Source organism: Neofelis nebulosa, chromosome 14 (genome assembly GCF_028018385.1).
Source record: "Neofelis nebulosa isolate mNeoNeb1 chromosome 14, mNeoNeb1.pri, whole genome shotgun sequence".
NCBI classification, from domain to species: Eukaryota; Metazoa; Chordata; class Mammalia; order Carnivora; family Felidae; genus Neofelis; species Neofelis nebulosa.
The window spans coordinates 33,749,443-33,821,531 of record NC_080795.1 but is presented as its reverse complement, the minus strand read 5'-3'; positions in this window follow the sequence as shown (position 1 = coordinate 33,821,531).

The following is a 72,089-nucleotide window of genomic DNA, read 5'->3' as shown; positions in this document are numbered from 1 at the left end:
AAAAATGGGAAAGACCACCTCTAGTTGCAGAGAGGGGGGACAAATTTGTAGATGTTATAAAGATAACATCTACAAACTGAAAGTTTGTACCTTTTGACCACCTACATCCTTTTCACACATCCCCTACCCCCCTGCTTCTGGCAACTACCAATCTGTGCCCTGAAAGATACGCCAATTCTGAAATTTGTTTCAGCCAATGAACATTTCCACTGTAAACATACAAGAGGAACATGAGAAGCGAGATACAGCCTATAAAAGTTAATGGCCAGAAAATACACACTTTACTTAGAGGATTTATTGTCCTTTCTATGAGGAGCCAGTGAGGCAGACATATGACCTCATCTGCTGGGTGATGACAACCCAGCACCCCTGTCTATCAGCTCCCTTCTGTCTGGCCTATCCAGGGTCTGCACCTCAATGGGAGATGATGTGAGGCTCAAGGAAGAGCTGAAAATGTCTGCTTCACACATATATCACTTAACAGTAAAACAGCAGCAGCAGCAACAACAACAAAAGCTATAAATATAAATGTAACAAACTTTTTGTTTTGTCCAGGTCAAAATTTGCTTTTTTAATGAACATACCTATTTCCTATTTTCTAAAATTGTATTTTCAAAAGATCCAGTTTTAAGTTATCTATACTACTGCTCTTCTAACCTTGTGCTTAATGAAGAGGTAGCTGGACCACATGGTGTGTGTATATATATATATATATATATATAGTAACACATGTGTCTGTAACAAATATGGTAACTATCATACCATAATGTTACAAACTCCATGTCCTCTAAGGTGCAGAGGGGCTCTTTATTGCTGTAATAAACTAGAAGTGGAGTGGCACATTATCACTTGTTAAAGGAGAAACAGGCTAGGGGTCTGTAGAAAGCTGTCTATTCATATAGACAGTAATATAGACAGTCTTGAGCAAAACATCCATGGTTTGTACTGATGACACCATCACAGCCACCTTCTAAATGTCTCCTCAGTCACTTCCTCCTTCCATTTGATCACCAAGCCCTGGTCCCTCGACCACCACCATGCCTCTCTAACGGCTTTTGTACTGGTAGCTTTGCCTCTGGTTTCTTTGCTTTCAATTCATCTTCCATCTCTCTCTCTCTCTCTCTCTCTCTCACACACACACACACACACACACACACACACACTTCTAAAACACAGGTCTTAATTGGGACATCAGCGTGCTTAAGAGGCTAGGGAAAAAGTTCTGCCACTAACCTACTGAACATACCCAAACTCTAAAGTCCCTGCACAGCATCTTTCTAGTCTTCCAAGACATTCAACGACCTCTTTCCAGTCTCCTTCCCCTTCCCAGCTTGCACTTCCTCCCACGTGTCGTGGTCGTGCTGGAACTTCCTGGTTATGGAGACACCTGTATGTGCTGCCATCTTCTTCCAGCCACTCCAGTTGTGAAGTCTTGCCGCAAATGTGTGAGCCCCCTTATTGCCTCAGCGTATATCTTATACATGTGCAGAATAGAGTCCTGCTACAGGACCATACTAGTATAATTTATGAAAATAAAATCCGAGGTAGATTCATGTAATCTCATCACATCAATGATGAAAAGCAGTGACACTTGGCTGGCCCCTGTGATGACTGCTGAGTTGCAGTTACAGAGTCATGATTATTTTGGAGGAACAATGGCTATTTTTGTTTCCTCATTCAGGCTTGTGACTCTATCCAACACATGACTCTTCTTCTTTTGAATTTTTTGTATATAATGTATTGTTTATTTTTGAGGTTAGTGTAGGTAATCATGCTCATTGTGCAAATCTGTAAACCCCAAAGAGAAAAATCAAATTACCCATAACAACACCTAGAGATATCTATTTCTCACATTACCATAGTTTATAAATATGTACACACTGCTTGGTAGTAGGTTTTTTTTCCTTCCATTTTTATATTGTGAATTTTTCTCTCTTCAAATAATCTCCCATATACTTTTTAAATGATTACATGATGCTTAATCATGTGGAAATATCACAACTTAGTTAACCATTATCCTACTTTTGAGGATTCAGATTATTTACCAAGCTTTTCTCTTGTGAATAAATGGTATATTAAAAATTCTTGCAGTGTTCTTTCTACATTTGTGTTTGGGATAAACCCCATAATGGAATTTCTGAGTCAAAGGGCATGCACTTTTTACTCTCTAGAAAGTTTGTATAAATTTGTGCCTCCCACACCCTTGCCAAAATATTGGGTATTGGTAGTTTAAAAAGAATCCTACTCAAATAGATGAAAAATAATATCTTGATTTAATTTGGATTCCTTTGCTTTCCAGTTGCAAATGATATCAAAGATGAATTAGAAGGTAGAGAACAGAACTAAAACATGTATGCAAGGATAGTGTGTTATGTTATTTTGATAAGCTTTTTATCTTTATTTTTTAGAGAGAGAGAGTGCAAGTGGGAGAAAAGGACAGAGAGAGAGAGAGAAAATCTTAAACAGGCTCCATGCTCAGCACGGAGGACTCATGGAGGACTCATGGGACTCAATCCCATGATCCTGGGATCATGATCTGAGCCAAAATCAGAAGTTGGATGCTCAACCAACTGAGCCACCCAGGCTCCCTTTGACAAGCTTTTTAAATTCAACCCCCACCCCTTTTAACCTACTAGGAATAAGACAAATCCAGAGCTGAAACAACTTGTTCTATAATTTACTGACAAATAACATAACATAGTTTATTTTCATGAAGTATTCTTGGTGACCCCCCTGTCCTGCCCACATCAGAGCCTGGGGAGGGCCACAGGAGGCACTTTCTAGTCAAGGTTGAGGCCTGTCTAAAGTCAGGCCTGAAGGAACATTAGCAGTGATGGTTTATGACCTTCAGTTTGAGGTAAGGACAGGATTAGACTGTTCATTTCTGTGAGCTGAAAGGAACTTGCCCTTATTGTTACTCTAGAGTGTTTGCAACTCTTCTCACTAAATTTTGTGGCTCTGACGTTTTGTTTATGCTTTCGGGTAAGCTCCAGTCAAGGGGCTTTACCCAGTTTGGGGAAATTGTCCATCTCTAACAGGCACTTGCTTATCAAAGAAGTGGAAAATATAAAAACCCTTATTACCAGTAGCTGGCAAGAGGTGAAAATACCAATTTTTTACTCTATTTTGTTGAAATATCTGAGACAGTTCAATTTACAGTTAGGAAACCAGTTCCTACCCCTGAAAAACAAACCAGCAAAAACACAGGCAAACAAACAGAATGTGTTTATTCTTCACTGAAGCTGGGGGTGCCATCCCTAAGGATGAAGATCGAGAGAGAGCTGACCCCTGCATGTACTTCTGATTAGGCAAATGCTATCATGGACCTCAGTTCATCCCTTTAGAGTGCCACACAAATGGGAGGCATTTTCTGTGAGCCAGGACCCTTGACAACACAAGCAGGCCATTAAGCTCCAAATGCTGAGTCTCAAAGCAATTTACAGAAGAAATGGTTGTATATAGTTTTACTACAAGAGACTATTGCCATTTTTTTTTATGAAGATACACCTTTTTCTTATAAGGCAATCACTTTGGGCATCAAAATTTTTCCTTTTAAATGACAGTGTAGGGGCGCCTGGGTGGCTCAGTCGGTTAAGCGTCTGACTTCAGCTCAGGTCACGATCTCGCGGTCCGTGAGTTCGAGCCCTGCGTCGGGCTCTGGACTGATGGCTAAGAGCCTGGAGCCTGCTTCGGATTCTGTGTCTCCCTCTCTCTCTGCCCCTCCCCCGTTCATGCTCGGTCTCTCTCTGTCTCAAAAATAAATAAAGGTTAAAAAAATTGTTTTTTTAAAAATGACAGTGTAGTTCTACCAAATTGTTGTCATTTCTATTCTCATCCATCCAGATTTACTCAGCACCTCGCTTGTTCCAGGTCCTGTGTACAGCATGGCAGTCCCAGACACGAATGGGAATGGATTCCTACATGTCCAGACAGTGGAAATGGGCATGTGTGGAGCAAAAACACACGGACTCCACAAGTAATATGTACAGAACATTATTTTAACAGAGATAAAGAACTGCTAACCTAACACTGCAGGCATTCATGGCCCTTCAAAACAATGGTTCATGAAATCTTTAGATACCTATGATAGAGATGCTTATTCATAGTGAAGCAGTTTGGATATACAACACTTGGGCACTAGATGGCGCCATAAGATATTCATATGTTGGTATTTTGGCTTTCCGGAGTGAAACTAATTCCAACTCCAGCTTGAGGTTGCAAACATTTATTAAGGAAAAGTCACAGTTTATAAAGTCAACCTTTTTTTTTTTTACTTTCATAAAGACTTAATATATTCTTCAAAAACTAAATGGATTATAGACATACATGTTAGATAGGCATTTTAGATGTCCCACCAAGGCACTGGGCTGTGGAAAGTATCCTTATGGGATGGGTGCACATTTGCTGTGCAGGTCTGTGCTACCTCTGATCCCACACTCATGCAGGGTGGAGGCTGATTCCTTAGGAATGAGTCTCCTTCCACCCAAAGTCCTTTCACACATGTCTCTGAGCCCAAAAAAGGTGGGTGGGTCAGTTTCTAGTCTTAGCTCTTGGGACTGGGTGGCTTTGCGCGGCTCCTGGATTTACCCGGTCCAACACACCATCCCCTCCGTACTGAGGAGACCATCATCTCACAGAAACTCAAAGCTTCCATCCATCCTGGCGCTTTAGCTCAAAGACTCAATGGCCTCTCTGGCTTTGCTTCTGCTCACTGCTCTGGCACCCACTTCTGGCTTTGATTAAAATGTGCCTGAGGAGTGATGCACACGCTTTGCATTCAGGCATGTGTTCCAAACACTCCATTCTTATACGATATCCAGAATTTTCATATTTTCAGAAAAGCGATTTTTTTCCCCACTATCTTAGTCTACCATTGAGACTGGAAGTCCATTTTTACCATTTGAAAATGAAACTCTCCATTGAGAAAGATAAATGAGAAGGAGGTGGTGTGAACTTTGGTTTCCAGGGCCTCTGCAGCCTGGTCTATCACAATCGGAGTTGTCAGGTGTGAGGGTTGGCTCTGACAGCTACTTTGCAGTTTTTTCTTCTTCCACGTGAAGCAATTACCCTGAAATTACCACCCTATCTATGGATACACATTGGTGGAAAATGCAGGATTTGTCTCCCTCAAACATTCTCCTCCTATGATTCTGCCTCCCATCCTTAGTGATATGACCACTTAGTTTAGGCAAAGTCTTATTTGTGAGTCCCCAGAGTGTGTTCTTTGTGGCTGCCAAGCCTGCAAGAGGCTTACAAAGAATGCGTTTGTTTCAGACAATGTCAACATGGTCTCCATTATTGCCACTCACTCAGGGACCCATGGCAGAACGGGCCACCTACACCTTCTTTTCAACAGTCTTTCTGCTTCCCAACCCCAGTCTCCTCACAGTGCTCTGATTCCCTATAGCCTGACCTCCTGGTCTCCAAAAGTTATGAATCTAAGATAGAAATTGTCTTACAAAGAAAGAGGAAAGGAAACTTTTAGAGGTGATGGTTATGTTTATGGTATTGTTTATGGTGGTGATTTCACAGGTGTATACTTATGCTTCAACTCATCAAGATGTATACATTAAATGTGGACAGCTTCTTTCCCATGTCAATGATAACCTCAATAAAAAAGAGTATATTCTTTGGGAATTTACTAGTAGGAGAATCATTTTAATGAAGGTATCTTTAATTCAATGACATAAATTCGTATTTTAAAACTATCCCTCAGAAATATTCTTCCCCCTCCCAATTCATGTAGAAATTCCACAGGATGCTATAAGCAGTGTCAGATTAACCAAAACAAAGCTTTCATTAAAGCTGCTGAGAGAAGGTACTGGAGATAATTAGTTGTAGAACAATTCTGCTCATATATATGGCATCTGTTTTTGTATTGAACTTGCTTTTTTTTTAATTGAAGTATAATTGATGTACAATGTAGCAGTTTCAGGTGTACAACACAGTGATTGGATAACTCTTTACATTATGCTTTGTACTTCCTGCTTTGTTAATATCACTCTGTCCTCTAGTTTTCCAAGCTAGGAACCTCAGAGTCATCTGCAGTATTTTCCCTATTGTCCTGTACATTTTTAAGGGCTCACTAAGGCATGCCACCAACTCCAAAATGCCTCTCGAATGTATCTTCCTGTTGTATTGCTTTTCCTTTGGCTCAGGCTTTATCAGTCTCACTTGGGTTACTTAGTAACCCCTAACTAGTCTCCATGGTTTCAGCTTTGCCCCCTCAAATCCATTTTCCTTTCTTTCTTTTTTTAAGTTTATTTTTATTTATTTTGAAAGAGAGAGAGCAAGCAGGGGAAGGGCAGAGAGAGGAGACAGAATCCCAAGCAGGCTCTGTGCTGTTGGAGCAGAGCCCAAGCGGGGCTCGAACTCACAAACTGTGAGATCATGACATGAACTGAAACCAAGAGTCGGACGCTCAACCAACTGAGCCACCCAGGTGCCCCAAATCCATTTTTCACGCTTAGTTCCAGACAACTTTCTAAAACACAGATCTGATAGCAGTCTTCCTCTGAAGTGATGGTGGCACCAAACCTAAAGGCTCAAGGCTAACCTGCTTTGCATGTGAGAAGGCCCTTCTAGTCCCATAGCAGCCCATCTGTGCCCTTTCCTAATGGCCAGTTCTGTGGGTCTGACCAGGCATTGTTCCAGGGAGATGGACAGGGCTCAGGTTTCTCATCTCAGCTGCAAAGCATGCAGCTGAAGGGCAATTGTTAGAACATCCCCAACGGACTGGGTCAGAGCCACATGGACCAAAGTTGGGTCCTCAGTTTAAACAGACAAGGAGAACAGCCAACATGTAGAGCCAGAGGAAACAGAAAAGATGAGAACTGATAAGCAAGGAGTCTGGGGTGGTGGGGGATTGAGCCTGATGGTTCCTCAGGTGGGAAGCTAGGAGTTCTATTTTTATTTCTGTTTTGTGGGGGATTTTTAAAAAACCTCGGAGGAGCCACTTCCTTTCACATGCCTTCCGCTTTGGTGGCTGTTCTTCTCTGTGCATTGGCTCTTGCTGTTCTCTGCTGAGAGCTCCTGTCTCTCCTTCAACTTCTTGGTTCCCTCTCTCCTTGGCTTCACTAACCAGTCTTCTGTATATTTATTAGCCACTGGTATTCTGAGAAACTGAGATTCTGTTTGATTCTGCCAGATTTCATACAGCCAAGACCTGATTAGAATCACTAGTCTTAGTCTGTTGGGAAATGTTGATACAAAATGAATAAAGCTTTTAGAAATTTTCGAAGAAAATGAAAAAGAGTTTTATTTGAGTCCAAGTTAGGACAGCTGCCCAGGATACACAACCTTCACAAAGAAGAGACTGCTCCAGGGAAGGAAGATTTGGTGCAGGATTATATACTTTTTTTTTTTTTTTAATATGAAGCGTTACACATTGTCATAGCAAAGGACATTCCAGAAAGTTATAGACTTTATCTTATGTTTATTATAGTATGTGCAAGGCTGTATCATTTAAATCTTATGGGAGCCAGGGAGCTTTACTTCTTTTTCTTTTTTTATATTTGGAATTCTCCTATTTGGTTATTACTATTATTTTTTTAATGAAGCAAATGTACAGTGTAGGCTCAGGGCAGAAATAGAGCCCATGCTTTGAGGTTTTGGCAAGTCATTTTGACCTTGGTAAATGGTAAAGTATACCTTCCCTGAGAGCCCAGGAATAGGGCCCACATACATGAAAAGTTGAAAATTTCCTTTACTTTATCACCTCTGCAGTCACTTTTCCCACGTTTCTTTCTCACATTCCTTTTATGTGTAACTATTTTTTACCTTGAATAATAATCACCTAACCAAGGAGTAATTAAATGTAGCAAAAATTTTCTTTAAATAAAAATTTTTTAAAAATGAGTTATGTTCAGTATCTTTGAAATACCTCTTGGCATTTTAGTGGCCGTGTCTATACATAGAGCTAAATATATATGTGAGCCGTGTACAGTTAGCATCTTTGAGCTACTGCTGGCCCCTTATCCTGGGACATTCTTCCACCTTTTGACTGGTTAGCTGCTGCTCACTTTTCCTGTCTCAATTTAAATGTCCTTTTCTGAGAGACACTTGATGAGAATCTCTGCTGTTCTTTTTCAGAGAACCTATATTATTCATTATTGTGCTTCCACAATTGGAAATGTACACTTATTTGAGTGATTGTTTATTAAACATGTCTTTTACTCTAGACTGTAAACTATGAAGCTATTGTTTTCCAGGATCTCACACAGTGCTTGGCACATAGCAAGTACTCTAAACATTTATTATGTGAAGGCATTAATGAATCTTGCTCCTTTATTGTTTTTTTTTTAATTTTAAAATACTTTTTTTAAGTAATCTCTATACCAGCATGAAGCTTGAATTCACAACCCCAAGATCAAGAGTTTCGTGCTCTACCAACTGAGCCTGCCAGGTGCCCCAGAATCTTACTCCTTTAAAGAAATTGTTCTGCTAGCTAACAGCTGTGGTTATATTAAAAAAGAAATGGTTATTTGGCACCAGGGGAATATTTGAAAATATTTATTTGGCTCCACTGAAACCCACATAGCTCAGGGAAAATTTCCTTATTGGCCAAGAGAATGACTTTCTGAGTTTTTTTTTTTTCCATTGAAAAAATTTTTTTAATTTAATTTTTTATTTTTTAAAATTTACATCGAAATTAGTTAGCATATAGTGCAACAATGATTTCAGGAGTAGATTCCTTAATGCCCCTTACCCATTGAGCCCATCCCCCATCCCACAATCCCTCCAGCAACCTTCAGTTTGTTCTCCATATTTATGAGTCTTTTTTGTTTTGCCCCCTCCCTGTTTTTATATTATTTTTGTTTCCCTTCCCTTATGTTCATTTGTTTTCTCTCTTAAAGTCGTCATATGAGTGAAGTCATATGATTTTTGTCTTTCTCTGACTGACTAATTTCACTTAGCATAATACCCTTCAGTTCCATCCATGTAGTTTCAAATGGCAAGATTTCATTCTTTTTGATTGCCAAGTAATACTCCATTGTGTGTGTGTTTGTGTGTGTATGTGTATATATATATATATATATATATATATATATATATATATATACACACCACCTCTTATTTATCCATTCATCCATCAATGGACTCTTTCCATACTTTGGGCTCTTTCCATACTTTGGGATCTTTCCATACTTTGGCTATTATTGACAGTGCTGCTATAAACATGGGGGTGATGTATCCCTTTGAAACAGCACACCTGTATCCTGTGGATAAATGCCTAGTAGTGCACTGCTGGGTTGTAGGGTAGTTCTATTTTTAGTTTTTTGAGGAACCTCCATACTGTTTTCCAGAGTGGCTGCACCAGCTTGCATTGCCACCAACAATGCAAAAGAGATCCTCTTTCTTCACATCCTCGCCAACATCTGTTGTTGCCTGAGTTGTTAATGTTAGCCATTCTGACAGGTGTAAGGTGGTATCTCATTGTAGTTTTCATTTCTATTTCCCTGATGGTGAGTGATGTTGAGCATTTTTTCATGTGTCGGTTGGCCATCTGGATGTCTTCCTTGGAGAAGTGTCTATTCGCATCTTTTGCCCATTTCTTCACAGGATTATTTGTTTTTTGGGTGTTGAGTTTGATAAGTTCTTTATAGATTTTGGATACTAACCCTTTATCTGATATGTCATTTGCAAATAGCTTCTCCCATTCTGTCGGTTGCCTTTTAGTTTTGCTAATTGTTTCCTTCGCTGTGCAGAAGCTTTTTATTTTGATGAGGTCCCAGTAGTTCATTTTTGCTTTTGTTTCTCTTGCCTCCAGAGATGGGTTGAGTAAGAAATTGCTGTGGCCAAGATCAAAGAGGTTTTTGCCTGCTTTCTCCTCAAGGATTTTGATGGCTTCCTGTCTTACATTGAGGTCTTTCATCCATTTTGAGTTCATTTTTGTGTATGATGTAAGAAAGTGGTCCAGGTTCATTCTTCTGCATGTCACTGTCCAGTTTTCCCAGCACCACTTGCTGAAGAGACTGTCTTTATTCCATTGGATATTCTTTCCTGCTTTGTCAAAGATTAGTTGGCCATATGTTTGTGGGTCCATTTCTGGGTTCTCTATTCTGTTCCATTGATCTGAGTGTCTGTTCTTGTGCCAGTACCATACTGTCTTGATGATTACAGCTTTGTAGTATAGCTTGAAGTCTGGGATTGTGATGCCTCCTGCTTTGGTTTTCTTTTTCAAGATTGCTTTGGCTATTTGGGGTCTTTTCTTGTTCCATACAAATTTTAGGATTATTTTTTCTAGCTCTGTGAAGAATGTTGTGGTTATTTTGATAGGTATTGCATTGAATATGTAGATTGCTTTGGATAGGATCAACATTTTAACAATATTTGTTCTTCCTATCCAGGAGCATGGAATCTTTTTCCATTTTTTTGTGTCTTCTTCAATTTCTTTCATAAGCTTTCTATAGTTTTCAGCATATAGAATTTTCACCTCTTTGGTTAGATTTATTCCTAGGTATTTTACGGTTTTTGGTGCAACTGTAAATGGGATCGATTCCTTGATTTCTCTTTCTGTCGCTTCATTGTTGGTGTATAGGAATACAACCGATTTCTGTGCATTGATTTTATATCCTGCAACTTTGCTGAATTCACGAATCAATTCTAGCAGTTTTTTGGTGGAATCTTTTGGGTTTTCCATATAGAGTATCATGTCATCTGCGAAGAGTGAAAGTTTGACCTCTTCCTGGCTGATTTGGATTCCTTTTATTTCTTTGTGTTGTCTGATTGCAGAGGCTAAGACTTCCAATACTACGTTGAATAACAGTGGAGAGAATGGACATCCCTGTCTCATTCCTGACCTTAGGGGGAAAGCTCTCAGTGTTTCCCCATTGAAGATGATATTAGTGTTGGGTCGTTCATATATGGCTTTTATGATCTCGAGGTATGCTCCTTCTATCCCTACTTTCTTGAAGGTTTTTTATCACGAAAGGATGTCGTATTTTGTCAAATGCTTTCTCTGCATCTATTGAGAGGATCATATGGTTGTTGTCCTTTCTTTTATTGATGTGATGAATCACGTTAATTGTTTTGCAGATATTGAACCAGCCCTGCATCCCAGGTATAAATCCCGCTTGGTTGTGGTGAATAATTTTTTTAATGTATTGTTGGATCCGGTTGGCTAATATCTTGTTGAGGATTTTCGCATCCATGTGCATCAGGGAATTTGGTCTATAGTTCTCCTTTTTAGTGGGGTCTCTGTCTGGTTTTGGAATCAAGGTAATGCTGACCTCATAGAAAGAGTTTGGAAGTTTTCCTTCCGTTTCTCTTTTTTGGAACAGCTTCAAGAGAATAGGTGTTAACTCTTCCTTAAATGTTTGGTAGAATTCCTCTGGAAAGCCATCTGGCCCTGGACTCTTGTTTTTTGGGAGATTTTTGATTACTAATTTGATTTTCTTACTGGTTATGGGTCTATTCAAATTTTCTATTTCTTCCTGTTTCAGTTTGGTAGTGTGTATGTTTCTAGGAATTTGTCCATTTCTTCCAGAGTACCCATTTTATTGGCATATAATTGCTCATAATATTCTCTTATTATTGTTTTTATTTCTGTTGTGTTGGTTGTGATCTTTCCACTTTCATTCTTGATTTTATTTATTTGGGTCCTTTCCTTTTTCTTTTTGATCAAACTGGCTAGTGGTTTAGCAGTTTTTTTAATTCTTTCAAAGAACCAGCTTCTGGTTTCCTTGATCTGCTCTACTGTTTTTTCAGTTTCGATAGCACTAATTTCTGCTCTAATCTTTATTATTTCCTGTCTTTTGCTCGTTTTGGGGTTAATTTGCTGTTCTTTTTCCAGCTCTTTAAGGCGTAAGGTTAGGTTGTGTATCTGAGATCTTTCTTCCTTCTTTAGGAAGGCCTGGATTGCTACGTACTTTCCTCTTATGACCACCTTTGCTGTGTCCCAGAGGTTTTGGGTTGTGGTGTTATCATTTTCATTGACTTCCATATACTTTTTAATTTCCTCTTTAACTGCTTGGTTAGCCCATTCATTCTTTAGTAGGATATTCTTTAGTCTCCAAGTATTTGTTACCTTTCCAAATTTTTTCTTGTAGTTGATTTCGAGTTTCATAGTGTTGTGGTCTGAAGATATGCACGGCATGATCTTGATCTTTTTGTACGTACTTAAGGCTGATTTGTGTCCCAGTATATGGTCTATTCTGGAGAACGTTCCAGGTGCACTGGAGAAGAATGTATACTCTGCTGCTTTAGGATGAAATGTTCTGAATATATGTTAAGTCTATCTGGTCCAGTGTGTCAATCAAAGCCATTATTTCCTTGTTGATTTTTTGATTAGATGATCTGTTCATTGCTGTGAGTGGGGTGTTGAAGTCTCCTACTATTATGGTATTAGTATCGATGAGTTTCTTTATGTTTGTCATTAACTGATCTATATATTTGGGTGCTCTCACATTTGGCACATAAATGTTTACAGTTGTTAGGTGTTCTTGGTCTATAGACCCCTTGATCATGATATAATGCCCTTCTGCATCCCTTGATACAGTCTTTATTTTAAAGTGTAGATTATCTGATATAAGTATGGCTATTCTGCTTTCTTTTGTTGACCATTAGCATGACTAATGGTTCTCCATCCCATTATTTTCAATCTTTAAGTGTCTTTAAGTCTAAAGTGGGTCTCTTGTAAACAGCGTATAGATGGATCTTGTTTCCTTATCCATTCTGTTACCCTATGTCATTTGATTGGAGCATTAAGTCCATTGACATTTAGAGTGAGTAGTGAAAGGTATGAATTTATTGTCATTATGATGCTTGTAGAGTTGGAGTTTCTGGTGATGTTCTCTGGTCTTTTCTAATCTTTTGCTGCTTTTGGTATATATATATATATATATATATATTTTTTTTTTTTTTTTCATTTTTTCTCCCCTCAGAAAGTCCCCCTTAAATTTCTTGCAGGGCTGGTTTAGTGGTCACAAACTCCTTTAATTTTTGTTTGTCTGGGAAATTTTTTATCTCTGCTTCTATTTTGAATGACAGCCTTCCTGGATAAAGAATTTTTGGCTGCATATTTTTCTGATTCAGCACACTGAATATATCCCACCACTCTCTTCTGGCCTGCCAAGTTTCTGTGGATAGGTGTGCTGCAAACTTGGTCTGTCTTCCCTTGTATGTTAGGGACTTTTTTTTCCCTTGCTGCTTTCATGATTCTCTCCTTGCCTGAGTATTTTGTGAATTTGACTATGATATTCTGTGTTGATGGTCGTTTTTTGTTGAATCTAATGGGGGTCCTCTGTGTTTCCTGGATTTTGATGTGTGTGTCTTTCCCCAGGTTAGGAAAGTTTTCTGCTATGATTTGCTCACATAACACTTCTACCCTTATTTCTCTCTCTTCCTCTTCTGGGACCCCTATGATTCTGGTGCTGTTCCTTTTTAATGAGTCACTGATTTCTCTAATTCTTAAATTGTGCTCTTTTGCCTTAATCTCCCTCTTTTTTTCTGCTTCATTATTCTCTATAAGTTTGTCCTCTAAATGGCTGATTGTCTGTTCTGCCTTGTCCATCCTTGCCACTGCTGCATCCATCTGTGATTGCAGCTCAGTTATAGCATTTTTAATTTCATTCTGGCTATTTTTTACTTCTTTTATCTCTGCATAAATCTCTAACCTATCTCTAATCTATTTTGGACTCCAGCTAGTATTCTTATTATCATGATTCTAAATTCTGGTTCAGACATCTTGCTTGTATCTGTGTTGGTTAAATCCCTGGCTGTTGTTTCTTCGTGCTCTTTCTTTTGGGGTGAATTCCTTCATTTTGTCATTTTGAAGGGAGGAAAGGAGTTAATGAGCTAGAAAAATTGAAATTAAAAAAATTAAAATTAAACACACACACACACACACAAATCGAACAGATGATGCTAGATCCTAGGTGTGTTTTGGTCTGGGTGTTGAAAGTGGTTTGACAGATTAGAAAAAAAAGTGGGCGGAGAGAAAAAAAAAAAAAAGGAAATCGTTTGAGAATTTGAAAAAAATGAATACCCTGAAGTAGACTAAAATGAGATGATGGGGGTAAAACAGAATTTTAGAAAATATACACAAAAGTAAAGAATATAGTAGAGAAAAATTAAAGAAAAATATTTTTAATAGAAATTAAAAATAAGTATGAATTTTTTTATTTTCTGTATTTAAGAAAAAGGAAAAGAAACAAAAAAGAGAAAAAAGATGAAAAAAATAAAAAAGAAATCATTTGAAAATTTGAAAAAATGAATACACTGTAGTAGACTAAAATAAAATGATGGAAGTAAAATAGAATTTGAAAAAATTTACATAAAAGCCAAAAATATAGTAAAAAAATTAAAGAAAAATATTATTAATAGAAATTGAAAGTAAAAATGAATTTTTCTCTTTCTTCATTCAAGAAAAAGAAAAGAAATGAAAAAGAAAAAAGAAGAAAAAGAAAGAAAAGAAAAGGAAATTGTTTGAAAATTTGAAAAGGTGAATACACTGAAGTAGACTAAAATAAAATGATGGAAGCAAAGTAGAATTTGAAAAAACTTACACAAAAGTAAAAAATTTAGTAATAAAAATTAAAGAAAGATATTTTTATTTATTTATTTTTTTTTAATTTTTTTTCAACGTTTTTTATTTTATTTTTGGGACAGAGAGAGACAGAGCATGAACGGGGGAGGGGCAGAGAGAGAGGGAGACACAGAATCGGAAACAGGCTCCAGGCTCCGAGCCATCAGCCCAGAGCCTGACGCGGGGCTCGAACTCACGGACCGCGAGATCGTGACCTGGCTGAAGTCGGACGCTTAACCGACTGCGCCACCCAGGTGCCCCAAGAAAGATATTTTTAATGAATATTGAAAATAAAATGAATTTTTTTCTCTTTCTATATTCAAGAAAAAGAAAAGAATTGTAAAAGAGAAAAAGGAAAAAGAAAAAAAAGAAAGAAAATTGAATAGACGAACATGCTAACAGATTGACGGAAGACTGAAATTACTTCGTTTTCCCCTAAAAGTCAGTCTGTGTAGCTCTTTATAGTCCATAAATTAAGCGGACAGTGAGACTTGTGTTCTTGAAGAGCCAAGTTGGCCCAGTTGGGCAGGGCTCAGTGTAATAGCTCTGCTCTCCAGTAGATGGCGCTGCTAGCCTACTGGGGTGGATTGTTGTGGGGCTCATAGGTGCGTATGCACATGCGCGGGATTGGTGAAAATGGCGCCAGCCAAGTACTCAGTTTATTCTTCTGGATCAGCAATCGTATACCCATCCTCCGTCTTCAGCTCTCATCCGCTCCCTGCTTCTTCACTCTCCGTGACCAGACCCCAGGCAGTACCTCTCTCCCAAGTTTTGTCTCGGATGTGGCTGTTTTCCCCGGCCCCTTACTTCCGAAGGACTGCAGCTTTGACCGGTTCCGTGCCTCTGCAGGAGGGTCTAACCGAGGAATGGCCGAATATCGGCTGCACCCAGGTACACCCGCTTGACTCTGTTGTTGCCGGTGCCCCAAGACTGTGGCCTGGTGCCAGCCCACACCAGAAAAACTTCGCGAGAGAGTGTAGCAGCAGCATCTCAGGGATTATGGAAAATCACAACACACACCTGGCACCAGGCTTCACCCTTAACGACCTTGCCCCAGTATCAGCGAATGTGGCCGTTTTCTGGGGTCTGCTGGGACCAGGTGGCTTCAACAGTCTCTACCAAATATCCTTCCAGAAGTGGAACCGCTTTTCCCCGTGTGGCCCGAGAACCTCCTGGATCCCACTCTGTTCCTGGGGATTCACCCTTCCTACCAGAACACCACCAGGTATCGAGATGTGGAGTTGCAGACTGCGCTCCCCTTGTTTACAGTCTTAATGGAATTTAAACCCTCTCCTTTCTCCCTTTTTAGTTTAGTCCCTGCGGCTGTTTACAATTTTCCGCTTTCTCTCCCCCCTCTCCCCAGTCTCTGTCCTCTCTCCGCCCTCAAAAGCGGTTCTCTACCTTTCGCGGCTTCTTGCTCCCCACGTTCGGTTCTCTGTGCTGCATACATGCTGAATCCTGTGGTTCAGGTTGTTCAGATTGTTGTGTTAATCCTCCAATCAGTTTTCTAGGTGTGTAGGATGGTTTAGTGTTGGTCTGGCTGTATTTCATGGACGCGAGACACACAGAAAGCTTCCATGATGTTCTGCCATCTTGGCTCCTCCCTCAAGGTGTATTTAAAAATTTGACTTTCTGAGTTCTAATTATTAAGCTGTAAGTGAACGTGTCCAGACATAGGAGATTGGTGAGGAACTTGAATGTGAAAAATAAATTGATCTTATAAGGTAATAAACTGGTTGAAACTGGGATAGGAAAAAAAGGCATCTGTTATCTTGTGGATATAAGACTAATGTTTTACAAGCATAAAAAAACAGAAAGGCACATGTTGGCAAGAGGGAAATTGAAATGCAGCGCCTAATAATTGCAAACATGGTTTGCTGTTGTGGGGCTTACAGTACTCTCATTTTGGGACAATAGATAACTGAAATGATAGTTATAATAAAACAAAGAAGAGCAATGATTGTGATATTCATAGAAATGTATGATAGTAAAAAGAGTGATTAATTCTGCACTGGAGAGTCAAGGAAGGTTGTACAGAGGAGGTGATAAAATTTCAGGTCCTGAGGGGCGCCTGGGTGGCGCAGTCGGTTAAGCGTCCGACTTCAGCCAGGTCACGATCTCACGGTCCGTGAGTTCGAGCCCCGCGTCGGGCTCTGGGCTGATGGCTCGGAGCCTGGAGCCTGTTTCCGATTCTGCGTCTCCCTCTCTCTCTGCCCCTCCCCCGTTCATGCTCTGTCTCTCTCTGTCCCAAAAATAAAAAAAAAAAAAAATAAATAAAAAACGTTGGAAAAAAAAAAATTTAAAAAAAAAAAAAAAAAAAAAAAAAAAAAATTTCAGGTCCTGAATGATGAATAGGGCACTTGCACCCTTGCAAAAAAAGGAAGGGAATTCCAGGAAGGAGAAAGGTACACATAATGGCATGAAGGTGTTAGGGATCGCAACTTACCTGAACATTAAAGAGACAAGGCATGTGGATGGAGTAGAGGCAGCTGGTGGGTATGAGAGGTGAGTCGGGAGGTAACGCTATGGTTGAATTGTGAAGAATTCTGTATGCAATAGTAAGTAATGTGTGAGCTATCTTTAATGAATGGCAATGGGAAAAAAAAAGTTTACTTTGTACATTTAGCATGGCAAGGGGCACCTGGGTGGCTCAGTTGGTTAAGCATCTGACTTCAGTTCAGGTCACGATCTCATGGAGTGGGTGCGAGCCCCACGGGCTCTGTGCTAACACCTCAGAGCCTGGAGCCTGCTACAGAATCTGTGTGTCCCTCTCTCTCTGCCCTTTTCCCGCTGATGCTCTGTCTCTCTCTCTCCCTCAAAAACAAAACTAGCATGGCAATTAATGACTTCCTGGAAGATACATTTCTTGGTTGGCATATCTCTGGTGGAATTTTCCCTTCTGAGGTTCTCACACTAGAAAATACAGTAAAAAAAAACCATTCAGTGTAAATGTGAGTGCATTTGCTACTTTGGCAATTAAAAGTGTCTTAAAAGCAGGACCCTCAGTGGAGTTCTTCTAGGAAGAGGCAGGAAGCAGTAGAGGATAGTGGCTCAGAGCAAAAAGTTTGGCTTCAAATTGTCTGGGTTTGAGTCCTGGCTCCACCTTGAGTAAGCTGCTAACTCCTAAAAACCTCAGTTTTTTCATCTGTGAAATGGATATAAAAATAATATTACCTACCCTATGGAGCTGCATAAGGATTAAGATAATGCTTGTAAAGCAGGGAAATAATAAATATTTCCTAACAAAATATCCAGCTATTCAAAATATATTCAGTACACATCAGAATCCAGTCCCTTATCCATGGAGGCTGCATTAGTCATTGTTCAGCTCCAGAGTTACCTCATTAGAAATTTACTAAAGTTAGGAATAAATCCTGGGAAGGACTTATTAAATAGTCCTTCCCAGGGTCTACGTGAAATCCAAACGGCTGATGAACAACAGCGATTCTGCACATCTGTCACGCTGAGACCTCGAATTCATTAAGACCATGAATCTGAATACACATAGTTTTGTCTTACTTATTTTGGGGGACAATTAAGAGCTTTGAAAATAGCATTTCTGGTCACTGTGAAGCAGAAAAATTGGAGTCACTTTGGAGCCGTCATTAGTCTTGTCATCATAATACTGAAAGAATAAAATGAGCTAAGACCTACAAGCTGAGAATCATATGCAAATCCTTTTACAACGTGTCTTAGAAAATTCAAGGAAATGTTGTAGTTAGGCAAGGAAAAGGTCATGGAGAAGACAGTCCACAACAGAAGAGCTTTAAAAGAAATGGCTCATAAGAACAGATTTTAATCTGTCTCCTCCTCCCTTGCAAGTTGCGGAGGGTGAGACAGAACGGGGAGAAACTGGTTAAGAGGCTGGTTTAGCAGAGCCAAAGACAATGATAACTCTAGGAAAATGTTCCTAGACATTCTGAATGCTTAACAAAGGAGAGAAAACAAAACAAAATCTGCAGAAAAGATTTTTGGCAAAAAGAGTGAGAGCATTTCCTCACATTTTATCGTGAAGGAAAGAATCTTTGTCACATAGCGCATCTCTATTCACTGCCAGAGTGAACACAGAAAATGGGAGGGAGGCAATTACTCGCGGAGTCCGCAAAGAATTCAGGAATTTCAAGAAAAAGGATGGATGCTAATTTAGAAAATCACCTGAAGCCAGAACTCTGGGGATTATGAAAACCAGTTCTTCCCATATGTGACGATTACATGAGGAATCTGATAGGCTTGTATTTGTATTTCTTAGGTCTATTGAGGATTGCACTGCCCCTCTACATGTTCTCCCTCTCTTTTTCTCTCTCTCAATCCTCTGTTGGATTATTTGAGTTAATATTTTAAGGGGAAAAACAAAGCCAATGAATGACGAAGCTAGCATGCATATATTTTAGCTTTTACCTGGTAGATTTTAAAGTTGATAAGGGCAAGAAATATCCTGGTGTCCTCATAACATCCTATATTTACTGGTAATGTGACCTTGGCTGTAAGCTGCCCACGCATGATTTCATTAGCTGTGGAATATGGATAATAGTAGTTCCTACCTCATTTGGTTGTTGTGATAATATAATGAAATGATACAAATAAAGTGTATATCACAGTGTCTGACACTTGTGCTATATTTGCTAATATATTGCTCACTTTCTAAATGTACCACTAAACCCTTCATGCAGAGTGCTAAATCTCTCCAAATTATCATTCTACTTAAATTTTTTTTAAATGTTTGTTTGTTCATTTATTTATTCATTTATTTGAGAGAGAGAGAGAGAGAGAGAGAAAATGCAAGCTGGGGTGGGGCAGAGAGAGAGGGAGACACAGAATCCAAAGCAGGCTCCAGGCTCTGGGCTGTCAGTGCAGAGTCTGACATGGGGCTCGAACCCATGAATCTCGAGATCATGACCTGAGCTGAAGTTAGACACTCAACAGACTGAGCCACGCAGGCACCCATTTATCGTTCTCCTTCTAAAGCTTGTGCAACAAAGCACCACAAATTGGTGGCTTAAAACCGAGATTTATTGTCTCACAGTTCTAGAGGCTGGAAGTCCAACATCAAGGTGTTGGCAGGGTCACAATCCCTGTGAAACTCACAGAACAGAATTCTCTCTTGCCTCTTCTTAGCTTCCAGCGGTTTTCCATCAATCCTTGGCCTGTAGCTGCAGCCCCTCAATCTCTGCCTCCATCATCACCTGGTGTTCTCCTTGTGTGTCTGTCATCCTGTGACAAGGATACCAGCCATATTGCATTAAGGGTCCACCCTATACCAGCATGAAGTTGACTCAACTAATTATATATCCAGTGATCCTGTTTTAAAGTAAGGTCACATTCTCAGATACCAGGAGTTAGGATTTGAACATATTTTGTGGGGACACAATTCAACTCCTCATACTCCTTCATTTTATGTTTATGACAACTATGACTATATAAGATAATTAGTTAGTTCACAATCAAATGAACTGTGTGAAAGGGGAGTTTGCTTAAATTGACTAAACTGGAAATCAAACTTTCTGGTTCATAGTATTCTTACTGTAACACAAACTTATCTGCAGTCACATGGCTTTAGATTAATGAATAGCAAATGAAATATCAGCTTTTTTTGTAAGTGATTGCATAACTTACACGTATTTACACATACTGTGATGATTTTAATCTTGAACCACTGATGACTGCTTTCATTCCTGGTTCTGTTGTAACATTACAGAATGCAATCACAAAGCAAACAATCTAGAAATAGGGTAAATAGTACTGTGGACACAGCCTGGTACAGATGAGGGAGACGAACATGAACTTGAAGGCTTTTGCTCTTTTGTTTGAGATTTTTTTGGTTCATTTGTTCGTTCAATCAAAAGCAAAGTTTTCTAAGAAAAATACTACAGAGGGAATCCAACAAGAAGAGTACTTTTTGGGATTTAAAAAACTATAGATATAAATTTATTTTGAGAAGTCGTTTCATGCAATTGTGGAGGCTGGCAAATCCTAAGTCTTCAGGGCAGGCCATGGCTGGAAGCTGAGGCAAAAGTTGATGCAGTTTTGAATTGGAAGTGTGTGGGCTGGCTGGCAGGCTGGAAGATCAGGTGGGATCTCTCTGTTACAGTCTTGAGGGAGAATTTCTTCCTTTCTGGGAAATCTCAGATTTTGCTCAAAAGGCCTTCAACTGATTGGATGAGTCCCACCCACATTGCTCCCTTCCTCCCTCCCTCTCTTTCTCTCTCTCTCTCTCTTTTTTTTTTTTTTTTTTTTTTTTTTACTTTTTGGGATCTCAGTGAAGTTAGAACCAAGTTGCAATGTTGTCCAAAGTTGAAGGATCGTGTGTATAGGAGAGTAATATAAATGTTTGAGCATAAATGAGTAAAGCAGTTCGAACATCTTACTAAGGATTAAGGAGGAGGCAGAAGTGCATGAAGTAATTTCTGAAGTTACGGGACAGGGCACACCTTGAAAGCTGGGCTGCGGACCCCTTGCCCAATTCATTGTCTGGTGCAGGTCCGGTCTCAACTACTCCAGTAGCCTCTTCCTGGGCTCCCTGCCTCTACCTCCAACCACATGAAGTAGAACCTGCTTGTCCTTGGGCCTCTCAACACTCTCCCCTCAGAAAAAACGTCATTGATCAACAATTTTCCCCATCACATCACCCTTGTTATATGTTTTCATCATATTTATTAAAGGATATCTAATTTTGATTGCTTATATTTTCTAAGCATGAGCTTGACTATTTGAAATTCAGTTTAAAAACCTGCATAACAGCAAGAAGAACTGCAGGACATCAGTTGAGCGATGTCGTACATCACCGACCTCAGTCCTTTCCCCCTTCCCTTTGATCCTCAGCATTCCCAGAGGTTAGAAAACAGGGTCAGCAAGGTTGGTGCCCTGCTCATGGCCTCTCAGAGGGAACCAATTCAGTCTGAAGTGGTCTTAGGATATCCTCGTTCTTCAATGTCTCTCTTCTCTTCCGGCAGCTGGCTAGGCTGAAAGCTCATGCTGATTATGCTTTCTGTATGTTTAAGCCCACCACATGGCTGTCACTCTGGAGTGTGTCTTGGATAAAACGATTTAAAACATATCTCAGGTGCAGTTAGAGGGCTGATCACTTTCAGAGTCCCATACCATAGTTCTGCAAGGCTGTTCCCTTGCAGGTTATAACAAGCTAGAAATCAAACTCTCTGGTTCATAGTATTTTTACCCTAATACAAACTTATCTGCAGTCACATGGCTTTAGATTAATGAATAGCAAATGAAATATCAACTTTCTTGGTAAGTGAGGGTCACATTTGTAGCCAGTCAGCTCTAGAGTGCACCATGCTGGCTGTTCTAAATCTCTGCATCTTCTAGCTGCTTAATGCAGAAATGTGCCAAGGAAATGCACAAAGTGTTTTAGAAAAGCACACATTTTGCAAAAATGATGCTTTTCAGGTTGTGTGTGTGTGTGTGTGTGTGTGTGTGTGTGTGTGTGTGTGTGTTCCTGGCTGCAATGCTTTGGAAGGTAATCTTTATGCTGACTGACGGTTAGCACAGAACAGCAAGGCTCTCACGGTCTCATCTCCTCCTCGAGTCAGTGTTTCTATTGAATTATAAATATGGCATACACATTCCCAAATGATTTTTCTCTTTCTGGCATTTGTCTGAAAGAGTAAGCTCCATTGCTCATTTTAATCAGCTGTCTTTCTCTTTGACATACGATTATTCAGATTTTCCATTGTATGTAAAGATGAGCAGTTCTCCCGTGATGACGTGGTCACAGCCATTTCTGAGACTGAAGGAAAATAACAGTATGTAGGAATTAAGTGTGTGAACTTGGGTCAGACAAAAGGTCAGAATCCCACTTCTATTTCCTTATGGAAAATTACTTCTTCTAGTCTTACTTTAATCATCAGTAAAATAAGAATGATAGTTATTATACTTAATTTTTAGGGGGTTTAGTGGCTATTAAAGGAGAATGTGCACTCAAACTGCTTAGCACAGTGCCTGGCACATAGTAAGTCTAGAATAAATGTTACCTAATATTATTTTCCCAGTCATTTATTATTTACTGAGAACTTGCACACATATGGATATATCTAGAAATCATAAAATGGCTTTGTGAATTTGTCTCTAATGTGAATCAGTGCACTGATTGGTGCACTGATTGGTGGCTGCTTCTAGAACACCAGGTACTCCACTTAGTGCTGGGAGTACAAAGGTGACTGGAATCATGAACCCTGTTCTCAGGAAGCTCACAGCTCATCGGGAGGCAGTTATAGGAACAAGTGATTGCATAGTACCTGTGCAACAGTGCAAGGACACAGCAAGTGCAGAGAGAGCACAGAGAAGGCACCAGGAGCTCTGAGCATCCTCCCAGGAAGAGGTCACACACATAGTGAGGGCAACCAGGCAAGATGCAGACTCTTCCTTCTCTCTAGAAGCATCTTGCGTTTAGATTGTCTAGAGCACGACCAGTTTCCACTAAGTTCACCTTATAAACATTTCTTGCCACTCCAAATCACTTCAGTGTGCTAGTTCAGATGCTCCAACTCTGGTCTGGACTGTTGCAATGGTCCCTTGTGGTCTCCAGGCTTGTTCCTGTCCAGTCCATTGAGAAATAAAATACAAATCTGGACTCAGTAAGGAGAGAGTTTATTTAAAACAATTATTACAAGGTGGGGGGTTATGAAGTGGATTATTGCAATAGGGAGAATGTTCTGATCATGAGATCTGCGAACATCACAAAGGTTTTTCTTTTAGGGGAGGAGTAAATAAGACAACAGAGAACTGGATATGGGCAAGTGGGACGAAAGGGAGAGGCATGATTGGACAGGATACAAGAAATCCCTCTGAGGCCCCTCTGTTCTCAGGATGGCTTGTCAAGGAGGGGCTGCAGCCTGGCTCAGGTTGCTAAGGGCCAAAGTTCACCTTTTCAAAACTTGATTGACAAGCATTTTGTTCTCATTCATCAGTGGGGACAAAATCCTTTAGCTAATTTACGAAGGAAAGAATGGGAATTTGGAGTGTCTGTTTCTGGCCTTGTCATAGGTAAGCAAGAGGAGCCTCCATGAATCTTACCTAAGGCTTTGGGGACTTCTCTGTCCGTATTTTCAGAACACAAAAGAACTTCTAAAGCTTCACCATTTTCCAGCAGTGCGGGGCTCCGGCAACATCGTCACCATTTTCTCCTTAGCTACAAGGATTTACTTTCTGAATGACAGATATGGCCAAATGGCTTCTTGCTTCACATAGTTCAATGGTTCTCATCTTGATGGCCCTGGCATACCTCTTCTGCCATATCTTCAGCTTTGGACTCCAGACAGCAGTGGTTTCCAGTATGCCACATGGTTTTATGTATGTATGTATGTATGTATGTATTTATTTATTTATTTAAGTAGGCTCTAATGCCACCATGGAGCTTGATTGAACTCACGACCTTGAGATCAAGAGTCACATGCTCTATTGACTGAGGACTGAGCCAACCAGGTGCCCCTACCACGGGGTTTCTAATCTCTATGTCTTTGTTCATACTGTTCCTGATGCCTGAAATGCCATCTCCCCACTTGATGACACCTAAACTCTTAATTATCCTCAAAGTCTCAGATGAGGGGACATCTTCAGGAGAACCTCAGCCCTGTACCATGCTGAGGTCGGGTATTTCTTTGTGTTTCTGTAACATTGTGAACTTACAGCTCTCATTGTACTTAGCACATCATGGTTACAGTTCTTTGTGTCTTTAGCATCAGGGACTGTGTTTTAAACCCTATCAGTCAATGTTTGTTTAGTGTTGTCCACTTCGCTGGCAAATGCTATGAGTCCACTTATTTGTGAGTCTCCATTTTTCAGATGAGAACATTGAGACTAGGAAACCAAACAGCTTACCACTTATCATGCAGAGGCTTTGAACTGAATAGAACGGACATGCTGATGTTAAGAGTATTTTAGAATTGTATCTTTAGAGTTCTCTTATCATTTGCCCTGGTAGAGATAGAATGTTTGAGCTTAGTGGAATCATGGTGTTCATCCAGCTCATTGCCACCAAATGTACAAGTGTTTAACCTTTGGGAGGTAAAAGTCACACAGCTCCTGGTGCCTGAACAATATTGGCTCCTCTTAGATCCCATTGAGGTTTGGAACGGTGAGCATATCTTCTTCAGTAGTGTAACATTCCAGTTAACTAGTGCATAGTCAACACAGCCTAGAAAGCTGATGTCTTTATTCCAAGTTCTGAGTAAATTGTTCAGAAGCTGCTTGGCTTTCAGTCCCTGAGAAAGTTTTCTGATGTGTCAGGGACTCCTCCCTCGTCGCATTCTCTGGTATCTAACAGTAGCAAAACGTGGACTCTGGGACCTTATTTATGATAGATAAAGACCTACCGAGAAATCCAGTGCTTGTTCGTTCTTTCATTCATGCAATTCACTGTTTGCTCATTCATTAGATAACTTGACCAATATTTCTTAAACACTTAATTTGTGTCAGGTACTATACTATGCTTGGGATAAAGAGAAAAACAGGATGTGGTTCCTATCTTCAAGGAATTCGTAGGCTTCTAAAAGAATCAGTCAGATAAGCCAATAAGCAATAAACAGATATCAATGCTGAGTCATAAATACTGTTGGGAAGAGGAAGGAAAAATGGAGCTGTGATTCCTTACAGCATTATTTATGGCAATTGTGGTCTCTCTATTTCAAGTCTTACATCACTCAAGTAATTACGAGTATTGAAGCCAAATCACCAACCAGATTCCGTCCAGAGGCAACTTGACTCCATCAAAACACTATTATGATTTTGGAGACTTGAGTCTGTGTGTATAGCTTGCACATACGGCAAAAACTTATGAGTACACTTTGAATCAGTAACAAAATATGAGACTCTGGGTTGGACAGAGGACATGGGTGCTGACCGCTGAGCCTGAAAAACAGTAAATGTTGGAGTATCAGCGGTAAAATTGCTGGTCACACTCTCTGGGTAAAAATACCGTCCATAGAAATCAAAGGGCTTTTGTTTATTTATTTGTTTTTTTTTTCCCCTGTCTCCTGTAGGTGGCTGACAGGATAAAACTCTGAAAGACATTCTGAGGAGATTTTTGTTTCTCATCTTTGTTTTCTGTTCCTATCCCTACACAGTCTGGCCAGAGTGGACCAGGTGCCATCTGCCTCAGATCCGAGAGCTCACAGGAAGACTGGTCTTTTTGCTAGAAGGCCACTGGGGTATATCGACTTACAAAGGTTGTGAAACAAAAGTGCATACAAGTCCAGGAAATATCTCTTTTTCCTCATGTAATTTTTATTCAACTGAGAACAAAATATGGTAACTTATTCTGACTTCCAGTGTTGTTTGCAAGATGGCCTCATCTTCTTTGCTGAGCTGGTGAATCTCTGCAAGACTCCTTCTGAGACCCGGCTGGGGTCCCAATATCACTTAGTGGAGCCTCTTTCTTTTCTCATCAAATGAAGACAGTAGTTTTCTTCCCTTGGGGAGACAGTTAATATTTACAGAATACAGAAGAACTACAAAAGGACCAATTTTGGGAAAATGAAAAAAAAAAGACAATGTAATACACAATACAATACAATACAATGCCAACACTGTGAGTTGAAGTTTTACTTTTCTTTTCGGAAGGGCACCACAGTGGAAAATGGATGGTGTTGCTTCTACATGAAAAGAACATCTTTAACAGTTATAGGGTTAAATGTAGGTTGAGTCCAAGGACACTGCTAAACATCACTAGATGCCAATAGCATATCCCTTCCACACCCAGCTGTGACAATCAAAAATGTCTCCAGACATTGCCTGGGTGTCAATATCATCTCTGGCTGAGAACCACCGCTATAGAAAAAAGTGTTTGGATTCAAAGAAGGAAGAGTGGCTGTACTACTAATTTTAAATTTCACTTTTCTTACCTTTAGAAAGTAGGGGTTAGCAAGATGAAGGTGACTTCTACCTCTAACAAGCTATGATATGAAAGGAAGAAATAAAGATAATGAAGATTTAGGAAAACATGGAAGTGAAGGCTAGGGAAATTGGCTAAGATATGGAGTGGTCCTGTAAGTTCTGTATTTCCAACCAAAGTTGAGAGTCCATATCACCAATTAGAAAGAGTTGCTAATCTAAGCTAATTAACTAGAGAACAAAGGATCAGAAATCCAGACAAGGGATTGGGACTTCTACAGATGATTTTGAAGACGACGATGAAGAAGAAAAGGAAGAAGAAGATGAAGAACAGAAGGAGAAGGAGAGGAAGATGGCAGTGGCAGTGGTGGTGGTAATGACAGAGCAGCTAACATTAATTAAGCACTAACGGTGGACAGGCTGTCAGGTGTGTGGGTGACAAAAGCTCAGCATTTAGGCTCAGGTTGGAGGTAATGGCAGGAGTCACAAAGAAAAGCTGCAAAAGCCAGACCGCTCTCAGATTTGGAGAAAAATCGTAGCCAAAGGAAATTAAGAAACTTGGGAATTTAGCACACATTTTGTAGATGGAAACAATGCAACAAGATTAGCTGAGAATATATACTTGCTGATGAAAGTATTAATACTTCATTATTAAAATCCAAGTGAAGATCATTTCCAATGGAAATAGAAGAAAGGGAATAGTAAGAGGAAGGGAAATGTAAAGGTGTTAAGATACAATGAAAGTGGCCAAACAGCAAATGAGTCTCATGAATGAAAATATTTTCTTAACTCATTCTTTTTCTCTTAGGTACTTTTTTTGTTTGTTTGTTTATTGCATTTTACTTATTTATGTTATATTAGAAGTAAATAGGTCAGGGCAGTCTCTTCCTTCCTTCCTTCCTTCCTTTCTTTGACTATTGGATTAGTCTATAGTTGTTTGTCAGAGATTTAATATGCTCTTGGGGATGTGTGCACCTTTGTGAAACCACTCCAATTTCTCTTGGATGTTTGGTGTTGAGCAAATTAATTCCATTCTTAACTTTTTCCTTCATCAGATCTTCTGTTTGGCTTTTTTTTTTAAGTTTATTTATTTATTTTGAGAGAGAGAGAGAGAGCAGAAGCAGGGGAAGGCAGAGAGAGGGAGAGAGTGAGAATCTCAAGCAGGTTCCACGGGGTCAGTATGCAGAGCCCAATGTGGGGCTCGAACTCCTGAAACCATAAGATCATGACCTGAGCCGAAATCAAGAGTTGGATACTAACCGACTAAATCACCCAGGCACCTCATTGTTGTTTGGCTTTTAGGAGGATTAGTGTGTTAAACTAGATTTGTAGTCATTTACCAAGGAGGAACATTGGGATGCCAAATTCTCAGTGCACTACAACTTGTGCTTTGGATAATGGTTCATTCTGTGCATCCTTAGCCCAATAACTTAAGTACAATAGAAGCCTAATCTAAGTAAGTAAAGGGAGGGGGAATAAAAATTCACCAGAATGAGGTAAGAGTGATTTTGGAATCAGTGATTTGGAGAGAGATTGGAATATTTCCAAGGGCAATGGCGAGGGTATGAGACAGTAATATTGTGTGGATAGGTGGGGCATTAGAAATTAGAGGTTTTAGAAAATAATTAAAGCTAAAGTGAGTTAAGGACAATAATGGTGAATATAGTTCATGGTCTTTTCCCTGAGAAGGATATTGGTGATTTTTAGTATCATGATTCTCTTATATTCTTTTATTCAATATTATCAGAATCATAGACAGGATGCCCAATTTTGAGGGGTGAGTATGACAGGGGTAATGGAGGAGATTCTCTGTTTTCTGGCTATACTGAGCCTATTATAACTCAGAAAAAAATCTATCTATCTATCTATCTATCTATCTATCAATCATCTCTCTCTCTCTCTCTCTCTCTCCCCCCCAAATGTCTATAGATTTTATTTCCACTTCTTAATTATGGTAACTTATTAAGCTACGCCATTTGTACCTTAAAATACAAAGTAAAGGTTTTGAAATAAATTTTATTGTCAGAAATAAGAATAGTCTTTGGATAAAATTTTGCAGCAAGGCCTCATTTCTCCATAATCCTTTTTTTTTTTTTTTAAGTTTATTTATTTTTGAGACAGAGAGAGACAGAGCACGAACGGGGGAGGGTCAGAGAGAGAGGGAGACACAGAATCGGAAGCAGGCTCCAGGCTCTGAGCTGTCAGCACAGAGCCCCACGCGGGGCTCGAACTCACGGACCGTGAGATCGTGACCTGAGCCGAAGTCGGACGCTCAACCGACCGAGCCACCCAGGCACCCCTCCATAATCCTATTAAAATAATCAGTTGAAGCTCACCTTCATTTATAGTTTATATATATATATATATATATATATATATATATATATATATATAAACTATATATATATATACCTTCATTTATAGTTCTTCCAATCATTGTACAGTAACTCAGGCAGAAAAAGGAATCTTACTATGAATTTTACACTGGGTGTGTTTGTAAATGCTAATCCATCAGTACTACTTTCATGGAGAAGTAATAACAAGTTAGTTTTGGAAGTGGTAGTGAAAAGAAACCCATCACCATTGATGATTGTATAATTCAAACACAAACAAATAGGTAATTTGTACATATCTCCTATTTACATTTTATTTTTTTATTTTTTTATTTTTTTAAATTTTTTTTTTCAACGTTTTTTATTTATTTTTGGGACAGAGAGAGACAGAGCATGAACGGGGGAGGGGCAGAGAGAGAGGGAGACACAGCATCGGAAACAGGCTCCAGGCTCCGAGCCATCAGCCCAGAGCCTGACGCGGGGCTCGAACTCACGGACTGCGAGATCGTGACCTGGCTGAAGTCGGACGCTTAACCGACTGCGCCATCCAGGCGCCCCTCCTATTTACATTTTAAAAGATGCAATCTAAAAAACCATGTATGCTAGTTAAAAGTATGTAGGCATGCATTTTGATGTGACAGTGTGACCAATCAAAGAAAAACACACACTAAATGCATAGATAAAATCAGATAGTTCTAAATACATTTCAATCAGCTTCACAATTCACTGATCAGACTAAAAAGGAGATATGGAAAAAGTTGGCTTTCTCATAAGAATACTAAGTCACTGAAAATAACATTAGTGCTTCACTATCAATACTTACAAAGTGCCTTGTATCTTCAAGGCAATTCACTAAATGAATGCCTTCACTTGTCACCTGCCAGCAGCAGAAGTCATTTCAAATAAAAAGAGGAAAAGAATTTTTGCCTAGGCCTGGTTGGGTTATGAGACTTGCAGAGGGTTTCAATGTCTTCCCATTGTGTAATGATAAAGGCTGTCATTTAGGGCTCACCATACTTTGTCCCAGACCTCTTTCGGCTACTTTCCCAAAAATGAGGTCTAACTATATATTTTTTTATTTTATCTTCCACTTTCTCTTCCTTCCCATCATGCTCTAGCCAAATTGAGGAATTTTCTTGCCTTTGTCTCTTTGCTAGTGCATTCCCTCTTGCTTAGAATTTCCATTCGTTTATCTCCATCTGTGAAATCCAGCATTACATTCTTTTTGAGGTTTCTCGTGATACCTCCTGTTGGGTATGTTTTCTTCTCTTTTCTGAGCAAGCAAGGCTGGTATCCATTCTTGCACAACGCGTAGCCCAGAGTCCTGTACAAGACATGCACACATTAAACATTGATTGAATGAGCTATAGGTGGAATGACGGTCACAGAGGCCAGCAGAGATGTTTTCCTTTCCACATCCACAAGGTTTGTTTGTATCCCCTGTGGGACAATGTGGGAGGAGAGGGAGCAAATCTGTCTTGGCTCAGAGGAACAGTGAGAGTAAAGGCTAAATTGCTGAACAAAATGACCCAAATATACAATACACAGTGGCTTGCAATTGATTGGCGCTTCTTTCTGCTCACACAATAGTCTACTTGGTGGAGGCTGTGGGATAGCTCTGCTCTATGTGGTCATTCAGGGACACATTGTTTCCATTATTTTTCTTCTTTTCTCAGGGTCCTGGCTTGTCTGGAAGGCTGAAGCTGCATCTTGGGCATATTTGTGTCTAGTTAGCAAAAAGAAGTAACAGTAAGTCAAAGGAGAGTAATTTCCTACTAACCAAATGAAGCAGAATTTGCATATATTGCATGTATCACTTCTGCTTGTATTCCATTAGTGAAAAATTTAGTCCCATGGCCACCCTTAGATGCTAGGGTGAATGGCTATAACCTTTAGTTTCCAGATAGTGCTTGGAAGAAGAGGAGGGTGCATTAATGAGGACAGCTGCAAGGCTGCTTCAGTCAGTAACTAGGTGTACAGCTCAGTGAAGATCTGATTGGACTTATGTGGGCCCATGCTTTCTCAGGGCCTGGATTCAATCTGAACCAGAAATCCTCAAGAGGAATCCGGAATCCCCAAGAGGAGAGAGAAAATGCCATGATGTACTACTGTTTGCATTTACTTTCAAAAGGAGCAAAACAGATTAAAAAATAATATCAAGATATATACTGACATAATAACATTTGAAACATCTTTCATCACTTGGAGGTAAGAGTGGGGAAAGGCAGAGAAAGAAAAGGCACGGAAAAACAAATTCATTTCTTTCCCTAGTGTAATATGGAGCCACTTGGTAAAAGCAGAGGATCGATTCAAATAAATGAAAATTTTTGAATCCCCATGGGATTGATTGAAGCCTAACACTGACCCATGAGAGCTGCTGATATGGAGAGAATAGAAGTCTAGTTCATATTTTTCTGGAGAGCCACACAGAATATAAAAGCATTAAACTTCTGAAGGCTTAAACAGATAGTTGAAGGAGTAGGGAGAAGGGAAAAATTTAAAGCATTGTGAAGGAGCAAGAGAATTCAAATTAACCAGGGAAAACCCATTTGGAAGTGTCATTTCCACTGAGTGAGTGAGGATCTGCCATGAAACCAACAGCAATTACCCCGGGGACATTTACTGCCTATGGTGGAAGCTGAGAGCATTTTCAGAGTGCCGTTTCACTAACCTTTTTATAAATTGCAAAAGCAATGCCAGAGAATGTTAAAAGCCTTATTTTTTTCTACTGAGTGTAATCAAATCTGTAATAGCTTTGTCCATGTCGTGGCAGCTCAGAGAACATAAAGTGCTTCTATTATTGTGGCTGCTGGAAACCAAGTGAAGAACAGGTGCCCATGGATGAAATTTGGAAAAAGAAGCCATGTTTTCAGAATAGAAAAGAAGAGTTTTCATTCATCCTCAAAAGAGACTACATAACAAATAAAATACTTTTAAATTGTAAATAATTTCCTTATCTTAAAAATGACTGCAGACACGGAACAGAAATTCTAAGAGACTAGAAGGATCAGTAATGTGCATACTTAAAAACAATAAAAACTGGGGCTCAAGGAATTGAGACTTTGTTTTCGATATAAAAGAGAAATTACTCTAATGGGAGATTGGACGGGCTGAGTTTAAGACCATGGGAAAACATCAGTTTGGTTTTGTTTTTTTAATTTTTATTTATTTTTGAAAGAGAGAGAGAGAGAGAGCATGAGTGGGGGAGGAGCAGAGAGAGAGGGAGATACAGAATCCGAAACAGGCTCCAGGCTCTGAGCTGTCAGCACAGAGCCCGATGCGGGGCTCGAACTCACAAACCATAAGATCATGACATGAGCCGAAGCCGGACACTCAACCAACTGAGCCACCCAAGCGCCCTGGGAAAACATCAGTTTTTTTAGGAAATCAATGTACTCTTCTCATTGACAAATTAGTGGTCATTTTCTTTTCTTTTTTTTTTTTGTTTCTTTTCTCTTTTAGAGTCGGGGGGTAGTGAGGGGTTATGGGGAGAGAGAGAGAGAGAGAGAGAGAGAGAGAGAGAGAGAGAAAATCCCAAGCAGGCTCCATACTCAGCACAGAGACCTTCACAGGGCCTGATCTCACAACCCTGAGATCTGACCTGAGCTAAAATCAAGAGTCAGATGCTTAGCTGACTGAGCCACACAGGCACCTTAGTGTACATTTTCCGACCTGAACTAATAATACAAGAGGTAGCAGCTCCATGGAGCAGAAACCTTGCAAGACTCACTAGGTTTTGGAATCTCTAAGTTTCCAGCTTCTGAATGTTCTCTACCATTGTTTCTGTATTCTGAAACAGCCCCTCCACGTTCTTTCCATTTCTCATTCTATTCTTTCATCCTTTGTAAATGTATTACAACCTTGCCCACAGAGATTTCAATTTCCTCTGAACTCAGAGCATTTACTATCTGTGACATCTGCTTGGCAGTTAGGGTTTTCTTCATTGCATTTTTATTTAGTTTTAGAGCTGTTTGTCCAGTCTCCTCTTATTTAGGGTCCCTTGCCCCTCCCCACCATGAAGTCAGGAACCACACAGGAGCTGTTTCAGTGATGCACGTGAGAAATCATGGGAGTTAAGTAAGATGGTGAGTGTGGGGAAGGAGAAACATGATGGGTTTGAGACATTGTCTGCCCACCAAGTATAGATATCCATTTATCTTATTTAACAAACACTGACATAGAGCTCACTGTGTGCCAGGCCCTGTTCTAAGCAGTTTACAAACAGTAACTCAATGACCCAAGGGGATAGACACTGTATTTCTGGGTAATCACTATCCTCTTTAAACCTCATTTGTGGAAACCATTTAGTGTTATTATTTCCCAGTTAACATTTGAACTTTGGGGTGTCTTTGCTCTCATATTCAACCTCCTAACATTGTTGAGATTGAATTGTATATATTCAGAGGTGGTCAGGAAACTTGTGCCTCTTTCTGGTCCTGGGTGCCTGAGCCAACATCTGACTTCTAGGGAGAAAAGAACCAAAACTATTATTTTCTCTGCCAAATCTCTCCCTGATGTGCATATGCAGGCCCCCCTCCCCATTCTCTCCAATGCTGTCAGAATAGGTGGGGTGGGGGGACTTGATTCTTATCATGATTATGTTCTCTTGTGCTGAGCAGAGAATCCTTTTCTGACCCATTAGATCTTCTTTTTCCAGATTCATCCAAAGCCTCCTGCCCGTAGTGGATAGGACTATGGACTTTGGAGTCAGACTGCTTGGGTTCAAATCCTAACTTGGTCACTTAATAACTGTTTGACATTCATCTGTAAAGTGGGAATAATTACTACCACCCAGTCGGCTGTTATAAGTATTAAGTAAATCATCACATGTGAAGAGTTTAGAAGAGAGCCTGACATAAAGCATCCAGAAGCTTTTAGCTATTGTAATTCTTTATTGTAATTTCATTACATTCTTCTTGCTATCAAAACAGAGTTTAAAATTTCTTCAAGAGACTGATATTTCTTTACACTTCTTTTAAATCCTCCACAGACCCTAGCACATTGATGAGCCTAGAGCAAGCAGAGTGGGAAGCACTGAAGAAAAATGAGGAAGTGTAGATTTGGAAACTCACCTAATCAGATCTTGGTCTCAGGTCTGCCATTTACTGACTAAGTCTTAGTTTCCTCATCTGATAATTGGAATAACAGTTGATTCCTACACAATATTGTTGTTGAGAAAATTAGGTTTTATACACACACACACATATATATATATATACACATATATATGTATATATATATTTATGTGTGTGTATCTATATGTCTGTACACATCCATATTTGTGCACGTGTGTATATATATATATATATACACATACATACATATATGATATTAAATAAATAGCAGTTACTTCATGATACAGTGAGGTTACGTTTATTTCTCCATAGCCTGAGGTCAAGAGAGAGTCAATATAAAAAAAAAAATGGCTAGGGGAGCCTGGGTAGCTCAGTAGGTTAAGCGTCTGACTTCAGCTCAGGTCATGATCTCACTGTTTGTGAGTTTGAGCCCCACATCAGACTCTATGCTAGCAGCTCAGAGTGTAGAGCCTGCTTCAGATTCTGTGTCTCCCTCTCTCTCTGCCCCTTCCCACTCACTCTCTGTCTCTCTGTTTCTCAAAAATAAATACATGTAAAAGCAAATTTTAAAAATGGTGATACATTTAGCTCTATGAATATGACTTTTAGCTAAAGAAGACATCAGTCAGTTTTCCTGGAGATCTCCAATAAGCACTTTGGACTGTGGGAAAGTTTTGATTATAGAGTCATGGAAGCAGATACCCCTGTTTTGAGCTCCATATTGGCAGTGTAACAAAGCTCACATACCAATTATTGATACATTTTTTGACGAAGAGCTTATAAAATATACTTTCTTAACTATCGGAAGCCTATTTGGTGTATGTGATTCAGTTTTCTGTTTTTAGAACCTCATTAAATTATGTTATTTAACAAGAAGTTAGCTGTTAACTGGATTTATTATTGGGACAAATCTCAGGAAGTGAAATTTACTTTTTGTGAATATTCCCAACAGTAATGTTGTGTTCTTTTTTGTAAAATTTGTTTAGCAATAATCACTTTTTTAAATCATTAGAAAAATGGAATTTAAATTAGGCAAATCATAGTTGTGTTTATTGATGAGAATGTATTAGCTTATACTAATTGACCACTATATAAAATATTTAAAATTAAATTTCTGATGACTCTAGGAAATAAAATGCCTTGAAATGAAAATAGAAAACTGTACTTATCTACTTATTGATCAATTCTGCCCCGAGGGATAGAAGTCCTGAAGTTACAGGCAGAGATTGTTATATTTGGCCGTGGGTTTGCTCATTGACTGGAAGTTTAGATACCAGTAATGTACCCACAGTTTCTCCCTTACTGGATCTTTTTTTTCCTGACTTTAATTTCTTTGATTTAATAGAAGTAAATGCAGGAGAGGGGGCATGTTCTTAGGCTGATAATAGTTTATTTGTGTTCTTTGTGTTAAGAAATGATACCCTTGAGATGGTTGCTGTTTGCTAATAACACTATCATGTCCTAGTCTGTCATCATCCCTACCTCCTAACATTTAGATGTTAAATAAGTGCATTGCTGTGGAAAGCTTAGTAAGAGTCAGAAGAATGCAACACTGGATTTGAGGGACAGTGAAGACATAAGGAAGGTTCTATGAACCGTATTGTCCCCACAATTCGTGTGTTAAAGCCCAACTCCCAATGTGACTATACTTAGAAATAGAGCCTCTAAGAGGTAACTGAGGTTAAATGAGGTCATAAGGATGGGGCTCTAATCTGATAGGATTGGTAGCCTTATAAGAACAGAGTATTTTCAGACCAGTGGTTACATGGGGTGATCACAGCTAACCCTCAAGGAAAGATCTCCTTATCCTTGATGTGTGCAATCTGAAAGACTAGGACTAAGCAGTGGCAAAGCCTCCATCATCATAGAAGTAATGAGGAAGCTGGTGGGGTCATTCTTTATGAGGCAACAAGAGAACCAACCAGCCCTCCTGATCCACAGGACTCCAAAGACATGTGTGGCACAAAGAGCAGCTGTTCAACAGCTCCTGATCTGGCCCAGACTCCAAAGACATATTGGCCCCTAAAGTAACAGTCATCTACAGTTGATAAAGATTCCCAGTCCTTACAGCTATAAGGACTACAGGAGACGTTGGCCAAACCACTAGTGAGAGCTACCAAAATTGACTGAAAAGACCTCTTGGCATCATGGAAATGGAGATCCTGGGGAGAGGAGAATAGTCCAGGGATAAATGAGAAAGCAATTTGAGACTATTTTAATTTGAATAATAAAGGGTACCTGACCTTATTTTGTAAATAATATAGGTTACACACTCTTGGTAATTAATTTTATGTGCTGACTTGGCTAGGCTATGGTGCCTAATTGTTTGGTCAAACACTAGCCTCCATGTCATTGTGAAGGTATTTTATAGGTGTAATTAACATTTACAATCATTTGACTTTAAGTAAAGGAGATTGCCCTCAAAAATGTGGATGGGACTTACTTAAATAGTTGAAGGCCTTAAGACCAAAAACTGAAGCTCTCCAGAGAAAGAATTCTGAAGACTAACATAGAAATCCTGCCTGCATTTCCAGGCTTCCTGCCTGCCCCCAGGTTTTGGACTTCCAAGCCTCCACAGTCACATGAGCAAAATCCCTTAGAATCTCTCTCTCTCTTTCTCTCTCTCTCTCTATGTGTGTATATATATATAATATATATATATATATATATATATATTATATATATATATATGTGTGTGTGTGTGTGTGTATACATATATATATACACATATATATGTATGTGTATCATATCTGATACACCTATCACTAAGTAAAATATGTAGATTTATGAGTACATTAGAAACATCATAAAGAATTCATTTAAATATATTTAAAAAATAGTTACCAAATCCTGTGATTTTGATATGATACACCATGTTAATTTAGTGGGAAAAAAGATTTCACATACAAAATTATTGGCTGACCAACATGTCTGTTCGAACTCCAACACAAAATGATGTAAAACACATTACTATAACATCACAGGGATCATGATAATAGGTAGAAAAGTGGAAGACCTGTTTTCTTTTCTCCAAGGTTTCACCAGCTAAGCCATATGTAGAATTCTGCAGTCTCATGAGCAGGGGATCCACGGGCATTGCAAGAGATTAAACGGTACTAAAGTGAGGATGTGCGGATGAAGGTGCTGAGAAAATGAAAGTGGGTGAGGTATTTAAAAAGTTGTCAACAACTTAACAATTGCACTTGGTATTTTAATTTTATCAAGAAAACTATGCTCATAGCTATATGTTAATTATTCTCATCCCCAGATCTGGAAATCTTCTGAATAGTTACATCATTTATTTGTACATGCCAACCCTGATTTGGGGTAAATATTTATCAAAGGGAAAATCAGTATCACTTATCCCTAATTTAAATGTGCCAACATATTGCCAAACTGAGTGATTTATGAAAGTAATTTCTTCAGGTATAATGGTAACATCAAGATATCTGTTATCTTGCAGTTCTCACTACAAATCATGCACGCTGATGGTCACATAGTAACAAAAGTTTCCTAGTGAAGATTGTGATTGAGACATGGGCATTTCTTCTCCAAGGAGATTTCCGCAAAGGGTATTATTCGGATATTCGAACATCTTTAAACATAAATCCATTAAAAAAAAACAAAACACCTCTCTTTAGAAGACTAAAATGCCAAGCTGTTGTGTTATCCATAGAAGCATCAGTGAAATAATTTCATATGACCAATGTCTATCCTTTGTGGTAGCGTTTTGTTTTCTCCACTCTATGGCAGATTCATTTCGGGGAATTGTCTGCACAACTTTCTAATAACATGTGATCAGGTCCTCATTTCTAGGCAAAATTACACATTAAGGTTTTCTGTGGTCATCTGCCCAGACTGAAGGACTATGTGCTTATTTGCCAGGACACTTCAGTGTTTGGGGGGAGTAAGAACTAAGTCTTGGGAGGTGACACTGCCAGATTCTCTGAACAGAGGAGACCCAGAACAAATGACCCCAGTAACAAATGAAATGGGAATGAGAGTGGCAGAGTGCATCTAAGCAACTCTTTCTTCCCCTATGCTCTGCTTCCTCCTCTGCCCTCTGGTTCTAACCTGCCTTCTTTTTAGAGTGAGTCCATTTGGGCGGGGGCGGGGAGGCATCTTATCTGGAAGAGCTGCAGTCTCATGCCCAGGGGATCCACAGGTTGTTGTGGGCTCAGATCCATGCGGGTGTTAAGTTCAGAGCTCAAAGGGAGGTGACTGGGAATTTCCTGGATTTTACGTCCTCCTCCTTGGGATGACCAGAAGCTAAAACGACCCCTGCAGGGAGGGATGCTGAGAGAAAATGAATGTCATTCTTCTCAGACTGGATCTACACACGTGGAACATGAGTAGATAGCAGAGGCAAACTCATCTTCCGGAGAAGTTTCTTGTCTGTGGTGAGAGTCTGGCCAACTGATTTAGTTCTTTAGTCTATTGACACAAATTTCTACATTCATCTCTAAATCAACAAATATTTCTTGCATGACTACTATGCTCCAGGAAATGTGGTGTCGCCCCATTTCCAAGGCTTTAGTGAAGTTGCTCTGTATTTAGTTTCCTGGCTAGATAGGATGCTTTGAAAATAATGTTACTTGTCTTTTTATTCATGCGACTCTGCTTCTGGGCTCTATGAAAAACCACTTCTTTTAATGAATAAAAAGCTGAAGAAGCTGGTAAAATTCCAACTTCAGGTTTATATTTAATAATTTTTTTCTTGTTCTCTGCTGAATATTGAAGTGCATCGAAGACGGCAACACTGCCTGCCTGTGTTTTGGGAAGAGGTATAAGTTATGGATCTAAAAAGCAAGGCAGCATTCAGTATATTTGAGGAAAGGTGGACTAGGACATCTTTTTAAAAACTGACCAGCAAGTCCATTTGCTTTTTTTTTTAATTTTTAAATTTATGTGTATTTATTTTTGAGAGAGAGAGACAGTTAGCAGGGGAGGGGCAGAGAGAGAGAGGGAGACACAGAATCCAAAGCAGGTTCCAGGCTCCAAGCTGTCAGCACAGAGCCCTATGCGGGGCCCGAACTCACACACTGCGAGATCATGACCTGAGTCAAAGTTGGATGCCCAATTGATGAGCCACCCAGGCGCCCCAAGCCCATTTGTTTCTTAACTGATATTCCTAGGATTGTGAAACTGGAATTTTGTTGCCGAAGGAGTAGATCATGTGTACAATAAGGGAAAACTTAGGCCCCCAAAGAGAAAGAGGATGGAAACCTCAAACACTTCCCTTTGGGAGTAAAATTTTATTAGATTATCTGGGTGCATTATAAAGTCCCCAGTTGTACTCAGGTTGCAGAAAAGAACACCAAATCTTCTGGATTTATGAACCCCACATTTTGTCCTTTCTTGTGAGATGGACTGAATTCACTCAGTGGGATGGAGAATTATATTTGTCAGATCCCTGCTAATCCATTAGCTCCTAAGTGTCCATTCCATGTAATACATAGTTGCCATATATTGAAGTGAGAGAAAAGTGAAAGAGAGTGGATGAGGGCACAAAGAATGAAGGCAAGTGACCCATTTAAAAATTTTCAAAGTGTTCGCAATCCCACATGATATTTGAATATTTGTTAAGAACAGCCCTACTCAAAATCATATGTTACTTATCTCTGTCCCCAGATCTAGAGATATCCTATATAACTATCCCAATTGTTCATGCAATTCTGATTTTGTATGAACATTTTTACTAAAAGGAATTTGTATCCTCTATGCCTAATTTAAATGTACTGATGCACCATCAAACTTGTGTGATTCACGAAGGCCTATTTATTTGGAATATAATGATGACATCAAGTTACGTATTTGGCAGGCATTGTCAGAAGCAATGCCTATTGGGAAGCATGGATACAGATGGTCACATAGTAACAGAAATCTCCTATTGCAGATGTGTGAGGCTTGGGCATTTCATTGATTGCTTTTCTCCGAAGAGAAGGCTGAAGAGAGTATTAGTCATTTAAATGTTTTTTTAGAAATAACCTTCTGTAGGGTGAATGACATGATGCAAAATATTGTGGCCACTCACATCAACAACTGTGAAATAGTGTCATACAACCAAAACCTACTCTCCTTGTAGCATTTTCCTTCTCTCAATTCCACCACAGTAACTTCATTGGAACCATCTACACAACTCTAATGATATGTGGACAACTCCTCGTTTCTAGGTAAGATTACACATTAAAATTTTCTGTGGTCATCTGTTTAGATCGAAAGGCATGAGGCTATGTATGTACCTTCTCTTCAGAATGCCTCAGTGCTTCTGGGGAGTAAGAGTGAAGTTTGGGGAGAGGGCGCCCTCCAGTTCACTGAATAGAACATGAGACCCCAACTGGACCTAAGACGGGAATGTGAGTGTTATAGTAAGAGCAAGAAACCCTTTCTGCCTTTATTTTCTGCTTTTTCTTTCCTTTTTTTTTTTTTTTTTTTCAGTGTGTTGCTTGGGAGGTTGACCAGGCATCCACTGCTACTTCACGCCCAGTCAGGGTTGCTGTGTGCCCTCTTTTAAGCCAGTAGCCTTACCGGGTCTAACAAAATAGTTTGCAAAGGATCCTGTCACGTTACCACTTTCTGCACTGGAGGAATTTAAAGCTGACATGACCACTGAAAAGGGTTGTCAAGGGAAAAATGGAGAACAGTGCCATCTTCCCAACAATTAGATTTTGTGCAGCTTGTTAGAAGGTGCGTTTGGTTCGTCATAACGTGCAAGAACTTGAGCCCACTGATTCAGCTCTGCAGTGATTCATTCCTTCAATCTACAAATGTTTTCGATTGCCTGCTCTGTATAAGGAAATACTGTGCTTGTCCATTTTAAAAAAGCTTTCATTATAGCCTGTCTACCTTCAGTTTCTTGCTTAGACAGCACCATAGTTTTGAAATATAATGCACCTTTTAATGTACATAATTTTTGTTCTAGATTCTATGAAATTATCCCTTCTTCCCTTACTCCAAATATTCAATTGCATTTCAATAAGCAAACTGGCAAAATCTCAATATCCTGTTTGTATCCAAGGATGTTTTCAAGTATGTCTGAGTAATAATAGACCTCAGAGTCACATGCAAATGTAGCTACTGACCCAATCAGCAGGACATTTTTAAAAGACTTACTTGCCAGTAAAGGAGAAGAGTTCATGTGAGTCACTTATATTCTCAGACCCAATTTCCAGTTCACACATTTTGCTAGAAACCTGGGCAATCAGCCAGGGTAGGGAGAAAGAAAAGAGATTCCTTATGAGGGAAGCCAAGTGATCTGAAATGGAGCTAAACTCTGATGTCCGGAACTCCAGGTTCTAACCAATGCAGAGAGCTATACTGGCCCTTGAATGATCAAATTGGCCTATGTGGAATGAGTTTGTTCAGCCACTGTTGCATGGAAAGGCTTATCAGCCACAATGGACCATTTTCTAGGTCATGAGGTGATCCCCTCCTGTTCAAGATAAATTATATTTTCGTGTGTTCCTATAATTGTCCATTTCCCCCCATTTATAATATTCAGCAGTCCCCTGATTACCTATTTAAAGTGTTTTCCTTATGGATAAAGAAGATGTGGTGTGTATATACACACACACACACATACATACAATGGAGTATCACTCAGCAATCAAAAAGAATGAAATCTTGCCTTTTGCAACTGTGTGGATGGAACTAAAGGGTATTATGCTAAGCGAAATTAGTCAGAGAAAGACAAGTATCATAGGACTTCACTCATTTGAGGACTTTAAGAGACAAAAGAGATGAACATAAGGGAAGGGAAGCAAAAATAATATAAAAACAGGGAGGGGGACAAAATATCAGAGACTCTTAAATATGGAGACCAAACAGAGGGTTCCTGGAAGGGTTGTGGGAGGGGGGATGGGCTAAATGGGTAAGGGGCATTAAGGAATCTACTCCTGAAATCATTGTTGCATTATATGCTAACTAACTTGGATGTAAATTTTTAAAAATGGTAAAAAATAAATAAATAAATAAATAAAGTGTTTTCCTTGATTGATTATGAACTCCAAGAAGACAAAGACTCCCACACTTCTCTCACCATAATCCCAGTATCTAGCACAAGCACTCAAAATTACACAGAATTTAATTAAAATAATTCTTTTTATTTTCTTTATAGAAATAGATGGGTCAAATGTATTTAATAATAATAATAATTTAAGCACTCTGAATTTATTCTACTATTTATATATTTATAAAAATTAGTTCGGTTCAGCAGGATTGTAATTACTACACAGAAAATTAAGAAAAGGATGTCCAGGGCATCTGGGTGGCTCAGTCTGTTGAGCCTCCGATTTCGGCTCAGGTCATGATCTCAGGGCTCAAGGTGTTGAGCCACATTGCTGAGATGCCAGCATGGAGCCTGGAGCCTGCTTTGAATCCTGTGTCTCCCTCTCTTTCTGCCCCTCCCCAGCTTGCTCTCCATCTTTCTCTCAAAAAATAAAAAACAGTAAAACAATTAAAAAAAAGAAAAAGATTGTTCATGGAGTGTTCTCAGAAATGACCTTTTATGTAAATTCTTAATATACAAGGCAAATTATCTTTCAGGTAGACATGTATTATTTTACAGAAAGAGAATTGTTTCATTTTCAGAGGTAATTCAAGGACATATTTGCCCATAGTCTCCTGCCTTCTATTAGCATTAGCTACAGAACATGAGCTGTCTAGTGACATTTGTGATATTGTACATGCCCTTCAAGGCAAAAAAATCAAAGGTTTATGAGTCTTTAATGATTGCCTTATTATTTTATATAAAGATAAGGCAGTAAGTGATAATTAGGTTTTTAGATTTAGATTTTCAGTGTCACACAGAAGGAAGTACATAATTCTCATTAATGATTGTATAATTTCTGGGTTGAATTACCTATACACCAGCCTGCGTATTTACCCATTAATACCTGGTCTGTAAAACATGAGAGTATATGCAATATATTGCTCTGGCTGCTTAATAGCAGTATTTCTAGAATAGAAATGACTTAGCAACAATAGAGATTGTGTGTTCTGAGGCATGACAGCAACTTTAAGATTGTTCCAGAGAATTTTTCCTGAGGCTATCAACATTGCATCAACTTTTTACTGATGCCTATTACATCAGCAATGATTAAAATGAATTAAAAATGTTCTAAGAGAGTTTCAATGTAACTATATTAATGCAATTGTCTGCAAGTTAATTAAAATTCTGAATGTTATGGTTATAGCTGCTACTGATGATGCTGGATTCTGTAATGAATACAGCATTAGTTATATTCTTTGTCCATGGGGCTTAAAATCCAAGTGGGACACAGGCAAGGTACAGAGAAAGGATGGGAACCACTTAAAGGCAAGGGGCTGTTACCAGACCAGAAGACAGAAATGTATTATTAGTGGACCCTGGAAATCTTAAGGTGACCAAAGCTGGCTTAAAAGAAAGGTGAGGTCTGAGAAGGAATTAGTATGAGAAAAAGAAAGGAAACAAACTTGGGAGCTCATTTATTTCATCCATACGTACATAGAGAAGAAAGGAATGTAAGATGATAAGAAAAAAACAAAGGACCTAATAGGAAGTTACATTTAACGAGGTTGAATAAAGTGAATGCAGTTAAAGCAAACAAAAAACAAACAAAATGGTGTGGGCCAGGGAAAAGGTATGAATTACCTTGCAGAAGAAGAGCTGCTCATATTTGATCTAAAAGTCAGGGGAGGCTGGGCTAAAAAAAAATAATCACAGTAATATGATCAAGGAATGTGAAATTATAGACTCACATTCTAGATATAAATAAATTTGTATTTAATAATGATAAAACACAGTAACCATAGTGGTTTACAAAATGGCATTATGAAGATGTCAGGCTCTAGATGTTTGAAAACTGGATGAAGAACTTGACAGTGACCAAATAACAACATAAATTGATTTTTTTTTTTTTTTAATTTTTTTTTCAATGTTTTTTATTTATTTTTGGGACAGAGAGAGACAGAGCCTGAACGGGGGAGGGGCAGAGAGAGAGGGAGACACAGAATCGGAAACAGGCTCCAGGCTCCGAGCCATTGGCCCAGAGCCTGACGCGGGGCTCGAACTCACGGACCGCGAGATCGTGACCTGGCTGAAGTCGGACGCTTAACCGACTGCGCCACCCAGGCGCCCCACAACATAAATTGATTTTAAGGTATCTGTACACATTGGAAATTCTTTTTGCTGTCATAATATTTTGGAAAAGTTATTATTATTTACTTCAGAATAAAAGGTGATATTAATGGCTTTCAGTTTCAGATCCGAGAAATGCACAGAAGTGAAAAAATTCAGTGCAAAAAAACCAGTAGAAGAAACTCAGTAACATGGTGGGAAATCATGCCTGTTTTCCGATTTTCTGAGTCTTTCCCATATATTTCTCTCTATTTAATTGTGTAAGCTCATATTGAAATAGTTTTTTATTTATTATCCATGGTAGGTAATCAGTTAGGACTATATTCCCTCACAGCCAGAGAATATAATCTCAGTTCAAAAATTTACTGAGATACCAACAAGTCTTGAAGCTTGGTTAAATATCTTCTAATCTGACATCATGCCATCCAATATCAAAGAATATGTACTGAAATTGTTGTAGGAGGTTTGTTTTTCCACATTGATAGTTTTGTAAACAACATGTATTCTCAAACTGATGAATCTTGAATGATATACTATGAGGAACTATGTCAGATTGAGTTTAGAGTAGCATGAAGTATTTGGCAAGTTCTGATTTGCTCAGGTCCAGGAGAGACGTAAAGCAGGCTCAGGGACTCAATTGTGCAGGGACTGTCCCCACTCCCTTTTTGTATTCTGAATCAATGGCTTGCTTGTAGTCAAGGCTACAGTGACGCATTCTGAGGCCAGGGAGAAATACAATCTGAGCCCTGAAGTTGGTGGAAAGAATACAGATTTGTAGAACACAAATTAGTGTCTCGGATATTTTAGTGATGTTTTGGGTCATTTGTTTTCACAAATAGCTTTTCAGTTTCTGTAATTATTAACTCAAGCCAAAATTACCCTATTGTTTTCCAACCAAACGGTTTTGTATCCTAACAGGTCAGGTACTCACAAACAAACAAGTGTCTAAATATTCACATAGAGTTTAAGTAGTTTTCAGGGAAAAGTGCAAGGAAAAACTATGGTTTAAAGAATATAGAAAGCTACTAATACATTTCTACCATTATAAATCTCACTGTGAAATTATTTCTTTAATGGGCTGCTAAATGAGTTGAGACAAGACCAGGAGTCATAGCTGGGAGACCTTTAAGTATTTTGCTTCTATTGACTAAACAGAAGAACTGTAAGGAATATTCCTATAGGAATATCTGGTTTAGAACTCACAATTGCTCCTTTTAATTGGTTGAGAGATATCACCCTAAATTGACCTTAGTTAACATTTGTCTCCACATACTAACTGGAAAGTTTATTTAAAAAAAAGTACTGTTTCTTCTGTCAGAGAGATCTTTACAAAAGTATTTCATATTACTTCATTCCTCTTTTTTTTTTTTTTTATTAAACACACACAGACTCAAGAAATCTTTAGGAAATTAATTGACCATCTTGTTTGGGGTTTGGGGGAGGTGGAAGACACTCAAATGGGAAGAGAATCCAGCAGCATGAATCTGAGGAAAGAGGAAGAACAAATGAGCACTGTTCACAAAGCAGAGAAACAAATTACCTAATTAACTAGCAAATTTGCAGTTTCTACCCAAGGGAAAAAAGGTCTTTGGCTACTAAACACATGAGCAGGCTGGAGCTTCTGGAGACACAGATGTGAATAAGAACTACAAAGATGGTTGAGTTTCATTGTAAACAGTCTTGTTTGTGAACATGATTAGCTTCCAATGATGGAGTGCGTGTATGACTTTCTGGTAAACACCAAGTGTTAAAGGTTGAAAAAAAAATGTACATATATCCTTTTACTTAACAACTTTTTAGCTGAGAAGGATCGAGTCAGAGAAAGGTAGAAATGGTTTTGTGGGGGTTAGGAATTATGTTTAAGGTGTCCTATTAAAATTGAGCAAGGCTGCCATTGTACTTAACTTTGCTATTCTTTATGTGCCATAATATCTATATTACTCATTTTTTAAGAAGGTGATCAAGAATTATTTTAATAATAATAATACAGAAACAAGTGATTTTCCTAGGACTTATGAGAAAGACAGATCAAACCTATTTCAACTATTTCAACTATCTCATAATTTCAACTATTTTTTCCAAGTTCCATCTCTTATAGAAAACAATTTGATGGAAATCAGTGCACTTTCTTTTTAAATTTACTTACAGAAAAACTTCATGTTTGGATTGTGCAGCTTTATGAGTTTTGACAAACCCATAGAGCCCTGTGACTGCCACCACAATCAACATACAGAACAGCTCCATTTCCCCCAATTCCATCCTGCTGCCGATTTATAGTCACCTCTCCCCCATACTTAATGGCAACCATGAAAATTTTCTGTTCCTATGGTTTTGCCTTTTCCAGAATGTCATATAAATGCAGATGGCTGAGACAGGGACAGCTCAGAGGTGGCCAGGTGGCAGACCCTAGGACCTAGCCTTCCCTGCGGGCCATGCGGGTTTGAAGAAGTGAGCTCATAGCCCAATCCAACAAATGTGTTTTGGCTTTTCTCACCCTGGCCGTGAGGATGTCCTAATAAAGCCTCTGCCCTGATCGGCAATTCCAGCATTTTGCAGCCCAGACCTGGAGCCTCTCAGAAGGCTTCAGCGTAAGTGTTCCAACAGGGGTGTGAGGCCTCAAGCAGATCCCTCTGTCCTGACAGGGGAGACACCCAGCACTCCATGCCTCCCCCAGGGCACCCACCTCTTTTGGTTGCTCCGTTCTTTCACCTTAAAGCTCTGCGAGCACCTCAAAGTTGCCTTGTTGACTGCTGGAAGAGTTTGTGGTGTTCTAATTTCCAGTCTAAAATCACCCCTGGTGGTTCCACAGCATATGTGGAGAAAATCACATGCAGCTCCTTTAAGAGGCTGCAGCTCACCTGTGATGGAACAACACTTATTCCGGAAATCTGAAGGGGCCACGGTGGGGGGTGACCTTGGTCTTTGCTTGCCTTGTCATCATTCATCAGCGACAGCTGGACAGAAAAGCTCTGGAAAAGGTCCAGAAGCAAATTGAGTACATACAGCTACCTTCTACCCTTTGGTAGGGGTCTTAGGGATTGTACCTCAGACAGAGACAGTAGAATGAATGGATTTGTGCCCCTCGTTCTTCGGAACTTGTGGTGGCACCCCCCTTCTCTCTCTTGTCTACATCATTAACAAGCAAAATAGAGAGTAGAATGGTTCCCTTCTGTATTGTAATTTGGTTTGGGACAGGAAGTCATGGTGGCTGACATGGAAATGGGATAACAACCTCAGACCCCAGTTTACCAACTACCTATCTTCCCCTCTTTTGCTACTTACTTAAAACTTTCAGGATACAATTTCAGCAAAAGCTTGTTTCTCAGTCAAAATCTCTGTTTCCCCTCAACCCTAACCCCAAAGAAGAAATAAAATTGCAGATGTATAACAACAAAAAATGCAACCAATAATATACCATTTACTTTTTTTTGTCAGTATCTTCAAAATCTCAAGGAGATCTGTGTGCTTTTTTAAAAAATAAAAGAATAAATTGAAAATATCATAGCCTCCAAATATAGTAGACTTATTATACTAGCATATAATTATTTCATAAAAATATATATGAGAGAAGTATTAGTTACAATTCACAGACCATAAATCTTCTGTTAGCTTCTGAAAGATTAAGTGAGTTCATGTAGATTGAATGAAAATAACAGAAGCTTTGACTGAAAAGAGAATTGAGCTGGGGCTACTTCTGAAATAAGAAGGGACAGTTACTATGAAGGGGAGATCCATTTCCTTTTGGCTTCTGGTTGAGCTTATTGTAGAGATAGCACTTGATGAATGAATGATCTTTGAAACATTCAAATGTGTGTGTGATGGTAAAGTTTGTAAATGAAATAGGTCACTCTGTTAAACCCTTGAACTGAATCCACTGATCGGGCTTTCTTAATAGGTTTCCAGGACATGCAAACCTTTGCCAGTGTGGTCTCAGGGAAACAGGATCTCCCAGGTAGAGGAGAACTCTTCACTAGTCAGGGGCACAAGGGAAGCTGCATTCCTTTTGGAAAACCTGGATGCACATTTGGTTAAAAGCCTCATGGTAGAGGCACCTGGCTATCTCAGTCAGTAGCGTCTGTGACTCATGTTCTCAGGGTTGTAAGTTCAAGCCCCCTGTTGGGTGTAGAGATTACTTAAAAATAGAAATCTTGGGGGAAAAAAATCAAGTCTCATAGTAAACTATTTCTTTACACAGAATGGCTCTTTTCTGTTCTCTGTCAAACCTGATTTGTTGAGGGATCAAAAATGGTCCCTTCAAGGAAAACTAATGGTATTGAAGTGGCCTCATGCAGGTTCAGCCCAAGTTGACTGCCCTTGCTCAAAATAGCACAGTACTACATTTATTTGGTACTTGGTTTTGGATAATAAAGATATCTTTTTTCTTTAATTTTATGTTTTTGTTCTTCCAAAAGGCTGCAAAATAATCTTTTAATTTAACCTAAGTTAAGTAGGCTTCCTGAGGTCAAAAGGCATATCTTGATGGGTAAATCTTACTATTATATTGTAAGCATTTCTTACAGTTTGAACTATTTTACTAAATTCCATTTAAAAATGTCTCTGAATCCATTAATATTAAGGGATCACAGGGGCATATAAATCATTTAAATACATGTAGTAAGATAATATCTTGAAATAATAGTGTTTGTGTTTTACTGACCCCTACCTTTCTTCCACAATGATTCAAAAAAATGAAATTGTTTACTGGGAACAAAAGATGAATAAATAGTTTGTCCATCCTTATTTTCTTATTATTTTTTAAGTTATCTAAGTCACATTCTTGATGATCATCAGGAAGAAAGACCTGAGGCAAACAAACCCCAGATGTTAAGAATTAGCAATAGATTTGCAATGAAAGAAATACAAGAATCAGTTGTTGTATCCACACTGTCTTCTCACCCCTGTCAATCAGAAACAGGTTTTCTAGGAAAAAGAGAGGTTATGGAGTGGCAGCAGGAGTTAGGAACTTCCTTAACTGGAGACTGGGGGGATAGGACATGAGAGCATGGGGCCTGACTGGACCCCTGTCAGGACCTGGGTGCAGTGGGGAGGCTGCTGAGGACCGCGGGCACCAACAAGGCTGGCAAACCCTGAGAAGCACAGCTTGTAGCTCTGGGAAGGGCGCCATTTATCTCTTCACTGTAGTGGGCTTTGATGATCCCAGTTGATCCCAGGGACTGGGGATTGTCTCAGCAATCCAGGACATATTTAAGCCTCTCTGCAACAGAAGGTGGGCATCCTCATTAGTCAAAAGGGAATGGGAATGTGTAAGGTAAAGCTCCGACCTTGGCTAGCTCATGAAAGCAACAGAGACTGAAAGATAATTATTCAGCTACTGAAAAGAAGTCTAATTAGAGTATCCAAATGAGATAGGGCGAGTGTAGTCATCACAAAAAAACAAAAATTCAAAATTTGTTATCTGGTGCTTCCTGCTGCCCAGTGTTTATATTCTTCCCTTGGAGCATGCCTGCTATGTGTATCTGATTCATAGTGAGCTATCACACACTGCCCTAACAAAGATGTTAGCTGACACCAAAATGGGGAGAGATTCGCATTTTTAAGAGTGGCAAGTTAAAGATCCAAAAGTTTTCTTGACTCAAAAGGATGTTGCATGGTGGAATTAAAAGTTTTAGGAGGTTGGATGGGAAAAGTTGATGAAGTAATAAAAAGGAATGAGCTATTGAAACTTGTAACAACACAGATGATCAAAATAAATTATGCTCGGTGAAAGGAGTCAGACAAAAGAGTATATGTTATATAATACTATTTACATAAAACTTTAGAAAATGCAAACTGCCCTATAGTAATAGTTGCTAGGGGATTCGGGGAATGGGAAGGGACAGGAGGGAGAGACTACAGAGGAGCACAAGGAGACTTTAGGGATGATGGATATGCTTTGTATCTTGATCGTGATGATGGCTTCACGGTTGTACATATGTCAAAACATATCAAAATGCACCCTTTCATTATGTGCAGTTTGTTGTATATAAATTATACTTCAATAAAGCTATTAAGTAAACAAACAAAGCTTGATGCAGTAAGGAGCTGGGTCTGCATTCCTTGAAGCAGAGCAGACAGTTGGCTGCTCCACAGACTCAGAAAGTCACCCTTGAGAACAGTTACTACTTTTCTTTGGAGTAGAGAGAGCTACGGGCAGGACCTAGAGGAAGTCACTTATAAAAGACCAGATGGTTTGAGTTGCCTCTACTGGGTTACCCACAGAGCCACGTGCTGAGACCTACCTGGATTTGAAGTCTCAGAGAAAACAGGTTTACTGAGCTGTCCTACCTATCTCCATAGAGGTATTCCCCTAGCTTTAATTAAGCAGCCAATAGATGTCTCTGACTGCTAGTGTTATGGGAAAACATACATTTTCATCTAAATTAGGACATTAGACTTGACCCTGTAGCTAAATTAGTAAGTCCTTGTGATTTGTCATTCACTTTCCTTCTCTTTGTACTATTTCTCTGAGTTGCTTAAATAAGCAGCCCTAATTTAGCCTTGAAGAGAGGAGTTTCTTAACTACCCTTTTATGTGTATTTGGGATCTTGTTTAAAGTTGCTAAGTTCCTTCACAGAGGGAACTTTCTTTCTTTTTATTTTATTTTTAATTAAAAAAATTTTTAATGTTTATATTTGAGAGAAAGAGAGAGAGAGTGCGCAAGCAGGGGAGGGGCAGAGAGAGAGAGACAAGACAGAATCTGAAGCAGGTTCCAGGCTCTGAGCAAAGAACCTGACGCGGAGCTCGAACCCATGAGCCGTGAGATCATGAGCTGAACCGAAGTTGGACACTTAATAGACTGAGCCATCCAGGAGCCATGAAGGAACTTTCCTTAAAGGTGTTTGAGGTTGTGGTAATACCACTTACCTTTAACATGGTTAGATATCAGAGGATATCTTTACCCACGCTGACCCCTCTGACTTCTCACACTCCCTCCCTCCTCCCCCTGCAACTCTAGAAATGGAGTCATTTCCTGTGATGAAGGTCACAGGCTGTTCTGAGACCAGCAGAGGAGATGACTTAAGGCTTCCAGGTCCCCCACCCAGTGCTCTTTGTGCTCCGAACTTCCTGGGGACTTACGTTAGGTGTCTGGGAGGAGGAAGCCCCTTCACCATCACCCCCACCTTTTCCCAAGCACCTCACAGGTATTGGAGTTCACTTTGTGAAATATTCATTTCAATTATTCAATATTTTAATATTTCCCCCTAATTGGATATTCTCTCATTCCATGTGTAAATTGTAAAATAGGCTGCTTGGAATATTTTTTATTAGTGATGACTTAAATAAACATTTAGTGGTTAAACATTCTATTATCTTTAAGGAATTAATTATTGAGATCCTGAACTGAAATCATCCCAAATACCAGGTTCTTTTATAACAATGAGTTTAAAAGGTATAGTCTGTGCCAAAAGTATTATGTGGAAACAGGATTTAAATAAACCCCTGAAGTTTTTCCTTTCCAAAAGAGATAATGAGTCGTTTTTCTGCTCTTTATATATCTGTTAACAAAAAAAAAAAGTCAAACTTCAGCATCTGACATGCCCCATGGTTTTAAACCCCTGAACAATCCCCTCCTCTCTCCCAGAAAATTAAATTAATCCATGCCTGAAAGCATAGCCCTGTTTCCTTTGCTTATTTTTGTCCCAGAGCACGTCTAATCTCTCCCTGCCTGTCTCTACTCTAATCCTGTTTGTGGACCTTAATTCCCTGAGGTCAGGAAAGGATGCAGTGCAGAAATGAATTTAAAGTGTCCTGAGATAATACAACTACTAAGGTTCTTAATGTATTTTTAATATATTTTGAGGTATCTCCTCACCTTTGTTGATTGTTTTTTTGTTTGTTTGTTTTCATTTTTATTTTGTTTTTTAACTCTCCTGCGAAGAGAGCAAAGAAAACCATCTAGAAATCAATGAATAACCTCCCAGGTTGGGGACAGGGTCTCCAAGTAGAGGGCATAGTAGCTGGCCTACACCATGGGAGGAAGGGTGCTCATGAGGGATTATGAAATCATTCTCCTGAAATGGGAGAAGGGTACTATCTTGGTTTTGGTTTAAGGCAGCTATCTGAGGCATTTTTGCTACAGCCCTGGGAGAGGTGCAGAGGAGGATTGAATCTGTGAGTGGGGGGAGAGGGAGTGGTGCTATAGGAGATTTAGCTGATAGTCTATGATCCTGGTCACCATGAAGCCTATCAAATCTTTTTTTTTTCCCTTTTTATTGAGATCCATAAGGTCGTTGGTTTGATATTCTCAGAGTAAATAGATCATTTTTCATCTACTCAGGGATGTAAAGTTATGCTTACTGTTTTACTAAATATATATTTCATGGATAAAGCAAATATCCCCTTTATGTTGTCTGCCAAAGGAAACAATCTCCTGGCTAAGTAGTCAGCTGAGCATATTGCCTTCATAGTGTTGATGACTAGCCAGTTTAATATTTCAAAAGTGTAATGAACCCCACATCCCACCACCAATATCCAAAAGCAATTTCCAAACCAGCAAAATTCTACATTGGTAACAAGGGCTATAGGCCCTTAGAAAATTGCTTTATGAGCATCCTAAAAAGTAATAATGAAAAAGGAAAATAAAATCATTCGAGAGAAAGAGTAACACAGAAGGCATTTCTTAAAGAATTTATTATTTTAAAAAGTGTTTCTTAAACAATTTACTATTTTAAAAATTGAACAAAAAAGAAGGAAAAACAGTTTCTTATTGTTCATGAGAGTTACCTAACAGCTTTATTTTAGATTTCAGTAGACTTTACAACTAAAATCTTGCTGTATGGAAAAGTTTCTAGTGATATTAACTCCAAACACAGACAATGTGTTAAATGTATGAAGTTGGTTTATAAAGGTTTCTTAATTCCACTTTTAATAATGAAGTTTAAAACTTTTCTGACATGTTTGATTTCTATAACTTTCTCTTAGCCTCTGTGAATGAACATCCCCGAATCTATATGACAAAATAATTCTCCCAGCAGGATTGGTGGTATTGGACTTAGAAAAACAGAAAAATATTTAAGATCCAGAGGATTAAATGTTGATATTTCAGGCCTGGTGACAGAATGTGGGGAAGCTAATTTAGGGCCAAGGGTCATCCCAAAGGCAGTTACATGGGCATGGAATAAGTGGTTAGGTTTATCCCAATTTGATTGGCTTTTGATATATTGTACAAGAAACAAACCAGAAGGCAGTAAGATTATCCAGGCACTCTCCAGGGAATGGAACAGCCAGGAATTGTGTATAAACATGAAAAGGAAGGGCACCTGGGTGGCTTAGTGGGTTAAGCATCTGACTCTTAATTTCGGCTCAGGTCATGATCTCACTCACGGTGAGATAGAACCCCAAGTTGGGCTCACACTGATTGTGCAGAGCCTGCTTGAGATTCTCACTCTCTCTCTCTGCCCCTTTCCTTCCCCCCCACCTCTTTCTCTCTCTCTCTCTCAGAAAAATACATATATTTTTTTAAAAAAAAAAGGAAAGAAAAGAAAAGGAGACTTGAAATTTGGACATCTCCCCAACTAAGAAAACAGAGACCACCTTCGGGGCTAGATTGCCCTTTGAATGGGAATTTGACCAATTAGCTTAGAATTCAGCTTGTTGCATATCTAGGCTCCACAGTTAGCTCTCAATTTCTAGTGTGATCTTGAGTTTGTGAGTAGCCTACATGGCAGTTTAATTTTTCATATTTTCCATTGTGACTGTTGGACAGGTTGAACCTCTCAATCCCTTTTCAGATCCCACCTATCCATGATGAACACATGATCCTAACTATACCTCTCCCACACGTATACTTGAGATGTCAGAACTGAAGGTCTGCTCTGCTGCCTTGTGTGACTCCCCAGAGCTGAGTGTTCTCGTCTTTCCAGCTCTGTCTTCAGTGACCACACAAGCTCCACTCTTTCCCTACCCAGGGAAGGCTGTTCAACATTTACAAGCATACTGGGGTGCCTGGGTGGCTCAGTCAGTTAAGTGTTCGACTTTGGCTCAGGTCATGATCTCACGCTCCGTGATTTTGAGCCCCACATCAGGCTCCGTGCTGACAGCTCAGAGCCGGGAGCCTGCTACGGATTCTGTGTCTCCCTCTCTCTCTGCCCTTCCCCCACGTGCACTCTGTCTCTCTCTCTCCCAAAATAAAATAAAATAAACATTAAAAAATAAAAATAAACCATTTACCAGCATACATTGAAAGAGTTAATATATATGTAAAAGTACAGGGCTGGTCCATTGCAACTTCTATCTAAACGTTAACTATTTTTGAAATACAGTTTTCTTAAGATGTTATTAAAAATTGTTTACGTTTATTTATTTATTTTGAGAGAGACAGAGACAGTGTGAGCGAGGGAGGGGAAGAGAGAGTGGGAGAGAGAGAGAGAAAGAGAGAGAGAGAGAGAGAGAGAGAGAGAGAGAGAGAGAGAATCCCAAGCAGGTTACACACTGTCAGCACAGAGACCAATGTGGGGCTCAAACCCACGAACCGTGATATATGACCTGAGCCTAAGTTGAACTCTTAACCGACTGAGTCACCCAGGCACCCCTAGGACATTTTTACTTTTAAGAATTAAAATTTTAAAAAATCTACTCTTTCTGTTCATGTGTTCTCTCACTAGAGGATAAAACTGAATGTAAATTCTATTATTGGTGTGTGTGTGTGTGTGTGTGTGTGTGTGTGCGTTTTGAATAGACAACTAGGCCAGTTTATTCTTCATAAGTCTAATTCAGGCTACAGGCATTCACAATACCAAATGCAATAAGATTTTCTAAAAGTAAATCAGAGGATTTAATTTTTGGTCTATATAATGCCAAGAAACAAACAAACTGGTTCTTTTCATTGAAACAGCAAAATGTAAAGGTTGTTCTGAACTCATTGATGCCCCAGCTTCTCTTTAATGTCTGCTTTTATCCTGTCCCTTCTTTCTTGTTTGAAGTCCTATAGACTTCCTTATAGTCCTTATAGTCCTATAAGTTAGCATAACCAAGTCTAACACTGAGCTATGTCCTCTTTTATAGTAATTTCTCATTTTTTAATGTATGACATGCACCTCTCCAACTAGATAGGACTCTTCTCCGAGTGCAGCAGCCACATTTTCTCCTTTTCTGTCTCCATTATCCAGCCTCTGTGGACACTTGACAGTCAATGCTGTCCTTGGATTAATTGAACAAAGCTGAGGAGTGAGGATGATGAAAGGGTCTACCCCAACCTCCTGACTCCCAAGTTCACTCAGATTCTCACCTTATGTGTCCATCCTACATTTGCTCATTTTCTGCCTCCTGCTTGCACTCTCACTCACATTCTCTCTTTCTTCAACTAAGTTTGTTTACTCATGGATGACAAGGACAGTGCTGCACACCTGCTTGTAATTCCAGGACCTTATGGCACATGTAGTTACAGCTCTTCGGTGCCATCCACAGAAATTAACTGTGTCTAATTTCATCTAAAATGATATTTATTGAAAATATATGTAAGAGCTGAAATGCTTGATGGGAGAGCTGCAGATCCAGACCTGGGATAAACAGGCAGGTCTGGGAGAGCTGCAGGAAGGGTTGGAGGATCTTCCATAGGCACAGCCCCTGCAGTCTGTCAGCTCCACCTACTTTTTCTACACTTGTGTCACTCTGCCTACAATTAAAAATGCCTGGAGAGAGAGTAATCGAACAAGTTAGGCTACATGCCCATTCTCTACTGGGTCTGGACCCTGAGAAAGGTCTGACAGCCCATGCAATCCTTTAAGGCTACACATATATCTTAAGAATGCTGGGAAGGGGTGCCTGGGTGGCTCAGTTGGTTAAGCATCTGACTTCGGTTCAGGTCATGTTTTTGAGATTCGGGAGTTTGAGTCCCACATTGGGTAAGCTCAAGACCCTCTTTAAGCTAGGCACTGACAGTGTGGAACCTGAGTGGGATTCTCTCTCTCTGCCCCTCACTCACTCACACTCTCTCTCTCAAAAATAAATAAACTAAAAAAAAAATTGCTTTCCTTTAAAAAAAAAAAGAATGCTGGGAAGCTTCCAACTACAACTACCTTTAAAGGATTACTATTTGATGCTTTGTTGATAATTAATAAACAAATATAAGGGTTAAGATTTATTTTTTAAATTTATTTAGTAGGAAAGCATCTTTTTTAAAAAAATTTGATGCTGATTTTTTATACCTTTCTACACTCTTCTAAAAAACCATAAAAAGATACCTACCCAAAATAACAGAATGAGAAGACAAAAAATAATTTAAATACAATTTGATTTTGACATAAGATAACCATTAAAAAAAGCTTCTTATAAGTCAGTCATTTCTGTATCCAAATTAGGTGTAACTGTATAGAAAGCACTGAGACAATCAGCCTTTGTTCTGGAACCACAATCCTCATTGCACAGGGAGCTTTGATGTGCTTTCCATGTGTATTACTGAGGTTATGTTCTCAATAATACCCATGGTTGTAGGAACGATCACAAAGCCCTGGGCTAGCTGAATCCATTGCCAATAGTTCCAGGGCAATCTAGGTCACGTGGCTTCAGTAACAACTGCAGCCCTTCTCTGCACTATGCAAGGACCATTGAGTTCAAAGGAGATGCTAAGAGTGACAGTAGGACAATCCTGGAAGAACTGGGTTTTGGTGACATGGTCTGCTTGTAGCATTTAGCACTTACTCTTTCCTTTATCTGTACATTCACCAAACATTTACTTAGCAGCCAGCATTTTCCCAGGCACTATGCTAGGCACTGAGAATAGAATAGGTCTAATATTTAACCAGCACACAGCTGTGGCCACATTGGTAGTTTAAAGTCAGCATCTGTTCTGATTGGTCAGAGCCTCTCCTATACTGGTTGTTAATTAAATATTTTGAGTATCATCCCTGGATATAAAGATAAATGGCTTACAGTTCCTCATCTCAAGAAGCTTGCTGTTTGGTAGAAAGGACAGACACATAAACAAATGAAAGCAAAATGTTAAAATAAGTGCTACCCTTCCCCTGATAACTTATTTTTTAGTTTGGCCTATTTCAGGCCTCTGGATTTTCTTGATAGCTTTCATTTTCATTGTAAAAATTAAGTCCACCCAGAAATAAAATAAAAGTAAATTGTATTAACATCTGAGACATTGTTGGCACTCTCTGACCTCTTTCAAAGCAAAGTCTTTCACTCTAGTAAGTTCTTGGAAATGATTTATTTTCTCAGGGCTTGTACATTCATACAAGCATATCTAATTGTGTAATGACAGACAGAGGCAGAAAAAAGCAAATGAGCAGCTACGTTCCTTTTTCCCCAATTATTTACTGTGGTAGATTTTCCTGCACCACTAAAAACAAATACCCACCAAGAACCTACTACGAGTCAGGCAATACATGTGGGGGCTGGAAATATAAATATTTAACAAACGTGGCTCCTTTGAGAAGCTGCAAATAATTTGTAGCTAAATGCAGAGTATGTGTGTTAAGAAATAGGAGTCCCAGAGAAGTTAAATAATTTGCCCAGGTTTGCGGATTCTCTATCTCTTCAAATACTCATTGAGCAATTAATTTTTAGAGTACTGTAAGTAAAACATAGTCAAGGCAAAGCATATCTTTATTTTTGTTTTCTGCATTTTATTTTATCGGTACATCCGCCACTCTAGATTTCTTTGGAGGAGTAGGTGACGGCTGAATGAAGTGCTATCTCATGCAAGCTAGTATGTTTAAGAGTGACCCACAGGGGCACCTGGGTGGCTCAGTCAGTTAAGCGGCTGACTTCGGCTCAGGTCATGATCTCACGGTCTGTGGGTTCGAGCCCCGCGTCGGGCTCTGTGCTGACAGCTCAGAGCCTGGAGCCTGCTTCTGATTCTGTGTCTCCCCCTCTCTCTGACCCTCCCCCGTTCATGCTCTGTCTCTCTCTGTCTCAAAAATAAATAAATGTTGGGGCGCCTGGGTGGCTCGGTCGGTTGAGCGTCCGACTTCAGCCAGGTCACGATCTCGCGGTCCGTGAGTTCGAGCCCCGCGTCAGGCTCTGGGCTGATGGCTCGGAGCCTGGAGCCTGTTTCCGATTCTGTGTCTCCCTCTCTCTCTGCCCCTCCCCCGTTCATGCTCTGTCTCTCTCTGTCCCAAAAATTAAAAAAAAAAAAAAAGAAAAAAAAAAAGAAAAATAAATAAATGTTAAAAAAATTTTTTTTTAAAAAAGAGTGACCCACAAATGAATGAAGAAAAAAAGTCTTCAGCATCTTTTTAGGGGACTTTGTTAGAATGACATGATCATTAAGATTTTGGCTTCTCATCTTTCATTTTTTTACCAGCACACATGCCTTTTTGTATCCTGTTGTTCATTTACGTCAATGTTTATTTTACAGGCAGCTAGAGCCTATGGAGTCAGCTAGGGGATACTTCATGTATATGTGATGGACATTTTTAAGGAGCTTCTGATACAGAGAGAACATACATCATGAGCAGATAGTATCTACTCAGCAGTCCCTGAAGCAACATGAGCATGTGAAATTCTAAGTGGTGGTGTCCACAAAAGCGTTCAGAAAGTGCAGACTGTGCATCTCATACAGGCATATGAAGAGTCACTTGGAGGGCTCTAGATTTCCAGCTGTTTAAAGCAGAATCAGCCTCTACTGTCAGCAGGTCATTGGTCAGAAGTAATGAAATAGTTGCAAATAAATTCTGGGTTTATATGTTAAATGTCAAACCCCAGTGAAAACTAATTACTGCAGGATGCTTTCTCCTATTTCATTACTCAGCCTCCAAAATGTGTATCTTCTTCACTCCTGCAAATGAAGATTATTGGTGAGTTTCATCTAGAGACTTCTTTGCTTGCTGCCAAAAAATAATGAAGATTATTGAAAGCACTCATTGTAAGTTAATATTTTATAGTTTATTCAAGTTCCACTTTCTCTTATAATACAGAAAACTGATATTCAGTTAAGTAAACAGGACCTATTATTGTTTTAAGTAAAAATTCATATTTTAAGTAAGGATGATTAAAAATCCTTTAAAGTCTTTCACAATTATCTCCATGTGTGTTACTAGAAACTCTGGTCCTGTTTCTTTTCTGTACAAACATAATTTAACAAGCATTTCTTTTTTTTTTAATTTTTTAAATTTTTATTTATTTTTGAGAAAGAGAAGGAGAGAAACCACGCATGAAAGTGGGGGAGGTTCAGAGAGGGGGGGGACAGATGATCCTAAGTGGGTTCTGTGCCCACGGCAAGGAGCCCGATGTGGGGCTCGACCTCTCAAACCATGAGCCCATGACGTGAGCTAAAGTTGGACCCTCAACCCACTGAGCCACCTAGGTGCCCCTAACAACTATTTCTTTAATTCTTATCATTTGCTAGGAACTATTAGAGAAGAGCAGAGAGGGGGGAAGGGAAAGAGGAAGCGTGGGGGCAGGCAGAGAGAGGGCTCATGGCACCCATTCTGGAGCCAGGCTTTTGTGTCCAAATTCCAGCTCTGCCACCCTCAAGCTGTGTGCTCCTGTAAGAAATCCTAAACTTCTCTGTGCCCTCCAATATAAAATTAATACAACAATAATAATGATAATAATAACTTCACCATGTTTTATGAGCAATCAGTAAATTCATATTTGCCAAGCATAAGAGCAGTGCCTGGCATACAATAAATGTTATGTATTTATTAAGTAAAGTAGTAGTGATTATGATAATAATAGCTAACATTGGCTGAACCCACATTTTACACCAGGCACTGTGCTAAACATTTTTGTTTATAAGCTCCTTTACCACAACCTGATGAAGCTGATATTATCATTATCCCCATTTCATAGATGTGGGAACTGAGGATTGAGGTCATCAGGTAGTTTGTTTAAGGTCACAGAGATATAAGTGAGGTAGCAACCGTATGAAATCCATGCCAACTGAGTCTAAAGAGCCTGTGCTCTCACTTGGCTTACCATATAGTTTAAAGTAAGTAAAATAAAGGTAAACCAACAGTAAACAGTTTTATGAGTACATGATGCATAACTGGGAAACATAACTGGGATGCATAACTGGGAAAAAAATACCCCTAATGGTTCAAATATTCCAACCAAGAATCCAGTTAATGCACATATAATTTATATAACCAGTCTTGGCTCTGTTTCCTATGTTCTCCTTTTTAGTGAAGAAAAATTAGGTTGTGGTGCACCTAACACACTTAAAAGAGGAAAGAGTGGCATTATTTTTTTTAATTTTTAAATTTTTTATTTTATTTTTTTTAACGTTTATTTTTGAGACAGAGAGAGACAGAACATGAATGGGGGAGGGGCAGAGAGAGAGGGAGACACAGAATCGGAAGCAGGCTCCAGGCTCTGAGCCATCAGCCCAGAGCCCGATTTGGGGCTCGAACTCACGGACCGCGAGATGGTGCTTAACCGACTGAGCCACCCAGGCGCCCCGGCATTAATTTTTTAAAATGCTTATTTTTGATAGAGCACCAGCAGGGGAGGGGCAGAGACAGGGGGACAGAGGATCTGAAGGGAAGCCGACTCTGCACTGACAGCAGTGAGCTTGATGCAGGGCTTGAACCCATAAACCATGAGATCATGACCTGAGCTGAAGTTGGCTGCTCAACCAACTGAGTCACCTAGGTGCCTCAAGTGGCATTATTTTTTAAAACGGGGGTGCTTTGTGAGTAATTAAGATGGCATTTTTTATGAAAGATTTGTATCTTCACATTTTCTTGGTATATGTAGAAAATAAATAATTAAATAAACTTTGACACAAAAGAAACCTAAAGCATCACTATATGAGTTAAAAATGTGCTTGTCACTTCAACTTTATCATCAAAGACCCAGGTGACATTTTTCTTTCTGATTCCACTATTCTTAGCCTGTGAGCATGACTCAGTGGTCTCAAGACGTCCACTTCTGTGGAGGCGGGAAAAGAGGAGAGTGAAAAGCTTATCAGAAGCTCCCAGCAAACGTCCTCTTACTATCATTATGATTTCATTGGTCAGAAATGAGTCACATGACTATTCTAACTGTAAAGAATTCTGCTAAAGTGGGCTTTTTCAGCCATATGGAAATGGTGAACGGTACCTAATAGTATTAAATCCTCTGATTTACATTTAGAAAATCTTATTGCATTTGGTATTATGAATGCCTGTAGCCTGAATTAGACTTATGAAGAATAAACTGGCCTAGTTGTCTGTTCAAAACGCACACACACACACACACACACCAATAATAGAATTTACATTCAGTTTCTCCTAAAGATTTGGGATCTTCTCTTCATTCCTGGTGTTGTGAAATTTCATACCAATGATCCCTATGTTCATCATTTTGGGGTGGGGGGTGGGGTTGATCATTATGTTGGGTACTCAGTCTTTTAATCTGGATTTCAAGTTTTTTGGTTCTGGGAGGTATTCTTGACATACACCTTTCATAATTTCTTCTCATCTGCCTTCTTTCTTCTTTCAGGAACTTCAATTGTCAGATATGTGACCTCTCTATCAGAGTTTTTCAACTTTATCTTTTTTTTTTAACATTTATTTGTTTTTGAGAGAAAGTACGCACATGCCTTGCATGGGGGGGGGGGGGAGGGGCAGAGAGCAGGATCCAGAGGATCTGAAATAGGCTCCACACTGTGAGTGCAGAGCTGGATGTGGGGGCTCAAATTCATGAACCTTGAGACCATGACCTTAGCCGAAATCAAGAGTCAGCTGCTTAACCGACTGAACTACCCAGGTTCCACTTCAACTTTAAGTCCTTTCATTGGATTTTCTTCTGCTATAATTTTTTTCTAAGAACGTTTCCTTGCAGTGTTCCTTTTAAAAAAATTGAAACCTCTTGCTCTTTAATTCAATATCCAATATTTCCTGAAGATGCATAGATATATACATTTGAATATTTTATCATTTATATGGCTTCTGTATATAACCATGTGATATATGTCTGATGAATAGAGTATAAACAAAACTATTTAAGTGTTATTGATACTTAAATAAATAATATTATCAAGCATTTCTGATTTGGTGAAAGAGAAATCTTCCAAAGCTAACAAAATTGGTAGCTTATACAGGAAAAAATTTGCTATCTATGGAAGAAGCTTTGTGGTTTCCGTAAGTTGTGGTTCAAAAGAGCAATTATTAAAATGGCAATGCCATGTCCCATGATAATTTCTCCTTTGAAGAAGATGTGGTTGATGCATATGATAGGGCAGTGACCCATGGATCCCCTGCTTGATTACACAGATATGGTGAAGCCCTGCAGTGAATCAGTATGTATTGTTACTGACAGGCTTTAATCTGGAGATTTATGATACAATACAGTCTTCCAGCTCTCGAAATGTATCAAGGGGTTCACATCAAAGAGAAGGTTATGGTTATGAGAATTTAAAAATTTATATCAGTTTATATTTAACAAATAACAGAATGAACCATTTGCCCTTGTATGATTTTTTTCTTTTCATTTTCTTTTTTTTTTTTAATGTTTATTTATTTTTGAGAGAGAGACAGAGACAGAGACAGAGCACAAGCAGAGGAGGGGCAGAGAGAGAGAGAGAGAGAGGGACAGAATCTGAAGCAGGCTTCAGGCTCTGAGCTGTCAGCCCAGAGCCTGACATGGGGCTCAAACCCACAAACTGTGAGATCTTGACCTGAACTGAAGTTGGATACTTAACTGACTGAGACACCCAGGTGCCCCTGATTTTATATTTTTTAATTTCTCTTATTGTAGTCTCCTAGGATGTTTACTTTATTTTATTTTTAAGTTTTTATTTAAATTCTAGTTAGTTAACATAGAGTGTAATATTGTTTTCAGAAGTAGAATTTAGTGATTCATCACTTACATATAACACCCAGTGCTCATCACAAGTACCCTCCTTAATGCCCATCACCCATTTAGCCCATTCCCCACCCACCTCCCCTCCAGCAACCCTCAGTTTGTTCTCTAGAGTTAAGAGTCTTTATGGTTTGCCTCCCTATCTTTTTTTTCCTTTCCTCTATGTTCATCTGTTTTGTTTCTTAAATTCCACATATCCTAGGAAGTTAGATGCTTCTTTTACTCAAAGAACTACTCTCATGTCCACAATATACTTGATATTCTAGATCTAGTTGCATACAAAATGGAAGATTAGTTTGAAAATTTTCAACAAAATTTAGCAAATGAAGCATTCTATATTGATAAAATAAAGGTCTCCATTAATGGCCATAGTTCAATGTCTTGTACTCTGGGTTTTCTCAGCTTCTTCTTCCAACATGTAAATCCTCATCCTCAGACAATTCCTTTTGTTATTAAAAATTTTTAATGTTTATTTATTTGGGGGAGAGAAAGAGACAGAGCATGAGTGAGGGAGGGGCAGAGAGAGGGGGACACAGAATCTGAAGCAGGCTCCAGGCTCTGAGCTGTCAGCACAGAGCCCAACATGGGACTTGAACTCACAAACAGCGAGATTATGACCTGAGTTGAAGTCGGCTGCTTAACCAACTGAGCCACCCAGGTGCCCCCTCAGACAATTCCTTACCTGAACAAAGACAGCTCCTTATACTTAATTTATTCTGCATTTATATGACAAACTTATTGAGAGATTATATTTGACTTTTAAAAAACAACAGAATTACTATTTCCTACTAAATACCAAATCTAAGTGATAATTTTCTTTGCTTATTTTTACATCCTAAAATCTTTTCATCTTTTTTTTCATATATTTTCCTTAACTTCTGGGCCTCTAATTTTCTAGACAAAACAACTGCTCTCTATATAGCAATGCTAAGTGTTCCTTGCCATCATGTTGGAATATCACTTATCAAAAATAAGGAGAGGGGCGCCTGGGTGGCTCAGTCGGTTGAGTGTCTGACTTCGGCTCAGGTCATGATCTCACAGCTTGTGAGTTCCAGCCCCGCGTCGGACTCTGTGCTGACAGCTCAGAGCCTGGAGCCTGCTTCTGATTCTGTGTCTCCCTCTCTCTCTGCCCCTCCCCCACTCATGCTCTGTCTCTCTCTGTCTCAGAAATAAATAAACATAAAAAAAATTAAAAAAATAAGGAGAGTTTAGGCAGCTGGAGTTCTCTCTCTCTCACTCTGTGTGTGTGTGTGTGTGTGTGTGTGTGTGTGTGTGTGTGTGTACTGGTCATGTGTATACAGCTGGAGATCTCCACTGATCTCTCACCTGTATCATACCCAGAGAGAGGACCCATGGCTCCCCTGCTTCTATATATTTTAAAGAGTCCCCAGAGAAATCTGAATTTGAGCCTCACCTTTGCCATTTAATAGCCGTGTGTCCTAGTTTACTCATCTATAAAATAGAGAAAATATTTCTTTCCTTATCATGAGAATGATGTAAGGACCAAACAAAGTCATGTGTATAAAGTGTCTAGCATAGCAATGGGAAATTACTAAACCTCCAACAGTTGATTAAAGAAACTGTATGCCTTTTCTAGGCTATCTTTCTGGGTATAGAGCAATATTGAGGAAGGACCTACTTCAACTCTTTTTAGTGGCATTTTCAGAATAAGGCAGGAATTTACCCAAGTTGCCAGAGACCACTAGCTGCAAATAATCTCTTCTCATGGAGAAAAAGTAGAGAAACCAGAAACAGAAGCAGAGAAAATTTTCAACTGGGGAAAGTTGTCTCTTGAGCATGCCCAGCTTGTTTCTATCTTTTTCACTAGCCCTTCCTTCTGCGGGAAAGATGTTTATATATATGACTGATGTTTATGTGACCGGCCTCTGTCATTCTTATTTTAGATTAAATTTAAATCTCTCAGAAACAGTTAGTTCCTGACCACTCAACTCAAAGTAGCCCTAATTGCAGTCTTTTGTTCTTATTTATTTATTTTACACGTCAATGTATCTGTCTCCCTGCAGAATGTAAGCTTCTCATGAGCTGGGCACTTTGCCCATCTCTGTCACTGAATCCAAGTCATACACACATGTATTTGCTACATAGCAGATATTCAAAAAAATGTTTGCTGAATACGTGTTTAAATGGGAAGACCATGTTTTAACACCAAGAAAAGCCAAGTACAGAAAGTTAGTCATTGACTTATTAATAGTAACTCACTACTCTGTGTATGAAGAAACCACTTAATGATGATTGTAAAGCAGATGTTCAATACATGTTTGTCAAATAAATCAAAGGGCAAGTTGCCAGTTTAGTCTGCAGTTGATGGTAGAGCCAGAGACACTGAGAATGCATTTTAGAAGCAGTTTATCAATGTCCAGCTCCAGGCTGAGGCACAATATAGTGAAAAAGGATGTCAAGGTCTTTCACACTCAAGGAATCAGTATTCAATGTGGCCGTGTGTTTACCCAGGTACCTTCCCCTGGGACACCTGTCGTGGGCTCAATGCTTTCAACAGCACCTGCATTCTGTTCCTCTTTCCTTCCATCAATCAAAACTCATCTACCATATGTTTCTTTCCCATAGAGCCTTGTTCAACATACAGTGCTTTCAACGGTGATGGATATTTCCTCCTTTCTGACTTCCCATTCAACCAGAATAATAAAATAAGTCAGAATATATTTTAATATCACTCCCTTGTTTATTGCCCAGTAATGAACAGTGGACTGGCTCGAGAACAGCCAGCAGAAAGCAGAAAAATATTTTAGGGAATAATTCAAGAATGGGCCATTGAAAGAGGAACCTGTTTTGAGCCCATCTCCACTGACAGAGAAATTCCATGGTGCCAGCATCCTCTCCTGTTGTCTCAAGGATGCACTGCTGTTGAGTTACTAAGTGGGCTCGAGTGAGTATTGGGCCTTTGAAATTCACAAATTTCACACACACAATCGCAGCTAACAATACACCTATGGTATTAGGTGGTGGGGGGAGTTCTAATATTCTATATTGGCTTGATTGAAAGACTGGGTAAATATGAAAGTGTTACACATTTTTCTGATTTGCTTGATAATAATAATAATAGCGAACATTTACTGAGTAGTTAACATACATGGAGTATTTTTGTAAGTGCTTAGCGCGCGCATATATATGTGTGCGTGTGTTTTAATTTTATCTCTGTTTTATAGGAAAGGTTTACAGAAAGTCAGAAAAATTAAGTAATTTTGCCAAAAGTCATTCGGATAATAAAAAGCAGAGCTAGAAATCTGATCCCAGCTCCTTTGACCAGTAGTCTGAGCACTTAATACCTGAACTACTCCTCCTCTGGCAAGGATGTGAATGAGAAGTGATTGCTAGCAGACCGAACACACAATAATTCCTGTCTCCAAAGAATTTCTCTAGAAACACTCATTCCCCTCGCCATAGATAACCCACTTGATAACTTCAAAAGTTATCAAAAATAATTGTCAAAAAAGAATTGTTTGATTCTTTATAAGAAATGGCATATCTTATTAAGTATAATTTCAAAGAGGAAGTACTGTACTTTGTCAGTTGTTCACTTTCTGAAAGGCTTATTTTTCCGGGTGGATTTTTCCATCTGTCACCACTAGATGGAGTGTGGATTATGCAAACACCTCAACTCTCTTGAGAGGAATTAGCCCAAAGCAAAAAGAAAAAAAATTCAGCAGAGAAAGATAAAACTGGACTCGGTTGAAGATAGTAACCCCTACACTGGCTTTCTAATTGTGGGAGCCTAGTTTCTAATTCCATCCTTTTTTCCTTTCAGAATAAACATTAATAGTTGCTCAATCTGAGTTAAAGAAGATTTGAATAATAGCTAAAAGCTGTCTGAGAGTTTGTTTTCTCAGAAAACTATATGCCTCTAATTACAGCCAGGGTTGACATTTTGAAAAAGATATTGAGGAATAAATTCTAATACAGCAAACAACTGCTTCCTCTAATTGTAACACGTGGAACCTACTATAATAGGCAAACAGTTATTTCTTCCTAATTTTCTTCAATTAGTCTGTAACAAAAATGGTCACGAATAGCCAGTTAACCACTTTCTAGTAACCATCTGATCAACCAAAATTATGGCATTGTAAAATTCAGGGTTGTTCAATGAATAGGACCAGAAAATTCTTGGAAATTTCATAAGAACAAATTTTAAAATGACAGTAAAGGGAAGTCACTTACTCTGAATTTTCATTTCTACAAAATGAAAAAGTAGATCACCAAAGCTCTTTGCAGGAAGTTCTATGACATCTAAAGAAAAAAAGAGCAGTGTGGGAACTTGTGCCCACAAACACACATACATACAGATGTACCCTGTTGTTTAGTTCTAAAATAGAGTTATATTCTGTTTCCACATTAAGGGTACGTGGCAGCATTATATTTGCTGAAGGAGTAAGGAGAATAAAACTTCATGTATGCAGGTGTGGTGGTGGTTGGAATTAGGTAGTGTACAAACGAGTACTATTTATATGGCCTACATTTCACAAATCATTGCAGATCCTGTTTCTGAGGCAAATGATGCTGATGAGATTGTAGATATTAATGTATATTTCTAGGTTAATTGATTACATCTCACCATATGAAGAGTTCTTTATTCTATTTTTTTTTTCCTCCAGTAAATATATTTGATCAACTTTTAGCTATTAAACCTTAAAACTACCCAGTTGTCATTTTTATTTCGGACTAGGTCCAGGTTTTTGTATTAAAAACAAAATTGAAAATGACCCAATATCAAGCACATGGAGGAAATAAATAACATCCAAACAGCAGTCTTGTTTACTGCTGATTTCCAAACTTAGGTGAAGGCAGAGGACTTGGTTTGCTCACTTCTTCACCTGGGCTGCCATTCTCAGCCCTAAGCTGGAAGGGGGTGCCAACACTGCCTGGAGAAAACAGCATGGTTACTGTGGGAAGGGGGCTTCTCTTCCTCTTCTAGTGGTATTGAAGTGTAAGATCCTCTGTGAAGACATACCATTGTTTTTTGGGTAACCTAAAAAACCAAATTTAGCTTCCTGTTTACTGCATTCGCTCTGCTGAATTTTATAGGCAACTCTTCATTCGGTATTTTATTGTAACATTGGTCCTTTAGCTTTAAGATTACCAATGAATTGCCAAAGTATACAGGCATTCAATGGGTATCTGGGTGTCTTTTCTTTCTTTCTTTCTTTCTTTCTTTCTTTCTTTCTTTCTTTCTTTCTTTCTTTCTTTCAGTGGGTTTCTAAGCAATGTAGGAAAGGGGAAGGATGTGAAATGTAGTGGGTGAGTAGAAAAGAAATGGGAGATCAAAGAGCCACCTGTGTTTCTTCCCTCCGAAGACTTCTGATATTTATAATCAACCCCATTTTGTATTCAGTATCTCTAAGGGTCTGGTGGAGCCAATCTCTACCTACTTAATCATAAATCTCACCTCAATCTATTCATAAGTGGGTCAAACATGCTCCAACTGAACTTGTGCTAGATAAACTGTTAGTACAGAACATGGATAGTATTCAGTAAAATTTTTAGGATGCATTAATGGATGCATAAATGGTTATTCATTTACTTGACAAGAGTTTTACTCCTAGAAAGGAATCAATCCTTAGTCAAAATATAAAGAAGATTTCTTTGTACTGTTATTGGTCATTTTATATCAGAATGTGATGCTTTATTTTTAGCAAAAGTTATCAATAATAAGCTCTGTAGGTCTCTTTCAAACTTGAGGATAATTAATTTTTCAGAAAAAAAGGATTAACATGTGGTTTCAGAGTTGGGGATAGTTTAGCATCAGGTATCTGGGTGTTGTAGATGGAAGATAAAGAAAAAAGAGACTTTTGCCTTTTAGAGCCACTTTGGTATCTCAAATCATTTTTTTAGTGTTTATTTATTTATTTTTAAGAGAGAGAGAGAGAGAGCGAGAGAGCATGTGTGCACTAGGGAGGGGCAGAGAGAGAGAGAGAGAGAGAGAGAGAGAGAGAGAGAATCTCAAGTAGGCTCCTCACCGCCAGTACCGAACCCCACGAGGGGTTCAAAATCACAAACCTTGAGATAATGACCTCAGCCAAAATCAAGAGTTGGACACTTAATCAACTGAGGCATCCAGGTGCCCCCAGTATCTCAAGTCTTCAAAGGAATAAGTTTAGTTTATAAATGAAAACTAGTGTTCCAAGAACCTATGTATATCACCTAGCATAATCTGGCTATGTTGAAAATGCCCCCTTTTCTGACTAGAAATAAGTGCTGAACTCTGTGACCCAAGTGAAAACAGCAGGACTGTCTTTTACTTACAATCTCTTGGGACCACACACTGTAACTTTAGTGGCCTCTCTCCAAGTGTTTCACTCAGGGTTTCCAAAATGCAAAAGACTGATCTCCAGAGTGCTGGGTAATAAACCAGGCGATAGGCACACTATGGCCATTATCAGACTTTTATAATAACATTGGCTAAAGTTAATAAAAACTAGCAGTGACAATTAAAATTATTTGCATAAGGAAAACATTACTAAGAAAACAAATAAAGCAATAAATAAAAAGAGTGGCTAGTCAAGGAAACATCTAGCAGACAATTCCTTAAGAAAACCCTCTAGTTGTCAAGTCTGGGAAGGATCTATCCATAAAGGACTAAGGAAATTCCTGTAAATATTTTGTAAGGTGACCTTTTTTTTTAAAAATAAATTAAATGTTTATTTATTTATTTATTTATTTATTTATTTATTTATTTTTCAGAGGCAGAGAGACAGAGAATCCACAGCAGGCTCTAAGCTGTTAGCGCAGAGCCTGACTCAGGGCTTAAACTCACAAACTGTGAGATCACGACCTGAGCCCAAGTAGGACACTTACCTGACTGAACCACCTAGGCTCCCTGTAAAGTGGTATTTAGGGCAGGCCAATATAGGATAATTTCTTCCCACCTACCCCTCACTCCTTACTGTGGCATGATCTTATTTGTGGGGGTGGGGGGTGGGGGGGGTGGGGGGGGGTGGTGGAGCGGGATGGGGGAGGGCTAGACCCCCCCCCCCCCACCCCAGCCTGAGCACTAAATTAGATGAGGTAGCTAGCTTACAGTCGGTTAAATCAAAGACATGAAGCTGTGGAACATTTGGATCCTAAAGGGTATAGATGCTATATATTGGTGGGAATAAATCTACTGGCTGCCTTACCTTCTAAGGTTCAGATGTCCTCTCTTTTAATTTCTACTGCATATTTCATGGACTTGCCACATAAAGAGAGTGAGATGAGGCCTATAAAGAAGGTGCTTCACACAATATGATGTTGGGTTTTGGACTTGGTACCTCCAACTTGATCTACGTTCTCTCAAAAGCAATGAATAATTTTTCTCTCAAAAAATAAATGTATTTTTTAAAGTTCATTTATTTATTTTGAGAGAGAGTGCACCCGTGCACAAGCGGGGGAGGGGCAGAGACAGGGAGAGAATTCCACCCAGGCTCTGCACTGCCAGCGTGGAGCTCAGGGTTCAATGCCACAAACCACAAGATGATGAGCTGAAATCAAGAGTTGGAGGCTTAACCGACTGAGTCATCCAGGTGCCCCATCACTTATTGTTAATAGAGCTTTAGATCCCCTAGGTTTAAGACAAACAAAGAGGAACAAAAAAGTTTCTGAATAAAATGCATAGAAACAGAAAGAATGTACCGGAGGGACCACAATGTTTACAATTCTTTTTCACTTGACTAATGTGATTTTAAAAACAGGAATTTATTTTCAAGATGGCCATAGCTTTGAATATATTAATTTCAATTTTTTAAAAATTCTTTAAATCTGTTTTTTTCCTCTATTTTTGGCAGTGAATATACACATTTCTTGACCTTTTCTTTCTAACCGGAATAAAGACATCTTAAATGGACTGATTTTGAGTTGTAATGTAGTTTCTTGGTAAACATCGTAGATTTTCTGAGAACTATAATCTCTGGAGATGTTGGTAGCATTGCCATGATCATTATAAAAAGCATGTAAGATCATTGGTACATGTGAGAGCACAATAGAAATTATATAAACAAATTTTTTCCCTGTCAGAAATTTCTTCTCTAAGAGATTTGCCATTTAAGACATGGGGGGGTATTTTCACTGATTGCCTGTAATCATCAATAGCAAGATCATATCATATGAGCATAATGCTTGGTAATATTATGTACTATTAATATACTTTGGATTATATTTGGTAATTTATTTAGGCTTGCAGAGTATTGTTTAAATTTGTCTAACTAATGTTCAAAAGATATTCCCTGTTTTATACATGAGCAAACTGCAGCTTGGAGAAGTGAAGGAAGTTTACTTAAGATACACAGATGGCAAGCAGTAGAGCCAAATGCAGAATTATTTTGTCCACATTTCATGTGTAGCATATTGGGGTTTGCAGAATAAATATAAGACATGGTTTCTGCCCTTATGAAACTTGTAGTTTAGTTGGGAAAATGACTGATGCCATGAAAACAGCTTGTATGGATAGTAGATAAAGCGTAGTGCTCAGACCAAATAGCCCTTAATGCTCGTAGAAACCTGTTTCTTTGAACTGAATAAAGTTATATGTGAAATGTAAAACTGAAAACCTTTTGACTAATGAAAGGTGCTGTCACAGACGTCTGTTGTTTAAGGATCTCAGAGACCATTTGAGATAGTCTGTTAACCTAGATTTTTCTCCACCCAAACATATATCATCCACGTTATCATGTGTCTTCCCAGCACAATGTACACAATGTAACTATGCAGGGGAAGCCAAGGTGTGTCCTTGAGAAGTGCATCCAGTTTTACATACTAAACAGGTGTGTGGAAAGACCAATAGCATGATGCATATCAGGTACATGCACTGCCCACGCCAGTCCAAGTGACCTCAGGCTTCCGTCCTCTCTAAAACCACCAGCCGGTGGTTAATATTCAGCTGAGCTGTTAAGTAGAGTACAAAAGTAGGGACAAGATTTGCAATCTGTTAATGTTTTCTTAAGATCTTGTTAAGTAAGAGCGAAATCTATCGTTAATGGAAGCAGTAATAAATCAGGTGCTGTAATTAGCAGTCCAAATGCGTACCTTTGTAAAAGGTTATCTTTAATGTCTTTTTTTTTCCCATTAATGTAATTATGTGGTTTGGATAATCATAGCCAAGGGGGAAAACTGGAAACTGCAAAAGTACTATTGCTTAGTCAAACAAAAATGAATGTACTCCGAACAAGCCACCGTGTAATTAATTAGAATATTGTTGGAGTAGTTAAGATCTTTGGACGGAAAAGAGATAATTTAAAAGTAATTTTTAGTATCTCACCCTTTGAGGAGACTGGGTACAAAAGGACATCTACGGAATTTGGCATAGAGTAGGTCTTCAAAAAACATGTTAGCTCTTATGAAGTTAGTGTTTGTGATAATCAGAGAATGTAAATCCTCTATCATTGGCCTACTAAAGCTTCTCTGTTCCCAGAGAGTTTCATGCTTCCGTGGGGCTCTTATCTCATTGTTTG